At 40.2% G+C, this 72,089-nt stretch overlaps 1 protein-coding gene and 1 long non-coding RNA gene across 8 annotated transcripts; one reads left to right on the top strand and one right to left on the bottom strand.

Moving 5' to 3' along the window:
* Positions 1–26,562: 26,562 nt before the first annotated feature.
* irx5a (iroquois homeobox 5a) lies at positions 26,563–30,222 on the bottom strand. Its single transcript, XM_004539673.3, has 3 exons — positions 29,542–30,222; positions 28,228–28,633; positions 26,563–27,573 (listed from the first exon to the last, which is right to left on the bottom strand). Exons 1-3 carry the CDS (start codon positions 29,782–29,784, stop codon positions 26,867–26,869), a joined length of 1,356 nt encoding a protein of 451 aa, XP_004539730.1. The 5' UTR covers positions 29,785–30,222; the 3' UTR covers positions 26,563–26,866.
* Positions 30,223–31,948: 1,726 nt separating this feature from the next.
* LOC101474162 (uncharacterized) lies at positions 31,949–41,438 on the top strand. 7 transcript variants are annotated; one of them, XR_013094268.1, is made up of 4 exons: positions 31,949–32,137; positions 33,076–36,295; positions 36,811–38,178; positions 41,074–41,438. It is a non-coding gene; the product is annotated as an uncharacterized LOC101474162 (long non-coding RNA). The 7 variants fall into 7 exon arrangements; XR_013094285.1 differs by having other exon boundaries at positions 31,949–33,972; positions 34,082–36,295; XR_013094296.1 differs by having other exon boundaries at positions 31,949–34,123; positions 35,096–36,295.
* The last annotated feature ends 30,651 nt before the right edge of the window (positions 41,439–72,089 follow it).

Raw genomic sequence — 72,089 nt, 5'->3', positions numbered from 1 at the left:
CTCACGCAAGGTCAAAATGTTTGGACGCAGTCTCTCAGTCTCTCAGACTGTGATCTGCTTCCTCTCTATCTGCACCTCAGCAGTATCGGCATCGGTGGAAGGGCAACAGCCCAACCCTACTCATCATGCCCAGTTGTCCAGCAGCTCATTCCCAAATAAGATTCTTTAAGACCAATCCCCACGTCAAGACTGTGTGAGACAGATCTTCTGCAAAGACATAAATACACAAACATGGGTAAATTATGAGTAAATTGTGTAGATTTGATCACACACTGACACACACAGTCTTATTGACAGACAATTCACAGAGAACTGTGGTATGCTAGGAAGGAAGAGAACTGCCCCCTGAGCAGAGTTCAGTGGCTTTAATCTATAGTGTATTTAGTGTGAACCTAAGGGTCACATGAGAGAAACTGCTAGCAAATGCTGAATTGTGTGTATCTATTTCTAACTATAACAAAATCAAAAGGCAAGAGGGTGAGCCAGAGATGTAAAAAAAAAAAAAAAAAAAAAAAAAAAAAGGTAATTTCACACATACTTTCAATTTGCTCACCAAAACATTAGGGAAGTTCACTGCTGAACTTCATGCCCACATCCCAGTATTCCTAAGTGATTCCTAATGAGTGATTCAACTTTTTATTTAGCAAACTAACCATTTTAAACCTTTGTAATAAATACTCCATTAAACTCTTCGTCTTGTCTGTTTTCTATTTTCTATTTCAGTTTTGCATACGCACACACACTTTCTCTCCATCTGCTTCCTTCTTAGGCTTGAGTTCTGTGGAAATGGTGGTGTCATCCTCCTCTCTCAGCCATCGGTTCAGATTTGCCTCTGAGCGCAGCGAGACTTCCTGATTTGTGTGACAAACACAAATGCCTTTAAATTCCCAGAGCTCCGGCTCCTTACCAGCTTCATACCTTGTAATGCATAATTCACATCCGCTCTTGCATCAGGAGAGGGACAGCCACACACGACTTCCCTGGCAGAAAATCCATACCCCTTTGACGTCTTTACTTCAAGTGGGCAATTAGTAGAACCACAGTCTGGATCTATTTTCTCTCATAACTGTAGTTACAGATGAGCATGTACCTTAACAATTCCATGAAATGGCAATGTTGTGTTTTTTTTTTTCTTTTTTTCATTCATTCTTTCTTTATTTTTGTGGGCAAAGAAGTAGCAATTATGAATTCATATCTTTGGTGAATGTGCTGACACAGTTAAGAACATGCCCCATCACTGTGGGATAGTGATGGGTTGCATGGCATATGAAATAAAATTACATTTATTGTGTCCATGTCAGTATTTGACTTGTGGTTGAGGGTTGAACATTTTCACTTCTTGTCTGTAAGGAGAAGGATTTGCACCCTTTAACAAACTTGTGGCAGCTTGTGTTATGGGAGGTGCAAAAGTTTTAAAAGTTTAGATGAGAAGAACTAGACTGAGTGGCCAAACAGAGCATAAAATCTTGCAAATGGATATCATGAACATCCACAACAGAATTCTGGGGCCTAATTTCTAATCACACAAAACTGGTCGTGAGAAGTGGGTATGCTACTTTGAATGAAAAAATTGAGATCTATAAAAAAAAAAAGAGAATTTAGGCATCTGTTTGGAAACTGTTAATGGAAAGCATAAACATTTTGGAGATGCACGTGGTGGGGCAGTGAACTGATGCCTGTTCATCAATACAATCTTACAATTAGGGATTGTAAGATTGTGCCAGGGAGTAGGACTCAGGGAGGAACTTGCCTTTACTTGATATTAAACATGAATACGCAGAGTTATTTTAATCTCCATGCTACCAAGCCTAAATGATAACATTTTTTAAGTCATATTTTAGTTTATCATATGGTTTTTGTTTGTAACATAGCAGCAATAAACATGCCTGTGATGCTGGCATTCTGTGATGCTGTGAGCAGACTGCAGTGATTAAATTGCCTGACTGGCTTCTCCACTCACTTCTCCTGGCACATTATACCACCTATGAGGCAGGACCAAGGTGCAAAAGGAGAGGACTTTACAGGGGACTTAATCTAATTTTAAAAAAAGAAAAACATTTTTATTCAATCTCAAACAATGGAACATGTTTTTGGCATCAAAGTCAAATTGAACTTGTCCCCCCACAAAGACATAAAAAGTTTTCACTTTCAGCATTTATGTTTTGTATTTGAAGAATATCCATCCATCCATTGTTTTCCACTCATCCTTGTCAGGGTTTATGGCAATTTACATTCTTTGGACTGTGGAAGGAAGCCGGAGTACCCGCAGAGAACCCACACAAACACGGGGAGAGGAATCGAACTCAGGACCTTCTTGCTGCCCCACTTGAAAAATACATTCTTTAAATCTTTGGAACAGTAGACACTAGTTTTCTTTATCATGGCCGTTAGACTGTCTTAACAGACTTAGTTGTACCTCAGTGGACTGTTACGTTGTGTGATTGAATATGCACATGGACAGTAGAGCCAGGTGTACTGTATGTTATGGTTTAAGTCATTATTCATTGGTGTTAATTTAGAAGACAAAGCATAACAGTAGTTTATCTATCCATCCATCCATCGTGTGTGTGTGTGTGTGTATATATATATATATATATATATATATATATATATATATATTAGGGCTGGGCCATATTATACCGTTCACGGTAATACCGGTATAACGTTAGGCAACGATAGGAAAATGAAATATCGCGATAGAATATGAGTAAAACGCGCATGCGCAGTGCCTTTGTTTTCATACGCACATGGCCGATTGTTGAGTGAAACAGATGAACCAGAATTGGTTTGTAAAAATGGTGCAACTTCCGTGATGTGGAACTGGTTTGGTGTTTGTCCATCAGATACAAGACAAAGCACATTTTTTTGCAGAACATGCAAGCGGCCGTCGTTATTGTCGTATTTGTCGGACTAAGATGCTCTTAAAGCTGGGAGTAATCTGGGTCCGAAACTCCGTATGCTTCAGGTCAAACAACACTGCAGCATCACTTAGAGTTAAAAACTGTCTAAATTCTTTCATCTTTAATAAAACGATCAGCATTGCTGCTTTACCAGGTGTAACTATAAAGTTTAACTTCCAGGCATCCATGAAAACAAAAGTTATTACATTTAACGGAGTTAGAAGTTAGCAGGAAGCTAGCGGAAGTTAGCTCGCTAGTTTCGCTAGTTACCTAAGCATGATATAGCATGTTCTGACGGAGAGATTTCTGAAAAAATTCAAACGTACAGCTCTGCTATCACTTCCAACATAAATGAAGACAGGAAACTAAACAGCAGTGACGTTTGTAGGGTTACTGAAGTTGGGCTAGCTGATATATAATGATGTGCTACGTGATCGCTAGCGACACAGCTATGTTAGCATAACATAAACAGTGAAGCTGGAGGACGAACACTAACACTTTTCCACTTATAAAAGTTAACGTGAAGGTTCCTCATGGTTAGAGACAAATGCAATCGCATGGCAGGATGCTGTAAACGGACCAAACTTCAGTCAGGAGAACAACTGAGATAATCCATCCACAATACGAGGTTAGTCATTAATATACTGCAACAACATGGGAATAGAGCAGCTGCAGAGAATTCAACATTAATGAATCAATGGTACAGAAGTGGAGGAAGCAAGAAGAATGAGTTTAATAAAGTTTGATTTATCTGACTGCTTTGTTTCGCTTAATGTGCCTTAATCCCGTGCACCTTATGGTACGAAAAATACATACTGCACACTGCAGTTTGATGTTGCAAAGCACCTCTTTTTAACTTCAGTGGATATTATACATGGTTATGCTCAGGATATGTCAGCCCATTTCTACTGGAAATGCCTTTTGGTTAAACTTTCAGCAAGGAATTTGCATTTGCACTGTTACATTTTTATAAAGCTTTAATGTACATAAAAACCAGCTTCTTGTTTAAGTGAAAATAAATGGAAGGTTGTCTTTTTGCGCTAGTAATGTTGTGGAGTTGTATTTTGTCTCGCATCAATTATATCGTCAGTTATATCGTTATCGCAAATTTTCAAATATATATCGTGATAAATATTTTTGGCCATATCGCCCTGCTCTAATATATATATATATTAGGGGTGCAACGATACACAAAATTCACGGTTCGGTTCGGTTCGATACTTTGGTGTCACGGTTCGATATTTTTTCGATACAAAAAAATGTTCATGCCTTTTTAATTTGTCATTTATTAAAATTATAAATATATATTTTAACTCAAAAGTACAGTTTTTAAATTTAACCCTAACCCTTGTGCGTGTTTTTTATTTTGACAGCGAATGCACACCTGCGGACCACTTATGTGCAGCCCTGGTTATTTAGCTCGTCATATTGCAGCCACAGAAATTATTTTGTCCATGAAACCATAAAGCTGCACTTTCTTTTTGCCTTATAGTCTGATTTGTCATAACTTCTCCGTTTTGTGGTAAGCTTTTCTTTGGCTGTCACTTCTTCACCCTGACCTGTCTTATTTGGCTCAGCAGAACTGAAATGCTTTTACACATGCACTCACATAAGCTCCTTCGATTCTCTGCGCGATCAACCTCTCACATGTTTAAGCTTGCTGCGGGAGATTTCACTTGTCATGTTTGCATAGTAAGCTAACGATTAATAAGACGATGTCAGAGGAATTGGTGCACAAATTATCATCACTCACAGATCAGTGCTGTCGCTCTCTATACACAGTTCGCACGATTGCAAAGTGAAAGCAAAAAAACAAGCGCAAATTCAAACGCGACTTCAGTATGTCACATATTGACAGTGGCTCACCGATGCCAATGACATAATTACCCAGCTACATTTCTGAAAGAATGCAAAAGCATTGATATATATTTTTCCTACAATAGCCCGACGGGCAGGGAAGAGATAGATTTTGGTAGCCCGACTGAAAAAATCGCTAGCTCCGGGACGTCGGGCTAGCGATATTGCGAGCCCTGTATCTGATTGAGGAATCACTCATCTTTGGAAAAGAGAGTTTATTACAGAGAAATGGCTCTTTCCAAAATAAAAGCTATACTATCCGCTTCTTCTGGGCTATATTCTCAGCAGCATAAGGAGAATCATGTGCTAACAGCTGTCTAAATGACTCGGCTAAAGTTAGTAGCATGCTTGCTTTTTTTTTGTCTGCTTCCACTTGTCTTTGCACTAGGATGATGTCGGCGTAAATGTGCAGTCATATTCGTTGTGTTCCCACTAGTGCTTTCAGGTTAATCTCGTTGAAATGACCTTAACGCCACAACACGGCAAATCTCCGTTAACGAGCTACCGCCGATCGCTCTGTGCATGGGGCTAGACGGCCAACACGTTAACGAGCTAACTGCGCTAACACACTAGTTCACACCAATGTAATTGAGCATTGCATGGCACATCCAACATACTGTTTTACTTTAGTCCATGACTTCAGGGTCATACGTCACATGAAAACCAAAATAATTCCAAACGCCAGATCTGAATGAGAGTGGGGGAGGTCCATGTTAAAAGGAGAGCTTAACTTCTGTCTAGCTTGCCCTGCGCTCTTCCTTCTGACTATGCTGTCTGTGTTGAGCGCTCAGTGGATCTGCGCTGGACAGTGCAGCCTAGGCGGAGTAGTCGAACACAGATTCACTGAGCGCTCAACACAGACAGCATCGTCAGAAGGAAAATTGATAAAATAAATTACAAATGTTGTATTGTTCGATACATATGCGTACCGAACCGAAAGCACTGTATCGAACGGTTCAATATCGATACGAATATTGCACCCCTAATATATATATATATATATATATCTATATATATATATACAGATAGACAGATCTGTTTTACTGATGTTTGAGAAGTGGTAGATATCAGGTCAAGGCAATGACAACTATGAATGCCAAGCTTCCCTGCTGAATGCTTGACATACAGTCACTATTTCTCATAAATGTCCGCTGGGTTTACAATTACTTTTACTGCTGCTACTTCTCCTATTACCCTAATAACCATGAAGGACTGAAAAAATGACACTGACTCTTATTTTTGTAACTTTTATGTAAGTGTACCTGAATAGTCACTTTGCTGTTCTTATTAACTGAACATGTTTTCAGCCATTTATATCCAGTTTCTTCAAGCTGGAAACATTTTTAACAGCGCCCTGTATCGTGCCAATATATGAGCAAGCTAAGCACCCCATGCTGCGGCCTCGGCCTTCGCTGTAGAACCTGTCTTCCTGCCGGCTCACTTCCATGTTCTGACACCCTGCTGCAGCTGAGCAAGGGCCCGTCTGCTTCTTAATGGTGAAAAACGAGAGCTGTCATGTCGTAATCGTGTAATAACCGTGCACGGTGTCACTTTCAGCAATTAATGGAGACGCTGTGACTGGGCTGCGTAAATCCTGGCTAAGTCGTCTGTGGTTGGGTACAGCAGTGGAGGAGAATCAGAGAGGCATGCATTAGTGTGTGTAAGTGTGTTTGTCCCAGCATGTGTCTGTGTAGTTTCAAATGTTTTGGTTTGTGACTGTCAGAAATGGAAGGATTGAAAGGTGATTTTGTAGACCTATGGGTGGTTTCACATTCATGTGGCTGTATGCAAATGTCGCATGAAGAAAGAGAAACAATTTTCAGCTGCAGTGTTTATGCGTCAGACTGTTTTTTGCTGACCTCACTGTGCTGGATGCCTTCACTATGTACTGTGTTATCAGTCAACAAAACGATACAATGTTATCTTTACTGGGAATTATGTTAGATATGTTTGCAATTTTATTACTGTCACTGGCATGCAGGATTTTCTTTTTTTTTTATATAGAATTGGGATGTGAACTTGCTCTGCTACTTCTGTAGAAGTTCAGTCTATCTAAATAATGTCATTGCATTAGATTTACATTTTGTGTGTCCTAAAATGTGTTGACTGTTTTATAATGTAAGTTGTTTTTCAAAGTTGTGTCAAAGTCTATCACCAGCCATAGTGATTTAGGATATAAGGCATCCATAAAAAAGGGCTCTAGGTGTGTCTGAGGAAGGGTGTGAAAAGAGGTCAGGGGCGGTCTGAGTTTGTCCAGAAGGCTAGTCTTTATAGAGGCCAGACAGATGAGGTGAGCAGGGCAAGCTGTCACTGAGACCAGAGTTATGACTACAGCAGTCTGCTCCTGCCAAACCCTCTGATTGTTTTAAATTTGTTTGGGTGTGGGCAGTCTCTAACTTTATGAGGTGTTGCAATAGCATTGAGTTTGTGTGTGTGTGTATGTCTGGGTGAATCTATAGATACACCTCAGCCTTTGCAAAAAAAAAAAGGTTTAGATTTCATTTATTTATTTTTTGTATATGTTCTCTCCATAAAAACACACCATGCAAGCTTAATCTGAAACGAGAGCCAGCACCTATATCCCTTTCTTGAACCTTAAAATCATGTTAGCTGTTTGAGTTTGTGAGGACCAGTCAGTGCCTCATAATTTGTAGCCTCGTGGCTTTTAATTAAAATTTGTCCACATAAATCTACATGTATATGTGCACACATCTCGTGGTTGGCTTGCAACGTTGACAAAATTCCAATATTTTTTCTAGAACAACCTTTTCCCCTTACGTGTCTAGCACACTAGCACACACTGAGACATGTGCATCCTGTGTTATACCCTTCTTGAGACTTATCACAATTTCTCTTTCTTCTTCTGGCTCATCTATTTAGTTACAAAATAGATTTTGTCAGAGTTATTGATGTATAATGCATTGGCGCCAGTGAGCTTATTTTCACTTTAATAATACTGGAAACTTTTTTTTAATATTAAGTGATTTTGCAAAGATCTGTGACAGAATGAAAGCAGTATGGAGATGATCAAACAGCCGCTTGTTTCAGGTCACGTCTCTTCTGTCTATCTGTCATAGTCACACCAGAGAGGGTTAGAGAATGAGAGAGCACAATGACTAGAGGGAATTTCTCCAAAACAACGCCAAATCACTCAGTTTTCCTGCTCCTCCCCATGTACCATGGAGATGTGTCAGAATCCAGTGTCTGTCACAGTATCCCTAGGCAGCCTCTAGATCCAACAACGAACTGGCGCCTCTTGTCTTGTCACCTGTTATCTTTACCATGTCTTGGAGTTCTGCGATGGATCACTCACAGCTTTGTTAAAGAAATGTAGAGTGTGAGTTTTACAACACGTAACGTGCTATGGCATCTATTCAGCTCTATTAAAGCCCATAATAACTGGAAACATGTTTAAGTAGAAATAAATCACTCACAATCATTCTTTTTTTTTTTTTAATTTTATGAATAATCTTGCAAAAATGATGGTTTAGAGCATGCGTTTTTAGTTAAAAACTGGACATGCACCAGCTGCTTACAAAGAATGACAGATGACACCCACACAAGGCAACAGTGTTCATGAAATTATGTTCATGTGCGACTAATTTACAGCACTGCTTACACATTACATATTCAGTGCCAATGCAGTAAGTAGTGCGATATTCAGAAGGAAATGGAAAAGTGTGGAGAAGAGGTAAGTACATGATACATTTATACAGACAAACGGAAAACTGAACAGTGTGTTCAACATGCACCATGCCTCACTCTCATCACGTAATACACCGAACACATCCTCCCAATTTGGTGACCTATTTTTGGCTGCAAAATTGCCTATCCCTCCCTCAACACCAGCACATGTCCGTACTGGTGTTGCCCTGTGCTGCTGCCTGCTGTTTCAACATTCACATGTAGGCTCTGGGGGTATATTTACTCGTCACTCCCGACTTTCTAAAGTGATGAGCTCAGATTCTGCCAATTTATATCAATCTGCTACCATAATGAATCAGTTCAATTTTGAGATGTTGGAATTCAGTCAAGTTTAGGTAAAAATCCATATATAATATAAAAACATTCATGGTGAAGATTTTTCAGGCATATGTCGAACTGTTGTGTTGTTTGATATTTAATCTAAAAGTTTTAATCCATGTGGTTTGTATTTTTTTTTATAAATTATAACTGTAAAAAACAAACTTATAACTTGTGGTTGTTTTATTTTTAACCACTAGAACTTTAACTTTCCAGTGTTTATTGTTAAATCGCAGTTTAACAAAAACAGAAAAGTTGAATTTACAAGTTAGTTATCAAAAGCCTTTGCAGAAGTTGTTGCCTCGTCGTGTTGTAGAGGTAAAAAAAATTAAAAAAGCCTGGGTGCTGTCAAAGTTTCCTGCAGGGAAGGAGACATGTTCGCATAAGGGGTTTGTCCATGACTCCCTCGTGCTGCTTCCTCTTTTGGCATCCTGTCTGACAGGCAGATTACATTTGCTGCACAAAATCGTTGTAGGTACAAGCATACAGTATGTACTTTGGATTAATAGGGAGTGATATATATGTGTAAAGAGCAGTGTACTCCCTAAACCCCGAAAAGTCCTGTGGTGAGTGCATGGTGCTCAAGGTAAGGATTAGCAGAAAGCTTGTGGCAACATAACATCTCCTACAGGTGTGCTGTAGCTGGATTTTGCAGGTTTGTGACATTTAAGTATTATTAAATGCTCATTTAGAGAGTATTATTTCAATAATCATTAAATAATACAGTATCAAACAATTATATGTTAAAAACATGTTTCAAACGTGTTTTTTTTTTCTTTCTCTCAACATGTCCATGCCTTGCATGCATCTGAGGCTCTCTGGCAGACTGTCAGCATTTGTTTTCAGAGTTTTACACAATGTCACATTCCTAAAGTTGTCATATTGAGTCCACTGAGGTACACAGTAAAAACCCACAGGCATACCAGTGAGCATAGACAAACCACAAATATCCAGTGTGAGATATGACACAGCCCCAAAGTCAGGAAATAAAATGTCTACAGAGAGATATGATTGTTTCTTTCTTTGCTTCTTTGTCTGTCTTTTTCCATTCTTTCTTGCTTACTTGTTTTCTTTTTCCCACCTCCTGCTTTCGGTGTTCGTGCAGATTTCCCTGCTGTCGGCTCTCGTCACATTCCCCAATCTGTTAGCCTTCTGATACCGGGGCCAGACTTGAAAGGAAGTCTTAAGGACGAGAGCTTATACACTGTGCCAGATTTTGTTAAATAACTACGAGATGTTGGTGCCAATTCATCAGTAATTGTCCCTTCTGGCACAGTCTGTTGAAAGTCCTGAAGAAGCCTAAGCTCAAGATCACTGCAAGTGTTAATCTTCTTATACTTAAGGTATCAGGTTTTCTTTTGATGTCGCTAAACATGTTGACTCCTATCTCAGCGCAGAAGGCAATCCAGACATAGCTATGAGCAAGATGGGGGTTTGTCTGCTACTTTCTTCCAAGAATCTCATGGTTTGTGTGTTCCTCTCTGAGTATTCATTATGGTGCTAAAATAAAGCGGTAACAAAATGAGAAGAGAAAAAAATGAAATGTGAAGAAAGGGATTGATTCTATGCTAATTGTACTTTCCTTACCACAATTTGGCTCGCTCTTGTTCAGTATAAAATAGGCTTATTTATTTTTAATGAGGCAAAAACCTATTTCTCAGGCGTAGTCACCATAATAGCCTAGGGTTATTTCCGAGACCTGCTTTATCAGTGGGCTTCTTTCAAGATCAACAGAAAAGACACTTGTCTCAAATTATAAATGATTTAGTGTCTAATTAATTTCCCTTAACCCCAGGTGTGCTGTATACATTTTAGTTTGGTATGATGAAGTTGGCAGTCGTAAGTATGCATACACATAGCTGTGGTGATGACCACACAGATTCTAGGGGAATCTGCCCCAGGGAACCAGGTGGACAAGTCTAGGAAAGGTGCACCTTCTTGGGGCCTATAGTTTTTGGCACGCTGGGCCCCCCGTAGGGACTCAGGTGAGCCTCGGTGATCAATCACTGATGCTTTTTGTCAGATGAAATTCTCCCATCAGTCAGTCAGGCAGGGCCTCAGGTGGTAGGTGATAGTGCAGACACTGTGGGATCAGGGCGAGCTCCCACATGTACAACTACACTGATCCCACACACAGGTGGAGATTTGTCATGGGCTGGTAAGAGCTCATCTGTGATTGAATACGGCGCTTGAATGTGACCCACGCACACACATGCTTAAATTAAGTCCATGTGAACTTGGGTGTATGTTTGTATGCATTTCAAAATCTGTGACAGCATTCCCACATGGGCTGTTTCTACATTTACCTTTTTGTGTTACTTTGTAACTTCAGCGCACAAATGCGCATGCACTGTATATAACACTTATGACTTGTTCATAAAAATTCACACCCAGACACAAACTGCTGTCTTTTTTTCCCTCATACTGCAATCAAAAGCAAATGTATGTCTGCCTGAAGGGACTCTTTAAACATGCGTCCTGGAAGATTTATGGCAGAGTTTAGAACTTAATTGTGTTGGTTTGTTATTGGAAAAAGACAGGTGGGGACTGAGCTGAGACCTGTTTTATCAATTTGGCTGTGTGTCTTTCAGTGTATCTTAAGGTATTGGCGTAATACAACCCGTGTTTTACTGTAATTCCACTTTTGATTTAGAGGTGTCTGTTTCTGGCAGGGTCTGTGGCGAATGCTCCCTCTACAACCACGAGCTGTGGAGAAAGTGGCTGGAGGTGATTGGGTGTTACCGTGTGTGAATCCTGTGTCAGAGACGAGTCACCAAGAACGGTCAACAAGTTCATCAAGTAAAGAAAAAAGGTGAAGGGTGAGTCCTCTTTTATCACGTGGATCCAGTGCATAGAGCCATGTAATGAAAGATCAAATCTAATATATATTCTGTCCACTTTGCTAAAGTACTCTAAGACTATTTACTTTTGGTACCAGTGTCAGTTTATGGTTATTAAATCGTTACTTTCAAACTTTTGGTGTTTAGTTCAGACACACGTATGAAGGTCCTGCTACCAAAAGCCAGTCTAGGCCAACTGAGCTGGGCAAAACCCATTACAGAGCTCAAATGACGCTTGCTGGGTAGACTGGCATCAGTCAAACCCACAGGCTGCCCTGGGGTCACAGCAAAGCTGGCACTTAGAGTTTTAACACACAGACTGCACACACATTATCCAGCTAATGATGGAATTACAGCACTGACTCACCATGTAGCTACATGTAAGCGATGGGAGGACAGCAATAGATTATCGTCTGAGAAAAGAGGCACTTTCCCAGGAAAAGCAGCTGTCATGGAGAAAGAGAGAGGGAAAGAGTAAGAAAGGTGGAGATGGACATAAACTCCCGAGAATGGAGGTTTAGATGATTATAATTATGGCTCTCTATAAAACACTCAATACTGTCATTAACATTGAGTCATATGTCCATGCAACAGAAAGGGGTGTTTAAAGGGATGTGTCATCAGTGTCTGAGGTTGGGATCGGTAGGAAAGGTTTATACTGTAAGGGGATAAGATATACGGACTGTCCTTTAAAATTGGCAAAGTCAATAAACAAGTATAACACATCCAAGAGGATGTAATGGATTACAGTAACTGTGTATTTGTGTGTGGTATCTGTGTGTGTGTGTGTGGGAGTACAGATATGTGCATGGTTCCATCTGCTAGTGAATGCTTATGCACTCATGGATCTTTATTAACTTTATTAAATATTGTAGGGTTTTAATGTTTATTTGAATATGCACTCATGCAGTTGGTGTATGAGTGTGTAGAGATCCTGAGGTGTCTGCCTTAATACGAAGAAACTATAAGGACGACTATAGGCTGTTGCGGTGACTCTGTATAAACTCAATGGTCGGCCTGTTTTCTTACTCTGGTTTCTGAGCAAATGTTTGAAAAAGTTCATATTTTTAATGGCAAATCTGACAAAACCATAAATTCACAGTGCGCTGTATTTTTATCCTTTTCACATAATGAAAGTTCCAGAGGACAAAACAGTCCCAGCGAGGGTGGGGTGAATTGCGAGAAAGCAATGTAGGGGTTGGAGGGCGGGGGTAGATTGTGGTTTTGAGGACATAAGAGGAAGGCGCAACTGCACTGGACATGTAGCCATTTGGGAAAAGCCGCTCCAAGAAGTGCTTCTCAGCCTTTACGGCCTGCTCAAAAAAATTGAGCCTTTGAGCAAACAGTGTGCAGGATCTCTGTCGGCTTTTCCAAGTGAAATCTAATCGAGCTGAGTCTAACTATTCTCAAGCAAAATGGCTCCAAGTTCAATTACACATTACAAGCCGCATGACAGTTTCCATTGTGCAATACTCACTCTAACAAGACTATGCTAAATTGTCCAGGCATCCCTGTTCACACTGGAGTCAGTGTGCCGAGACAGGAGGGAAGGGCCCTTGACAAGAGGCCCTCTTAACTACTCTATTATGGTAACACATACCTGTAGAGAAGCAGACACCTGAGACCCAAAGCCAAGCAGCTAGAGGCAACTAACTAACGTTGCTTCCATCTGGTTGCACCCTCTTGTACTTGACTGTTGTCAAACTGTTGTGGGTCTAATGCTTTTGTGTTGATTGTGGGAGTCTGAGTCATGAGGAGATTATCCAGTGGCCCTACAGCCTTAGGCTTTGTTCTTGTAATGAATACAAAAACACCCTTTTCTTTATGCTCTTCTTAGAAGATTGTCTATTCTATAGGCAAATAATATGTTTGCCATCTTAATAAATGTATTTTGATCAACTGCAGCAGTTTACACTTTTTTGATAGCGGGCCTTAGTTTATTCGCGGGTGTAATTCACAGCTCACCTATTTTACTTTCCTTCCCTCTGGTTGGCACAGAGAAGAGAAGAGAAGCCCCTCTTCGCAGTTAGACTGCTGTGGTGGTGGGAATGCTGGAACCAACCCTGTTAAAACTCGAAAACATTCCCCTTCAAACCACCATGACTGAGGAGATTAGGTCCTCATCCGCTGGAAAACAGTCTTATTTCCTAAAGATATTTGGGGCGTTTAATTTAGAAACAATGCTGGCTGGTGCACTGAGCCCATTTATTGCATGCTTTTTTACAGCCATTCTAGAAGTTATTCAAAAAAGGTAAATTAGTGGCTCTGTAAAACGTGTTCAGATGCACACCAAATACATTGGTGTCAGGCTTAATTATTTCCCCAGATGAGCCTTTTCTTGTTTCTACACCCATTAAAGTCAAGGGAACAGAATCAGAGAAACATGCATTCCTGCGTACCCAGTATAGTCTTTGTAGAAGCCATGTCATTGATGACACCCAGCTATATACATATTTCATTGGGACATGCATATTTTACAGTGTAATCCTTGGCACACCACTGCTTTTTTCACAGTATGTGGAGAGGCCTGAAGAGTGGGAGGTTTTCTTTTTGTGGGTCGTGTTATATCAGCGAGGGAAAAATAAGGAAACTCTAAATGTGTTCTGACAGTCAGAATCATTTCACTGATACGTTGAAGCCTTTGATGATCATACAGGAGGCTGCCAGTGGGGAAAAAAGGGACACTGCCTGAACATCCTTAGATTGTTGTCCTTGTTACCAGAAGCCAACCGTCAATAAATTCTGACTAATTATCAAGGCAGAATGGATCTTTAATTTTCTATTGTTATCCATATTTTGCATTTAATTCCATCGCCTTCAAAAAGTTTGACAGCATTGGCATTACTACACAAAAACTCATGTTATTTCATTTAAAGGCACTACGTTCGGGAATGCACGGTGAAATTTAATGGCATCCCGAAGATCGCTTACTCACAATCCAACACAAAGTTATAGGCCTCTGCAGACTATACAGGAGCTGAGCGAAGCCAAATGTGCTTGTGCAGCAAACATGATTGCATGTGGTAATTTCCTGTGCTTTCTCTGCATGGCGTTGTGGTTGAAGGAGTGATTATACTGTTCCAGAGAAATGCTAATGTATGTGTTCACAAGAGACATAACATCCAGACACAATTAAAAGCACAAACAAGTGTCAGCCAGTGTTTGTGTTAATAACCGGGTTCGGTGGAGAGGGAGTTAGAGGGAGAAAGACAGAGAGGAGAGAAAGGGAGTGTGGTCACAAGCACGTGTAGCTTGCACTCAATGGAGGAAAGAATGGCAGCACTTATAAGCGGAATCCAACTGGAAACAAGGTGGGGAGTTGTGTGGTTGCTGGGATGAATATCGACGGTTAGGCCATGCACCCCTCCCCCACACCCCCAACTTAAGCGGTTCCTCCCAAGAACCCCCCCACCAACAGTACTAGGCGTCGAGTCACTGCAAAGTTCACAGGAGTAACTTCAACCGTATCACTCACAACTAATAGCTCTGTGTACTCTGGCTACTCATGCTACCAGCACTTGATCATTGTGCTGTGTTAGGTGCCTCTGGTCCTTCTCTCTTTAGATTCCGCCTCATTCATCCATACAGAGTGTGGAGACAGAATTCAGTAAAAGTTTTCCCTAACTGCTGGTCAAAAAATGCCTGCGGTCAGTGTCAGCTTGGGAGGAAACATGAGATTCTGAACAAGCTCATACGCAAATAACTCAGACTGGATAACATATATGCCTGACACAGAGATTAGGGAGACAGAAATACTTTTTTGTAGCTTAAACGCAACTTAGAAATAATGTGTTTGATGGCTAAATATCCATAGTAGCAAGTGTTAATTTTAAATAACAGGCATGCGTGTTGTTGCAAAGTACACATGCAGATATGTGGACAGACACAAGAGGAGTTGCACACAGGAGATTTGAGTATATATCTTCATTAGCAGCAGATTGACCAGTGTTAAGATTTGCTAATACTAATGAGACTGGGGATTTTTCCTCACTGATGTTTTCTTTATTGATCGCAGGGAAGTACATCCTAGTTGGTGTAACTCCCTCAGAACCTATGACTGATTAGTACTTATTGCTTAGTATTTACACTTGCCTAAACATGATCTGACATACATTCAGAAATGTGAAAAGACATATTTTAGTCTGAAAAAAGAGAAGATAGACAGACCTGAAATATATGCAAGAAATCCAGCTCTTTACCTGTGGTGTTTTTGATTTTTAGAGTCGTGTATTATCTTACAGTGACATTTTTTTCCTTTGGATTTGGGAGTGATCATGCCAGATGTTGGTTTCTGATCGCCTACGGTAAAAACATGACACAACACGAATCAAAAACAGATCCCTCTCTCTTAAAACACTATTGCTCATTCATTCAGGGGAAGATCACATATCGTGTTCGTCTGTTGCCAAAACACAAAGTGTCTCAAACTATTCCAAGATTACAGCCCGAGATAGCTCTGCTTATCCATCTGTCACCATACAAAGAGCTATCTTTTCTTGTTTAAGTCACTCAGGCTCAACGTCTAATCTGAAGCGTGTGTTTGTATATGTGTGTTTGTGTCAATCTCATACGCGGAAAAGCACTCCAAACAAGCACTTATTAAGAAAGAATGTATAAGCCAGAAAGCCGGTCAGAATCTCAACCCCCCCCCCCCCCCATCACCCATTCACAAACACACACACAGTTACATTCTGCTTCCTGTCTGCATTCTTTAATTTTTGTATTTGATCTCAGAATATTAATTATTCCAAAAGACACACTGTTTTATGTCTAGCATACTTGGCTGCACAGAACCATATTTTGTGACCATATACGCTCATGTGTGGTAGGTTAAATCTTTTAAATATATGAAAGTTTCTCCTTGATACCCACAGCATAGGTGCTCTGTTTGATAATCTCAAGAACAAGGAAGGATCTTTTCCTCACAAGGTCAGCCACTTAACTACACAGTAGCAGACATTGTTACTGATGGCTGGTGACTTACAAATCATAAGTATTGATCATGGCAGAGATACTGAATGTAGGGCAGACGGTAAAATCACATCCACTTAGTCTTAATAGCCCACATTAAAGCAATTATGCACACAAACTAGGGCTGTGTAAAAGTATGCATATTATGACGGTCAATATATCTTTTTTTTTTTTTTAATTTCCATTTTTATTCATGCACTTTGGTAATGAATCACAGTTTCGCTTGATATTGACTGTTTCAGGTGGGACACCTGTAATTGGCTGAACAACCTATTATCAGCCTCATATTTTGTAACAGCCTTGTAGGCAAAACGGCTCTAGTCAATGACATAATGTGCGCAAGGTTTTTATATGTGTGTCAATACTCATGTATTTACTAATGACTGTTCGGGCACTGACTGGTGACCTGCTAATGAAGTCGGTGCATTTGTGTGTCAGTCAACAGGTCAAGGACGGTAGAGTCATCGTCTGCTAGTGCGCAGACTCGTAGGATACCATATTTTTGTTCAATTCAGGTAATTTCTTTTTAACATCTATAGCGGAGAAGCTTGAATTTGAATGCTTTTCTCAACATATTATTAATTTTGCTTAATGAGATCATTTTGATACGTTTGAATAAATATTTGCTGTGTTAAAATTGGCTTCATGATGATTTTGGGACCCTTTGCTTCAAACTTGAATATTTATTGCATACGGTCAAATAAGAGTTTGTGCTTTGTCAAGCAAAAAAGAAAATAAAAAAATCCCCTAAAATCAACCATTAAATTTTTGCAAATATTATGTGAAAAAGCTCTGGTCCACACACAACCATCATTCCAGAGACCAGAGCTCATGCGTTTAAGGAAGCTGAAGCATCATTCATTAAAATTCCAGGATTCCCACAAGCAACAAACAGTATAATTATGACTTATCATTGATATATGTAAGTGAACCTGCTGACCGTTGGTTCAATGTGTTTCCAATAAAAGAAACTTTTATTTTTTTAACTTGCAAAGATGAGACTAAGATTACATTCTAAAAATACAACCAAGCTGCATAACAGGAGATCTGAAGTGTTCCCATCCAGCATAAAGTATACAGCACAATAAGTTGTATGATATGCATAGTTGTCAAAAAACTGAAATGGCTTGTGAAGCAAAACACCCACTTAGAAACTTCATTTTTAACGCCATTTTTCACTCTGTTGATTCCATCTTTTGTTTAATAACCTCTTTCCCCGTCGTTTTCATCTGCTTTAAGATGAAACATGCTCATGAAAAATTTATCGCTGTGATCTGCATATGCCGATTCCCCTGATTGGGTTGCCCTCTCTTGTTTTGAGGAAAAGGAATGAAAGCAATAATAGGCAGCACTGAGCGAATCTCAATTTCTCCTTTTGACAAATGCATTTCATCTCCGCCATGCCAGCTAAAGGGGTTATCACAGCCCGAGTAGCCTGTGCTTGAACCCCTCCATCCACTCCATCAAAAAGAGAGAGGAAGAAAAAGCCAGGGAGGTCCATGAATATTTAAAGAACTTTAACTGGTAACATTTAATGTGAAACACATGATAGGCAAGGCACCACTATATTTGCACTGGCTTCTCACTATACTTACAAGGACTTTATATTCTTCTAATTTTAACTACAAATTCTGGGGTTATGATCTATGGGCAAATTACATGCATGTTATTTCAGGGGGAAACTGTGGCATGTGCTATTTTGCACCGCGTGCTTAGAAGAGCCAGCATCTGTGGAAGAGCAAGCACACTAGAAAGAGACAGAAAGTGAGTTTTCTCAGAAAACTTATGTCATCACGCTCTTTCATTATCTAACGTTGACACCCAAGAGATCAGCATTGCCTAGAAGATATGGGTTATAATTGGTTTTATTGGTTTATTGTCTGTGCGAGGAAGCTCTTTGATGTATTTAAGGGACCAACCTAATGAATCAGTGAATGCAGAATCCAGTCTATCCAGGGAACTGATCTCATAGGGGGTGATGGTGGGGGTGGGGATGTATTTATGTGTAGTAGTGGTGGTGTTTAAGCAATGTATTATATAGTTGCAAGTAACGGTGAACAAGCCCAGACTCAATCAAGCCCAGGTGACCAAAGAACTGGGAATAGGAAGGCATGTGGTGTAATCAAGTGTAAACATCCCATACAATGTTGAGTCGAGAGATGTGTGACCCCAGATTTATGGGAGCAGGCTGGGTGAAGGGGCTGGTCTTATTTAGCAAATATGTAGACGTGCTTTTGACCCCAGAGTGACCGCTTCACAAGCACAGTACCTTTGCCATACACACTCACACACCCTCCCTGCCCTACTAGTCGTTAATCATCATTTGCGGTGAAAGCAGGCCTTGTTTCAACACAATAATGGTATATGCAAACACGTCTCTTTCATTTTTGTAACACAGTAGGTGCTTCCTTTTGTGTATTTGGTGACTGTTGTTGACTCATTGCTAATACTTCATAGCTTCTTGTATTCCTTTTTGCTTTTGTGCTTATTGAGGCTGGTGCATTGAGGTCTGTATGGGGTTACTGTGGTGGCGGTGGTAGTAGAGGGCAGAAGAAGTCGCAGGGATCTAGTTTCCCTCTGCTTTTCCCACAAAAGTGATCAGAGGCTGAAAGCTGAGAGCTCATGTCCCTTGCAGCAGGTTTACTTGTGTTTCCAGTTTAACCTTTTATTAAACTGTCCATTGTGCTCCCCACTCTGCCCACAGACCATCCGTTACATTCTCATGCCCATCGGGTCAGTTAGGTTAACGGCCAAAAAGAGGTAGCAGGTAGGAGGACAAAACTAGCTTCTCTCTGTCACTCTGGAGAAGGCACAATACACTGACAGAGAGAGAGAGAGAGAGAGAGAGAGAGAGAGAGAGAGAGAGAGTATATACAACTGTTTGATGAGCAGCAGGGCAATAAATTCATTAATCATCATTATATGCCTCATCAAACCCTTTGCCAGTCTCTCCATGGGAGTTACACAAATTAGCCAGTAAAATAGCAGTAATTTTAGAGGAGCTAGGTAAGTGCTTTTTGATTGCTTTCTTGAACAATGCTTCCCCTGACAAGCTAATAAATCAGATCTTTCTATACTTTAAGTGCAGCTACTATGAACCCAATCTGAGCTCCCTAAACAAGAAAAGGAGGCAGTGTGGGACAAGAGGTTTTACTACAGCCAAAGCTCTTTCACAGATTTGTTTTGGATTCCTCTTCTTTATTCTGCAACAAAGAGGCCCGGGTACAAAGCTTTTGATATCTGAATGAACTGCTGTCATGTCTCCAGATGCAACCGGGGATTTTCTCATATTGGCTCAATATAACCTAATGTTTGACTTGAGATGAAAAAGACCTGAGCCAACAGTGACCATATGATGAAAAATTCAATTAGCTCTTTCTCCTTTTCTTTTTTTTTTTTTACAGGTCTAGTTTTATACATAGTAGATTTAGTGAGATGCATAGGCAGATGCGTAGCTGCCAACTGCAAGCGTTTGTAGAGAGAATCCTAGCTGGCAGGTGATACATACCTACTACAGTGAGCATATCCTTTCATCCAGATGGTCATTCCATGCAAGACCAACAAATCATTCATCAGACTGGAAACGGCTCCTTTATTGAAAATGAGGTCAATAGATAATTTGAGCCTGGTTTGTGGCTGGCCATGTTAGCCTGCTCCAGGTATTAGCAACTCTCAGTTACTGTGTTAGATGGGACGTCTCAAGTGGGAAGGGATGCAGTTGGAGTAGTTAGCAGAGAGGGGGGTAGTTAGGGGTGGTCTTTATCTGTTAAAGCCCCTCTCTGATGAAATTACCTTGAAGTTGGCTGTAAACCATGCTGTTAATCAGGGTGCTGCAGCCAGCACACTCCCACTGGCATGCAGCCACTGCTTGATTTATTTATTTATTTTTTGGATGGGTGATAGGGAAGAAAAAGGCCATTTTTAGCCCTTTTATCAACTTAATGTCTGGAACATTCAAGTGTCATGAAGCATGGACAAGAACTAAACTCATTTATTTTTCTTCATGTTTAGGTTTAGATTTGGTTGCCATCTAATTTGTCTTTTAAATTAAAAAATCCAGCTGCTACTTGTGTGTACCAAATTCAGGTCAGCCATTGTAGTTGTTCCTGATTGGACAGTTTGTGAGTTGCAGCACTAGCAGGCGCTTTTGCTAAATTGGCACTGAGACACTGTCACACATGGGGTCCGTGCCGCTTGCTTCCTCTCATCGTGTGGGAGTGAGGGCCAGTCTGGAGCAGGGAGTTTTGGATGAGTCGAGCAGCAACAGCATCTCCTTGCCCCTTCTCATTAACGTTCTCTCCACACACTGCTGAATTGAGCACAGCTCAAAATAACTTGGGTGGGGGGTGGAGGGGGTTGGGGTGTTGGAGTCTGTGCCCCGTTTATCTCCATCTTGGGAACTGATCCAATTAAGTAAGTGCCCATTTACATCCATCAGACTACACCAAATTGGGAGGAAAAGTGGGAAGCTCACCACAAACAGAAAGAGCAGTGAGAAAAGGTCCATTTGTTGTGCAAGGTGGTTTGGAGAGGGTAAAGTGTCCCATATGAACAGTGGATAATGGTAATGTTACAGGCAGTCTATGTGTGTGTGTGCTTATGTTTGACTAAGTGTGTGTTCGCAGGCATTATAGCGGTCATTAGGACAGATATCTGTGTGGTAATGTGGAGCAGATGTTGCGAAGAAAGGGATCATTTAAAAGGGCAAATGTAAATAAACAGTCAGGCAGCTTGGTGCCCCTCCTCCCTTGTGGACCCTGTGAAGTCACTGAAAGAAAACAGTTCATCAATCTCCTTCAAAAACATGAATATTGTGGAAAAAGAAGGCCTTATCATAAGTAGATAGACTCCCCTTTGGCTTCCATTAATAGTCCCTTCCATTACTTTTATTTAAGAATATCTTTAATATTTGATTGATAAAAACTTCTCAGTGAGATGGTACACTTTGTAAAATAGCAAGGTTTGACACAGAACACAAGCACTGGTGTTAGCTCACCTTTTTGACCAGAATGAGGGAGGAGCCATGTGAAGGTACAGACAGGACCTGTACTGAGTCACAGGAGGAAGAACCTGCCGGTGTCTCCACCTCCAGATTGGATGCACACACTTACTGCTCTGTGGCTGTGCATACCTGAGGGAGTTTGGCGTGAAGTACGATCTAAGTCTCTGTGTCCGTGTGTGTGTGTGTGTGTGTGTGTGTGTGTGTGTGTGTGTGTGTGTGTGTGTGTGTGTGTCACCATCACCTCCTCTAGGGCAGGGCAGACCCCCCTAGTGTGAGCACCAGTGAGCCCTTACATGGGCACTGAACACAGGCCCTTTGCAGTCAGAAGGTCAAAAGCTCACACCACACTGCTGTCAGAGCAGAGTGGCCAGGACCTGTTAAGGAGTTAAGGTGCTTTCAGAGAAGGGTATTTCACTGTATGCATGTATTTGGGTGGTCATTAATATAAATTAAAATTAGACAACTCTACATAACTGAAACATTACCCAGCACTTAACTTGAATGGGAACCTTTAAAATTTTTTTTTTTTTTTTTTTTGGGGGGGGGGGGGGGGGGGGGGGTAATCGACACATAATAATGCACCCATCTCTAAACACATTTTTTATATTTTCTACTGGAACTGAATCCTTTAGTTCTCCTTACCTGGACTGCTGGCCTCCAAAAACTTCATAGGTCATCACTCTTCCTTAATGTTTTTATAGATATGTTTTGTTAATGTGTGTGTGTGTGTGTGTGTGTGTGTGTGTGTGTGTGTGTGTGTGTGTGTGTGTGTGTGTGTGTGTGTGTAGCGGTGGGGGTGGGTCACTTTAAACATCTCACAGCTGAAAATTACACGTGTAATCTCTCCCAGAGGAGTTCTATAGAGAAATAGAAAAACAGTCCGTGAAGTGCACAAAAATAGTGGTAAATCACTCTCTGCCACCTTATCGGGGCCGCCTTGCCATGTGTTCAAAAGCGTTTTATAACTTCACTTAACATGAACGTTGGAAGTGTAAGAGGCTCGAGAGTGACGCGAATTTGAGGCTTTCAAAGGTGAGCAAATATGCGCTCACGAAAAAATGAAGTCGTTTCACAAGCAGTTAGTCCCACACACGGCCCATGTGAACCTCGTCGACTTCGGACTCAAGTCCGCACAGATTCTGCAAGAGGCTAAAGCTGAAATATTATGTCCCTAATTAGCCTTCTCATAGAGGAAATCATGAGGATTAAATAGCCGTGAGCTTTTTTTGAACATCCCAAGAAAACGTTTTTTACACCTAAGGAAAAAAGAAAAACCGAATGCCCATTATGTTGTGACATGTTATGTAAGCATTACAACATAAAATAAATAAATAAAAACGTATTTTCTTTCTTTTAAGTATTATAGCAGCAAAATGAGGTTGCCACTGTGAGCTATTATAGGGTAAAGGGAGTTTGAAGAGGAAACGTGAGAATCCGGTGAAATAAGTGTTTTGCAGCCGTCTGCGAGTCACAGATAAGACCGCGTTTTCTTAAAAAAAACCCAAACCAAAACAAAAAAAGTAAATAAAAAATAAAATAAAATAAAAACATCCTTTTATTTCAGCATTCTTTTAGACATTTGTATCTGGCAAAATTTGTGTTGCTAATCATACCCACTGCCACTAATCTGTGCAGGTCAAGTAAAGCGGGTGTCTATTTACACATTTGAGCTAAATTTGACCCCAGCTTTTATGTGTTGTATCAGTATGCTGTTTATAAGATGTACCGTTTGCTCAGTTGAGTAATCCTTCAGCGATATTGGGAATGTGTGTATCAACAGGTTTTGATTTCACCTTGTAGTCTGACATACAGTAGCATGTGATAGGCCTTCGCAGAACGGTCCAGTGGCAAGTGTGTAATCTGTTTGGGCCTCAGTGTCTTTGCCTCTGCAGCAAATCTCTTGCCAAACCGAGCAGCAGTTTCCAGCAGGTCCGTTCCAAATAGTGTCAAATTAAAGAAGGGTAAACTGATCTACACCAGATTATCCCAGAAACAGCATTCGATATACACGAAATTAAATGAAATTAAAGTTTTAAAAATACTTTACGTTAGTCTGTGCTGTAAAATTTCCCTACAGATTTTTTTTTCTTTTAAAACTTTTCTTTTATTTCGTTTTTTAACCTCCCTAAATATTCGACAAAAACTGGATATTTGGTAAACTGCTAAATTACGTGGATGTCCCTATGATAAACGTGCGCTCTTGGCTTCCCAGATAAGTACAGCAATGAAAAGCATGATACAAGGCCATAGATGCCAGACTCTCACTTCATTGCACCCTGCCATTCCCAAAAGTGTCGAAAACAAACAAGAAACCACCGTTTACTCTTGTTATTCATTAGACTTATAATAGCACTATTTTCAGTCACCAGTGAAAGTCTCCCTTATGACACTCAAGCACACACATAATATGCATAAATAAAACATAATGAGCGGCACATTTCAGGGTTACGTTTTTTTTATGACAAAGGATATAAAATGTCAGTTTCCCCCAGTCTATATATACATATATATATATACAAAATTCTAATTACGGTACGCAATAATTCGATTTTAGACGCTTGGGTAAATAATGAATTCACTTCTTCTCGTCTAAACAGGAAAATTTAAGAGTTCGTTCAGTACATTTTAATTAGGGGTCAGTTGCTACCCTTAAAATAGATGTAAAGAAAGCCGCGGGCCTTTATTTTCGGTTTGGGCGGGAAAAAATACTTTAATTGATATGATGACGGTATGCGAAGACCGAAGTTTTTTTTTCTCCCCTCAAAGCTGCTTTTAAACGCTCAACAACAACAAAGTCGGTGTGACTGCAAAGACCTTATCCAGCTCTTTCTCCCGTGTTTCTTCTCCTGTCGGATTATTTTCCCCATTTTCACACGTGGGAATGGTTTCACCCCTGCTTAGTATTCTCACATTGTAGCAATTCCAACAATGAACCGACACGCCATTCAAGTAGAGGGGTAAGCCAGGAAAAGTTGCAGAGCCTATCCTTCTAGGCTGCCATGCCTCTGATGAATGGCTGTAAATTCTGTGCTCTTCCTTCACCAGTCATAATTGATTGCATATATATACGTGTATAGCGTCATCACAGACGTTGGTTACACCCAAAAACACGCATATATATATATATATATATATATATATATATATATATTTACAAACTTGCATCTTGCATAATCTTAAAGTATTTACCTATCTGCACAGATATTTTTTATGCCGCAGAAATACTGTTTATATTTTCCCCCTGAAACATTTCAGTCAGATTCAGTCAAATCTGAGAAAACGGCGCAATTTCTAATAAAACTCTACTACTCTCTTAGGGGACATTGCATGGGACAGTCCAGTCCTCCTGGGGTCAGCAAAGAGATAGAGAAAAAAAAAAACCTAATTATGCTATTTATCCGGCTGATGTGTCGCAATCACTGTTCACACACACTCTGTCAGATTAAAAATAGAAGGCCCGAATAGAGGACATTAAGGCTAAGGGAATTATATAAACCTCAGGGGAGATTTCAAACTGAAGAAGGGGAAAGTAAACTATAGCGATTAATGGCAGCCATAAACAAGAGCAGCCTGTCCCACCCTATTAGAGGTCAACAGTATCCCCAATAATAATGATAATAAAGGTAATTATACATATATTATACATATATGAAATAGGGCCTTCTTATGTTTGGTATAGAACCGTTCCAATACATGACAATAATAATAATATTAGTAATAATAATAATGATATAATCATCATCACAAAAAAATAACTTTTTCCTTCTTATTAAGTTATTTTTTTTCTTCTACACAGTTCCATCTTTGATTTCAAAAAATGAAAAAAATGTTTGAAAAAATTGTATTGCATTTTATAAAAGTAATTTTTTTTTTATTTGTGTTCTTAATGTCGTTTAGGTATGTATGCATGTATTATTATTGTTGTTGTTGTTGTTGTTGTTGTCATTGTTATTTTTTGTATAGCCGCTTGCCAAATTTCCTTCAAATTAGCTATAATCCTTATAATAACTGTGACAATTGTATGTGGCCATTGGCTTCACTTCTTTTTTTCCCCTTTCTTTTTTCTTTTCCTTTTTTTTCTTCCATCAGGCCATTTGATCGGGGATGGGTCTCTGTGACGGATTAGCCGAGTCCCCCCTGAAATTAGGAGCAAGTGTGACACCTACCTGCAGAAGTTGGAAGAGTTAGCGAGCAGTGCCTTGCTACAGGCTACACGCTATCATAATATCCTTCTGCATCTGCTGTGTGCATGACAGCATTCTCGCTTTACTTCAAACTAATGTTTCACATCTAACGCGCTATTAAAGAGGCTCTCCATTAATGATATATAATAGGGCAGTATGTTCTAAATGCATCGCCGCGTCCCTTTTAACAGCTTTGCCACGCCTTTGGAAAATAGCAATGAGGTCTAAATTTGGCATAAAATCGAGCTCATTACGGAGTTCACCACCTGATTGCTCTGCATAAAACACGGGAGGTAATTGGGTTAAATGAGTGGTCCTTGGTATTGTTATTATATATCAATGTCCACATTTAGAAGTCTGCTCAAAAAAAGGGGAAAAAATGAGGCCTTGTGAGCATTTCCAAGAAAAGAAAAAAAGACACAAGTCTCAGATTAAACTGTAAGTGTTTTGCTCGAATCGTTCTTTTTTTCATTCGTTGAAACTCTATGAAAATGTGCCAAAATAAAACGGCTCTTTATGTCAGATATTCCAACATCGTTTTTTTTTCCTTTTTCTTTTTTTTCTTCTTTTTTTGCAGGCCCCTTTTTTGTTTCAAGTTCGCCAGAGTTCTCATTGCCATGTTTTTAAAAAAAAATAATTACCGTTGAAACATCTGTCACGGTGATAAATTGAATTATATCTTCGCATAGATTAACTGACAGTTAAGCATTTTAGACACGTATCAGGGATTACCAACTGCACCCCCCCCCCCCCCCCCCCCAAAATAATCGCTGCACAAATATATATATATTTTTTATCCATAATTTACTTCAAAGATAGTGTGTTGTCCATTTTAAATACAAAAATGCTACATTAAATATACATGTTAGTCTTTAATACAAATAGACTCAGGCGGCTGCAGCGATTAAGACCATTCTTGTTACATTTTAAGATTAACCATTCAAAACTTAAAAAAAAAACGAGGATAAGCATTTACTCAGAAAATAACTGTTCTCAGAATTTGCTTCACCGTTGCTCTTTTTTCTTATCTTTTTTTTTAATGCAACCAAAATAAATAAATGTCCGTAGTGAGTGGAAAATATTCAGGTATTAAATGTTCGACATACCTTTCTTTAGTTCATAAGGGGATTCTTTACAAAGATCTACCTGCGTTTGGCCTCTGACTTTCTGGCTCTCCCTTACCAAAGCCTCAGCTCTATTTAACACAGTCTGGTTTAATCCATTGAAATGTGCCGTGGAGCCCGTGGTTACCGAGCCGTGGTTACTGTGAAGGTGTCCAAAACTGCCACCATAGTTCGTGTAGCCAGGGTAGAAAGCGGAGGTGTAGTACAGAGGCCTGGATAGGACTGTGCTGTTGGGGAGCGGGCACTGAGGGGATGATCGTGATGGAGAAGCGCTAGTGCCTATTACAGTGCTCTGACCCAAACCAGGGCAAGACTGTGACACCTCGCCGCTGCCCTTACACCTGTCTGAGGACGTGGCGATTTCCGCAAGGGACCAGAGTTTGGGTTTAGGAGCAGAGGGGGGCGAGTGGATAACAGAGGTCACGTTGCTGGTGACCGTACTCGATGCATGGCTCAAATCTGACGGCTTGTCTTGTTGCGCAAGCTGGTTCCCCCGGGGCATCGCTGAAGGAGACGACGTGGTTGGTTTCGCAGAATCCGGCAACAACTCTGTAGTCCGCTCCTCCTGGTCTTTTAACTCCGTGTCACTCAGAAGGTGATCCGTGTCTTTGCTATGGTTTTCTTCTTTAAATCTGTCACAGCCTATGTCCCCTGGGTTAAGAAGTTTGTGATCTAAAGCACACACACATACACACACACGCACACACACACACACACACACACACACACAAGGAGACCACAGTTACTTCCAAATAAGCATTAAAATGTTCGTAAAACTCTAGCATGTGTTTCAGATGATTATCAAGCAATTAAACACAGGTGCAAACTGAAAGTGGGTGTGCAAAAAAATATTTGGGTACCTTTGCACGTTTCTCTTGCAAATTATAATTGTGCTATAAAATGTTCTCATAAACATGTAAAAGCCTAAAAAGGAAAATGAACTCCCCCCCATAATTATGACTTATGAGTTTATTAAAGTCTGAGCATTCACTACACCGATTAAATGTATTTCAAGTATCAAAATAGCTTTTGCGATGATAAGAAGCGTTTGTACAACTGTAGCCGAATACCAGCTCAATTCACCGGCTGCAGCCTTATTATGCAGTTAAAGATAAATTGACTGCTAAATACTTTGCGTCACCAGCAATTTCAGCCACTGAGAAGTCAAACGAGGGGAGTTCAAGGTGATTATTATTTAAAGCAATTGTCCCATTATAAATAATATACAACCATTAACCAGCAATCAATTTTGCACCCTGAGTGGAAAGACTGCGATGAAAAATTGATGATTTTTTTTTTGCCCCCTTTTTTTTCTGCACCACCGACCTGCTTCCGTGTCTGTGGAGTCTCCCTTATCTGTGGGCTTGTTTGGCTCGTCGTCGTCGTTTTTCTCCAGGTCGATATTTTCGTCCTCCTCCTCGTCCTCGCTCCGGTTCCGAGGAGTCCAGGTCATTTTGTTCTCCTTCTTTAGCCTCCTCCTGGCGTTGGCGAACCAGGTTGACACCTGGGTGAGGGTCATTTTGGTGATGATAGCCAGCATTATCTTTTCGCCCTTGGTAGGATAGGGATTTTTGCGGTGCTCGTTGAGCCAGGCCTTCAGGGTGGCGGTGGCGTCCCGGGTTGCATTTTTACGGTATGCTGGATCACCGTAAGGGTAGGTGCCCAAGGGTGCTGCGTAAGGATGGTATCCTATTGAGCCCGCCATGCCCGTAGTGTGGTCATAGGGAGAACTCTGTAATAAAAAACGAGAAAGTGTGCAAAAGTTCTGTTATTCTTTAAACTGCTGCAAAATACTTAGAAGGACTTGCGGCACACAAACGTAAACACACGTGCACGACTCCACACATAAACACGCATACGAATGGTCACGCAAGCACATACTCGTAATCGTGCAAGGGTGCACTGGCTTTAATCCAGCGGTTCGAGTATGGAGTCAATGTTTATGGAATGGTTTTGAACTTAATTGGATATTTGAAATGGGATTCGTGCTTCGGTGTTATTTATTTACTTATTTTTATTCTATTTTAATTTTTGTTTTCTTCACGTTAACGCGATGTGATTATTGCTGTTGCTACTGAAATAGAACATTTTCCAAATAGAATAACATAAAAACATTATTCTTTTTCCTTGCCTGTTAAACAGCGATCAATCTTTAAGCAGTAGCAAATGGGCCTATAAAACAAATATGAATTACTTACGTGGTAAGAGATCGCTCACAGGGAATAGGAGACAATTAAATAAAATTGTTTTCAGCCTTTTTAGTTTTACTATTTAAGTTTTATATTTGGACCAACTAATGGACTTACAAGAAAGAAACGCAGCGATGTAAGCTGCCGTCCGTTTCGTTCGGTCAGGAGCTTAGAAGCTTCGGCAAGACATTGTCTAATCTATTAAAAACGACTATTAATTTCAAAGCCACAACAGTACACGATCTTTTTTAGATTAGTTACATTTACTCAGGAGTATCTTTTCTGGACATGAAAATCTCTACTTTTCTATCCACGTACTTTTCTGTGACGCACATTTCTTCTCAATGGCTTGATTCCGACTGCGCAACACACACCTAAGGGTTCTATAACGAGTTAATTCCCCTCGCTTTTGCTACCTATTAGACTGAATAATCACCTTTAGTGTACTCACCACATATGAGGTGAACGTGGCAGCTGCCGCCGCGTCTGCATTATATGGCAAGTGGGAGTTGTAGCCTGGCGAGGCGCTGGTGAACGCGGTAGATCCGGCATATGGCGCAAACGCAGATCCCGAAGAGGATCTCCCAAGTTCCTCGGTTCTGGGTCCCGATATAACACTGGTGCTGTACGCGGGGCACGAATACAGGGCTAATGAAGCGGACGGCTGGTACAAGTAGCCCTGAGGATATGCCATGCTGGAGTCTGGAGAGTATAAGCCACTTAACTTGTGCACTTTCCCCCCTTTATTTTCTCATGCGCTGATGTCGGAGCGCATAGAGCTGTATCTGCAGCCCGCTGTCTCCCCCCTTCTAAATGGCAATTGTCAAGGCAAAAAGTAATTTTTTAGATGAAAATAAGCTTGGATATTGGGTGGATTTTTTGGTCGCTGCCAGTCAGCCAGTCAGCCACTGTCCGCCGGAGGTTTGGTCTTGTTTTGTTTTCTGCTGCTCCCTTATCGGAGTTGAATCCTCGCTCTCATGCCCATGCAGAAGTTTTTATTATTATTTTTTTCTTTGCCAGTCGGACGGGGGCTTTGCTTGGGAAAATGTCCTGCCAAGATGCTAAGTTGAAAATTGAGGATCCTGACGCCTACTACGCTGCACTCTACGCTCCTCCTCTCGGGGTGTAGTCACAGAAGGAAAAGGCAAGCTTATGCTGGGTAACCACAACTCTGCCCAAACCCATGGTCTCTCTCTCTCTCTCTCTCTCTCTCCCTCTCTCTCTTCTCTCTAACACCCCCTCCTTTCCGTTGCGTTAACTAACAACCCTTCTCATTCTCTATTTCTCTATTTTTTCTTCTTTAACAAGGCTTGTTGCTGTAAGTGCGCCTTGCAGCCCCCCCTTTGGATGGCGACACCATGCGAGTCTGTCAACTCCCAACTTTCTTCTTTTTCTTCCAAATAGGAAGCCGTCACTTTCACACTTGATCAATAACAAGTCGGCTGTTGTATGCCAGGATATGGGCTCGCAAGATACCGGCAGGAATTAAAAAAGACGGTCCACCGCAGTGCTCTCTTTTTTGTTATTCTTTCTTTGTGCTTAAAAACGTCCTCATTTCACATATTTGCGTTAAATCAACAGACTGACGCCACGCGATCTCCGTGCGCCTTGCATTAAAATCGGCAGTTGGGGTTTCAAATGGATTACTACAGTTGTGCAAGTCGACTTTCTAACGCACGACGATTGTTGCATTGGTAAGACAGTATAGCCTGTGACAAAAGTAAAAGTAAGATGGCGCAAATTGTCCTCGAGCGACAACTGTGTGAGAATAGTTTTGTAGGTGAGAATTATTATTATTTTTTATCATGTCGACGGTTTTATGTTTTAATTGTGAACGCATGGTCGTCCACTCCGTGATCACGGCTATTTGCTTATTTTATTGTATTTTTTTGCAAATTATCCTGAAATGAACCAGTCGGATAAGCTACACTGCCAGAAACTCATGAACCTTCAAACCAGGGCAGAACAGTGCCAAGTGCACCGAATCTCACCGGACAAACTCATTTGATCCCTGTAGATGCATTTCTGTTCCTGAAAACAGATAAACGGTGTTAAATGTACCGCTTTTATCGTTAATTAGCTAAATATATTTAAATACATTTAATAAAGATAAGTCCAGGCATCATTATTAAACATAATAAATAACGGTCATTATTATTATTATAATTATTATTGGGACATAAATGTCGTTCTTTCACAAGTATGGAATACTAACTTGGATTCAAAATATGAGCTGAATTTTATTATTTTGTTTAGTATGTTTCAAACATCTAAAAGCCCATTCTCATTCTGGTGACTTTCCAGTTCAAGTCTCAGATAAGCCGAAAGGGATCGCTGTAGGCGCTGCTAAAGAGTGTGTGTGCACATATTGTCACGTGTTTCTTACGTTCCGAAAACCTCTAGAGAGCAAAGAATGATGACGGTGGTACAGTGGGAGAAGACTCAGACTTACGAGGGAGAGAAAGAGGGGAAAAAGAGAAAGATGGATGCACAAAGCGATCCTACAGTATAGCCTAATCAGATGACAGTGATACCATGAGCCCTAGTTTCACAGCGCCCTGTAGTGATTAGACACTCAAGTAATTATTGAAACTTTTCTCATAATAACAGATGGTACTAATATACATATATATATGTATTCGTTTTTTAATTTACGTTAAAGTTAAAATAAAGCAGCAGTGTTAAACAGCCTCCTTATTAGAGACGTAAATGTATTTAATAGTGGAGTGATTGTGTGCCACGAGCTATAAAATTCACATAACTGGAATATTGTGCCTTGTGGGTTGTTTCATCCCGAAATATTTACTTATCTATTTATTTCATAATATATAGGGGGGGGGGGGGGGGGGGGGGGGGGGGGGGAAGTTTTGAGGGCCTAGGATGAAGGGTCTGTGTCATGTGTCCTCCTTAATGCGTTCTGGTTCAGAGTTGCTCTCTGAAGTAGGAGGAGGACCCATAATTTGAGATCACGGAGCCTATAATAGGAGTAGGGTTATGGCAACTGCTACCCGCCTCTCAGCACTGCTCCGATAAAGGAGGAGGTATAGGTGAGTACAGTTTTGTTCATTTGTGTGTGTTTTTTAATGCGAAAAGGTATTTGAACTACGCAAATGTTCGCAATATTCTGGGTTTAATCTTCATTTATATTTTAATTATTCTGATATTATCTGACTGTGTCTCTTCCTATTCGCTATCACTTCTTCTTCCTCTTTCCCCCCTGAGTGAACTGCCTCCGTTTTGACGCATGGAAACGTTTTTAAGTGGCAAAGAAGAATTGAATGAAAGATGATGCATGCCACTTAAAATGCCTGAGGGAGCAAGCGTAATCTAAATTGGATATAGAAGCTATTATTACACAACATTATGCGTTGTGGCGGACTAATTGCGTGGCTGGGTGCGTTAAACAGTCAGTTAATGTCGAGTGGCAGACAGGTTTCTGGAGCGCACAAGGTCAGCTGTACTGCTCCCAAGCCTTTAGTGGTATACAGAAAAATGCTTGAAGTATTCATGGGATTTTTAACCATTCTAAATCTGTGTCCTAAACCGATTAGTTGACACCAATTTTTCTTTGATGTATTAGCTGAGGGCTTTTGCCACTTGGAAGCCAATTGAAATTCAAAACAGTTTTCGCTCCAAATGCTGTGGGGAGATCTGCTGCAAATAATGGATGTAATTTATTTTTGACCTTGCTTTTTTTTTTTTCTTTTTTTTTTTCAAAAGGGAGGGTTGTTAAATGATTAAACATATGTGCACTAGCTCTCGACTAAACAACTAGCATTTGATTGGCTATTATTAGTTTTGCATTATAGAGCTGTAAATTTCCATATTTCTTAAAGTGTTATATAAGTGATAAACATGACTAAAATTGTTATTGCTTTTTTTAATGCCCAATTCACTCTTAAAAAGTTGCTGTTTTTGGTGTTATTTTTCCTAAATGAATTAAAAAAATAATAATTGACTCTTTGTTTTTGTTTTTGAATCCCAGATCCATGTTGATGAAGTCACCAAGCAGTCAGTGAAATGCACCCTAACCTTCAAACACACAAGCACACTTGCAAATACACCTTAAGTTAAATAACCTTTTTCACATTTTGAAACGATAATTAAAAAACACAGGTGGATATATACTCAAAATACTGTAATAATTTATCAGTTTTTTAACTCTCTTATAGTTTTTAAATATGCTGCATTGCTGCTATTCCCGGGTTTTTTATTCGAGATAGAATCCCTTAATGTTTTACTTAGTATCACCACTTTTCCTCACACAAACTGATGCCCATGATTCGATGGGTTGATTTGACTTTAATAATCATACAATTTACATGAAGCACAATAATATGGCTTTCAGGGGAGAGAATCTATTTTTTGATCTCCTTTCTGTTCTTGTGATCTCTTTTTCTTTTATTGACCTGAATGAAGATGTATGGAGTGAGAGTGTGTGTGTGTCTTCGGTTTCCTCCTGATGGGGTATATCAGCTCCCCCCACTTCTCCCTACTCCCCACGATCCCCGCAAGGCTGAATGGCAGGCCTCTGGATTGGCTAAGTGATGAAATGATGACCCTATTATGGGAAGCGATTCCAAAATGAGAGATATCAGACGAAGATTACACCCCTCTCTCACTGCCACGCCATCCTCCTGCAATACACTGCCAGCTGCGCAGATGATGATTGATTCGCTTGAGATGGATCACAGGAAGCACCCATTGATTTTTCTGTGTTTTATCAAAAATATTTATTTACAGTTGTATCCATAGGGTGTATCCAGACTCAACCCATACTTCGTTCTCCAAATGGGGGTTGGTATAAAAGAGATAATTCCCCCTGTTCCATGACAAGACGAATGACCTGAAGTATTACTTCAGAAATGAGTCAATAGGCTCAGTGAGTAAATGAATATTGATTGGATATAATGAAGCCTGAGTGTGAATATGAGCCCTGTTGCAGACTTCACTGCAGTGATGCTGAACCTCTCCAACTGAATATTTTGCAGACCTGCATGCACAGCTGGGACTAAATACACCTCATTCAGATGGTGAATCAACACACTCAACATTCAACTTTTCCTGTGTATTTTGATTCATGATCTGAGAGTGTCCATACTTGACTCGCTTCTTATCAGATCTATGGCTAAATAGCATGTTTATGGTGAAGGTACTATAGGTGCCATATGGCAATAATCCAAGACTCATGTTACTTAAAAGCTCTGGAGACATGTAGGAGGCATTTCTGTGTCACCTTTACAAAGGTAAACTGATACAACATACAAATCAAATGACAACTAGAATGCTAAAACCACAGTGTGGGAGCTGTGCCCTAGATATTTGCACTGACTTAATCCAATTGAAATAGTATGAGTGAGTTGCAGGGGCTCCCAGGTCTGTTGCTTGCTTATGTATGTGATGCATAATAGAAGTTGACGAGGTTGGTGATAGATCACAGCCCAGGTAATGTAAACACATTAATCCCTCAGGGTTCATGTGCATGTTCTTTCTCTCCTTTTCTCTTATATCAGTTCCTCTCTCTCTATCTGTCTTTCTCTTTCTCTCTCTTCAAGCCCCCATCCTCCCCCCTCCACGTTCATCATCTTCCCTAAACGCGTTAGTGGAGCACAAACCAGAAGCAGCCTTAATCTGTCAACATGCCCTTTAATTGGAGGGAGAAAACAACACGTGCTTCTGGTTATGCCATTCCTAAGTGCACATGCCAAAGAAACACAGAGTTCATGGAAGAAGTGATCCCGGGAGAGCAGGGCATAATTAAAAGTATCTTTTAATAGGCTTGTAATGCTGAGCCAGACTCTTGTTGCTTTAAGTAGAGGGCGAACTCTGTGGCTGGAGACGGACATGCAAGGGGCTTCTGCTGAGGGAGCCTGTAAACGATACATTGCCTCGTCGTCATCAGACATGCAGTCTCTGCCTCAGTCACCACACTCGAGATGACAGCCACTTTCCACCCCTGCCGCGGACACCTTGGCTTACCCGTTGCCGTGTTCTTTTGTTCTCAGAATGAGAGATTCTCCTCCACGACATCACCTCTCCTCATCTCCTTCCCAGCCACTTTGGCAAGTTGTGTTCTACCTCCTACTCACAGCACCAGCAGGGAGTGAGAACTGGGACTAAGAGGTTGATTTGGGGCCTGCTACACTGTAATCAAATGAGACTGCTTAGGGGAGAGGAGAAGGAGGAGGTGGAGTATTATGTTCTGTCATGCATTCCACTGCAGCATTGTTGCTTTTTTGTTTTTGTCAGGGCAGGCTTTGATGCTGTATCCTCTTACCTTTGTAGTCCCGGTAGCCATGTTTCATAAACACGGAATGGGAAACATCCTCAGCATTAGAAATTTAGATTGCTGCTTTCCTCCTGCCACTCTGCATTCCGCACGTGCCCGGTCGCATTCTCCATCTCCCAATGCTGAGGTATTAAGTTTCCTCTCCCATGCCTCTGATACATTTAAACATCTTACAATCAGTCCCTTTTATTCGGTGTGTCATGTATAATCTGCGGAAACAACAATGCCAACATGGCTCTATGTTGCTCTCGCTCTCTTGGTACTTAAGAAGTCTGCTGTCACTGTTTTGTTTCAGGACAATTGCACTTGCAAAATGCTTACTTGCTTTAAATTGAGAAGTTGCTAGGTATTCAATTTAGAACTTGTCTTCATTATTAAGAATGTAATATTAATGTCAAGCTATCTTTCTTTGTATTTTCACAAAGGGAATAGGCAGTGCATGGTTGTCTTTGTAGTTAACCGAAAGTCTCAGTGGGATAACAGTGTATTATAATCCTTAATCTATCTTAACTCATTAAAATGCAGTGTTCAGTTCTGCTGGCCAAATTTTATTGTCTCGTTGCATTTTTAGTGATATGAGAGAAATTTCATGCGTAATTGAATATTTAAATGTCAGACACTGACGAGAATCATTGCAAAGTCCTGAAATTACTGCCACATATAGGTATATAATATACTTAAGAAAAAAAGTTAGATAAGATGCAAATCTATATTTGTCAGCAGAATCGTCCTCTGTAACACACTGTGCCTCAGTTCTCTCTTTTCTTCTACCTCTTCTTCTTCTTGGAAAGTAACCATTTTGTCCGACATCTGACACACTGCCCTGGGTTATTGAGCCAGACGTGGAAATCCAAAGCGGAGATGCTCTCCTTAATGCCTGACACCTGGTGCAGATTTGGAAGGGATTGCACTACAGGTACTGTCTTACCTCTTCACCAATCCCAGAAAGTCCCTTAGGTATTTCCTTTTCTTTCCACGGCTGTGTTTGTTTCTACTCTTCTTTGCCACCCAGGTATCAAGCCTCTGTTAGCTGGCCCCTGTGTTGGGATTAAGTTCAGAAGGTGTTGAAAAAGGATACCTATCATCCCTTTGATAAATATGATTCTGATTTGTTCAGGTATTTTTAAGGCCTCAAAAAATATAAGTAGGATTAAAAACCTTTCTAAGTATACGTTACATTTTCAGTGGGATAAAATGAAAGAAAGATTTCCTGTCCAGGAGCCAGAGCTTTTTTTTCTACTTTAAAAATAAAGTAAATGATAGCAATTGAAGAAAGGGTGCAAGTTAAATCTGACAGTTCTTTCATTTGACAAAAAATGAGTTCAGTTTTCTGGAATGATTACTGAAACATGTCTGATGTTAATATTATTAAACTGCTAATTCCACTTCTGATCCTGTTATTTGTTCTTCTCTTGCCACACCCTCTGTCAGGGTATGCTTTACAAGTGGACGCTACTCTGGAGTGTTGCAGCTCACCTTACCGCTTGCAGTCACATCTGCAGACTGTGCTGGAGCAGAATGGCTAGCGAACATAAACACAGCAAGGACATCAAAGGCCGGCAGGTTGGGCTATACCACCTGAGCATGCTGATTGCAGTGCAGTTCAGTATCATCTGACTGGTGAAAACAGAGGATTTTGTTGCACCAAGTTGAGACATTTAACAGAAGGTTCCAACCAGAATTTTTTGTTTATTTGTTTAAAAAAATAAAAATAAATGAATAAATAAAAGCTCAAAACACAAGCCTTTTGGCCTATGAATGGCAAATTATAATTCAGTCCTGGATAACTCAGGCAACACAGATAAACTGTGAGCTGTACGCCACAATAATGTAACAGTCTTTCCTGGATAATAATATAATAAGCAAGATAAGCAAGTGCACACTTGGTGAGCTTCATAGGCACACTGTTTATGTTGACACATGCAACTCTCTTCCTGATGCAAATGCAATCTAAACATTAAGCAAAGGGAAGGCAAGCGTAGCCCATAAAGGCTGTGAGCTCCAAACACTTTGAACAGACAACTATCACTAATCACTCCCAGAGCAGTGCGGCGTGTAATTACTCTGCCAAACGTTTGCCTTTCACAGCTTAGCACTAGGAGCCCTGACCCTGCGCTTCCCTGTCTTTCCTCACCACCGTGCATGTGGAAGGGGAGGACCCCCACCACCCCCCGCCTGCTCCTCTTTCCCCTTTCTCTTTAGCAAGGGGAAAGGCAAGCTGAGCTCCCTCTCAGTATTTAGAAAAAGAGGGGGGAGAGAGGGGGAAAAAGAGAGGGAGAAAGACAGGAAGGGAGAAGACTGAGGTTGGTGCTTCCGGCTTTGTGGGAGCCCATTTAAACAGGCTTTGAAACCCTAGCCATCCGGAGATCAGAAATAGCCTTATTGACTGCATGGGCCCAGAAGTGACTGAGCACACAGGGTTCTTAAGAGTTCACTCTTCCTCGCTGCTTGGAACAGGGGGGTGGGCACCACATGCTGAGGTCCTCTACAAAGATTTTGGACATAAATTTTACATCAGGGGAAAATATTATTTTTACAGCTATTTTTAGTGTTGCATGGTTGTATCTCAATTTTTGTGCTGTTGTAGGATTTGTGTGTGTGTGTGGTTTATTTTAGTTATTTTTTATTTTATTGTTTGGAGTGACAGACATCTAATTCTACTTTTTCCCCACAGTCTTATTTATTGATATTAGTAATGCAGCTGTCATTCTGCAATGAGATCTGTCCTGTGTCTGGGTGAATGCTGATAAGATGACACAATGCAAATATGAAGTGTGATGGAGCCGCCTTGGCAAGCAGGTACAGAGTGTGCAGGGACCAGCATCCCATAATGACTATTAGCTGGATTTCACAGCCTGCTTCTGATCTCTTTCAGTGACAGGGGCCTTTATAAGAGGCTGGGTGTGTCACTGCCCCTCCTAATGGCTCTCATATACATGTGCATATGCACCGAAATGGCATATACACAAAGAGGAATATCATACTTTGTACAATAAGTGTAATTCTATTTGGCATCATTGTGAACTTAAAAAAAGACACTTTTTGTATCACAAAAATGCTGATAGATTTTCTCCTTTTTTATTTATTTATTTATTTTTAGGTTTTATGAATAAATGAAATCAGATTGCTATATATTCTAAGCTGGCCCACTGGCACAATGAAACTGAACTTCATAGTAGAAATGATCCTTTCAGCATATTATCGATACATAATGTATTGTTATCTTAATTTCACCACTAGTCATCTTTACCATATTGTCATATTCTTCACCACTGCTGTAAAGGCTCATTTAGATTCGCAGAAGCTTAAAGAGCTCTCTCAGTTGCTGCTTGTATAAGCTTTTGAGAGAGTCCCGTTTTATCACTGATGTAGTAATTTCACTTCATCAGTCAGTTGTGACTAAAAATACATCAGGGATTAGCTTCATGGCCAGACTATCTTCCACTGCTTTGATAACATAATGGGGGCTAGTGCTTGTGGTTACAATCATCTGATATAGGTTCATAACATTCGAAACTACACTTACAATACTACGGGCTTTTTGAAAGAGAAGAATAGAGTGTGATCTTCTTAAACTCTCATGAAAATTGTGTGTTTTCCCTTTTAATTCCTTTGTAGGAGCATTTTGCAAAGATGAAAATTCCTCCCACCCCCACTCGTTCCCCTTTCCAGTTTCTATTCTACACAAATTAGCTATGGTCCTGGAGGGCAAAATGACAAGAGGTTACTGGAAGACTATGTGTTTAATTAATTGAAAAATGCTTAAATTGCTTTTACAGTTGTTATGTGGAGTGAAAAAAGGGAATCCATGTTGCCAGTACTCAACCATAATTAGCACCCGCGGGAATTAAATATTTAACATTAGCTGTGTTGCGGCACTTAGGACACAAATTTCTATTTTAACTATGAAAGCAAGCCTGTCTTAAGTGCATGAGTCTGTGTGGACAGCTGTGCAAAGGGGAACAGCACAGGATATTTCAGCGAGACACCCCAGTGGCATTTCGGGTCCTTCCACATCACATGTGTAAGAGATATGGCAGTTGTATTCCCAGGGGTTAGGCATTACTCAGAGTATTTAGTTTTCTAATTAGGCTGAGGGCCTTCGTCCATGCCTACCACCACCATGGGAGCCAATGAGAATTTCCTCTCTTATATGTCAACTCTGAGACACAGAAAGAGGGGAAAAAACGGGAATGAAAAGAAGGAGATAATCAGGACGCATGTGTGAAAATGAGAGAGATGTACACATGGTTGAAGGAGAAATAAAAGACCTGCAGAAAAGCCTTTGTTTATTCCAACTTTAATTACACATTGCATTTAATGACTCCACTGGTGTGTTTGAGGCTGGAGAGGGAGAAGCTGTGGAGCCTTAATGATCTGTAGTAGTGGATGTCAGCCGAGCCATTGGAGACTTAAAGCCCATTTTTAAAACTCCCTTTTTGTTTGGGCCTAGAGGCAACAGCGCAAATGGAGTTCATGCTAAGCCACACTAGGCTAGACTTAGGGACTACTTCACTGTCTGGTCAGCCAATTTCTCAAAGGGCCAGGCCATTTGGAGGCATCAGCAGCTGACCGCAGCAACTGTTAAGCTTGTCAGCGTGCATCAGGTTACCCACTAATGAGAAGTAATAAAGGTTATCCCAACTTTTTAAGTGTTTGATCTTTGTGCACAGTGGGATTTAAACATAACGCATGGAAGGTGAACCAAGATTGGAATTGGAATTTGACCCTTATGTTATGTGTGAATGAGGATTTAGAAATAGACACAAATAATTAAAAGCTCAAGCTCTGAAACTTGGATGAATAGTTTTGGAATGTAACATATTGTGCGCTTAACTGATATAGATATTGTGGATTATTATTTTTTGTGCAGGGATGCAGGATTACAGGATTACAACCAGGCTTGAAGATTGTCTAAAATCATAGTGGCCAACAATGGTTTCTGCCAGTATACAACAATCGGGCAGCACAAGCTGTATTTTTGAGAAATTGCATCTCGCTCTGGGGAAGCTGCATCTTTACTATAATGTACTAATGCTGGGTTGAATCACTGAATCATGTTCAATTAACACAACTGAATGTATGACCCTTTGAGATGCAGTGTTATTTGTTTTGACACACAGCTCTCAAAAAACGTACCCACCCCATCTTCAGTGCAGAACGTTAAAACCCCTTGTTCTGTAAAACAAATTCTCCGGATTATTCAAAGCTGTGAGAATTAAGATGGAAAAATCCATGCGTAAAATTACCGTCCATTCAACTTGAGGCAATATTTTCCTCTAGAGGCAAATATGTTAATTGAGCTTCCTAAAGTAGCTCAATCCTCAGGTTATTTAATTTCCCCAAAAGCCTTAGCGGTGCTGGGGTTGGTGGGGGGTGTAAAATTCTTTACACCAGCAATATTGTCATCAAGGGAAAAATAGCAGCAATGAGAAGAAATGGAAAAGAGCATACTGGTGGAGGTTGAACAACTGTTAGTTCATGAGGTGTATATATACACACATATACATAATAAAATGAATCATGAGATCATGCAAAAATTTCTTAGATGTTAATGTAAAAGCAAGCTGCTAAATCACTAGTTTTCTGCCAGAAAATACAGTTTTGAATAACTCTAAACTGAGCTTAACCTGCCAAAGAATCATCTTCATAACTGTCATGTCATCTAATTGCTTCTGTCTGTTTTCCCCAAAGGCTGCGTCCAGTTCTGTCACTGGTCCTTAGTGCTCCAGCAGCCTGGTCAAAAAGACATCCTGGCAGGGTCCCAGGGTGGATGCATCGCCCACGCACGCTGCTCTTGCCAGATCCCAGAAGTCTTTGTGGTGAACCACTGACCGTGCTGCTCCCTATTTTCTTCCAACCCAGCAAATAATGTGTCAGAAAAAGATTATTGATAGCCCATAAAAGAAGAGGCAGAATGTTGTTGCCACTCTGCTCCAACTTTAAGGAACAATACAAGTGCTAAACCATCAGTTTCAATGGTGCACTGCTCCTGAAAGAGCACAGCATTTATTTTTCACATTGTTGTTCAGTTTGAATAAAAGGTGCTACAACTGGAACATGAACAGACAACAATTACTTCTATTTTTTAAATGCTGCTTCATTTTCCTTTACATTTGAAACCTTGTAGTGAAGTTGGCAACTTTGTACTGTGTCTATTCAAAAGAAAAATGAGATCCCTCAAAAGAAACATTGAAATTTTCTCCATGCTCTGTTGAGTCATTCGCATTTTTTGCCAACTTTACCAGACACTGGCGAAGCTGTTGCTCATCTGGCCTAAATGTGGCCTGAGTGGGTGATTCTCAGACAGATGAGGGAAGGTATATTTACAGAATTAACGATGCACTCCATCGGCCACACAACAGCTGCCTGCTACACTTAGCTAATTGAGACTGCAGGCCCATTCCCATTTGCAGAGCACCGTGATTGAACAGTTGGGCAGCTTTATGTGTGTTTTTGCTCTCCTCGGGCTTGAAATCAACACTGACGCTCCCATGCAAAAACAAACACTTGTTCAAGCTGACTGTGTGTTGTGGCACCGCTTGTGAGAAATCTGCCTTTTTTGTTGTTCAGTGTTTCACTTTTAACGTTGTTCATCCGTCTTATCAACATGTTTGTTTTCAGGGAGGCAGCGAATGATGTGTTGGCGAGATAGAGCAAGGTTCATCTCAGCAGTAATGCTGTTAAATGAGAGAAGGAGCGGGTGTTTCAAGTCTGTGTGTGTATATACAACACTGTTTTGCTGTAAAATCTGTGTTTATGTTCACTGCAGGCATAATTCACAGTGTGTGTTAAAGGGCTCCGGGCCATGGAGGCACGCGACTGGCAGCTTTTTCTCCCCATTGTAAGAAAACAGAAAAAAAAGAATGAAAAAGAGTTTGGATAAATAACACTTTAATATGTTATGCATGCAAAAAACAGATCACATTTAGATTTGTGACATATCTGAAATTTCACGTCACGGCTAATTTTTCTTTTCAGGCTCTGCCTCGTGTAGGTTATATATTCTCAGTCAAATCCAGATGTCAGTAACTTATACAAACCCAGACATAAGCAGGGTATCACAACGTATAATAGGAATCATGGGCCTTTGATTTTTGGTTTTCCTATTGGAACACCTGTCACTTTTTGGCAAGGGCACACCACAGCACCAGGTCTTCTTTGGTAGCACTGGGAGGAGTGTGTGTGTGTGTGTGTGTGTGTGAGAATGAGTGAGTGTGAGAGAGCTGAAGATAAAACAGCCGCCGAGGAGGCAGTGATCACATAGACAGACGGGGTGAGTGACAGACAATACCTGCTGTAAAATTCCCTCACATCTCCCCTGATCTGTATTCATAGATCTCGGCTGCTATGCACTGCAAACTGTAGCCCACACCAGCGGGCCCTTTCCGCGCACCGCCCCGCTCAGTTTCACTGTTGCAACAGACCACTTTTTCTTTCCTTCCCCAAATATTTGCCATCTTTTGTTCTTTGTTTAAATGATGCTCTGATCACAAGGTGAAAGCTCAAAGGAACTCTATAACAAATATGGAATTTTTCCAGCTCTTTCAATCCATCGAATTCTGTAGGACTCTCCTTTAGAGTGTGTTTTTACACTTGAAAATATTTTATATGTGTGAGATTATTAGTATTATTTTTGGGGCAGGTGGGGGTGTATTATTTTAATTTTGAGTATAAAAGAAAACATTTAATGTATATTTTGCTCCTTCCACTCACATGCCCCCTGTTTTTGGTAATTCATTCACAAATTTTACATCTCGTTCACACTCAGTGAAAGTTCTTCAAAGGGACTTGCTCATGATCATTATCAGTGCCGTCAGAGGCCATGTTTTTGTGCCCCCCCCAACCACCACCACCACCGCAAACCTTGATGACTGACTCCAGGCCTAAAACTTCCTGAAACCTAAGTCATGTTTCAAGAGAAACACACACACTCCGAGGACACCACAACACAGAGGCTGCTCAAAGTGGATTAGGTTTGTTGTGGCAGATCTAGGTTTCAGGTTTGACTTGAGTAATGTGTCGTTTAATTTCTTCGGGAATTGTTTTGACAAAACAAGTTAGCGTAAAGTCGGAAATGTCGTCTAAAACAAAAAGGGTGTGTGTGTAACGTGTAGGATTTTTTTGTTTTCCTTTTTTTTTTCTCTTCACACTCATGTGAAGCATATGTCAGTCATCAGCGGAGTGTTACAGTGGAAGTGACATCAGAACCCTGGAGGGCCTGCACTGCGAGAGAAGCTTTTTGATATGATTTCTGAGAACAGAGAGTTTAGTGAAAAGAAAGGAGTTTCTTGTGTCTCTGTTGTCGGATGGGGGAGTCTTTCTATACAAATAGTGGAAGTGAACTGGAAGGTGCTCTGCCATGCTTTTACTGAATCTTTATCATTTTAGCTGTCAGCAGAGGTAAAAGCCGTGATTTGTGTTGCCAAATTACACATTTAGCATGACAAGGGTAATTATTATGTTAGCACACACAGATGGAGAAATGTTTGTCAGCTGTGATTATAATTACAATCATTTTGTGATACTGAAGCTGAATAGTGCTGCGTTTGATTGACCTGCATGTTGAAACCAATTTACTGTGTTGCTTCGGATTTTGCCACTTTGATAAATAGTACCAGCTAGTGTACAGTCACTGAAAAAATGAGATAACTGGAACTCTGACAGTGCTATCTTCTCTCTGACCACAACTGGATAGTCAGGACAAAGCTGCAGATTGACTGGTGCCTGCTGATCTTTATCCTAGCCTGTCTCAGGCTTGGAGGTGATGATGCCCACAGCAGCCAGAGATTGATGGGGGCCAGCACAAGTGGCGAGAATGAGCTCTGGCCTTTGAAGTCGTCCACATGGAAGGAAATTGATATATCAGTTTAAGCCCTGGACCCTATTAAAGGAGCCCCCGTCAGGTTAATGTGATAGCCTCCATGTTACCCCCAGACCCATTCAGGTCAGACCTAATTCCTGCCCCTGCTCTCTGCAATCTCATTTTCAGTTCTCATCAGTAATGTTCTTCCCATCAGAGAAGCTCCACTAAGTAGTATATCACACAGTCAAACAGTGGGCCATCTATGTCCTGGAGTGATTTAAACCTCCAGCCAACATGTTAATCACCAGCCAGAAACTCCCATGGTTACTTGTACAGGTTAGATAGTCTTTAAAGTAGAGATACCAACCTTTCTAGACAGTACTCATGCATCCCATCTCTCCCTGAAGCTCCCCTCTTCTTGGCTTCTCTTCTTTCAAGTTTGTCCTTACTGAAATCTCACCCTCTTGTCCCCATGGTCAAACAGCTGAGCAAGAGCCCCAGGTCCACAGACATGAGCTCTGTGATCATTCATTTTTAATTGCATGCAGAAATACATTTGCATTAAAAATGTAGAACAGTGTCTTTTTAATTCAGACACAGTGTATTTATTATTAAACCATTGTCTTGGAGGTCAGCTCACAAGAAATTATCTGTCCATCAGATTCAGGTCATTGTAAGCATTCCGGATGGCCAGATCATCCCCAGGTTTCAAATATGTCTTTTATTCCCTTTGATTTCCTCCGTCTGTCATAAGTCGTCAGGGCGTTCTGAATACACAGCATCAAGGCGAAATGTCACCAGATTTAAACATGAATAAGATAAATGGCAGAAATCTATGTTTTAAAGAGACAAGTGACAGTGGTCAAAAGCTGCAGTCCATTAAAAATTCAGCTGGTGATAATTAATATGATCTTAGTTGGCAGTAAGTAGAGAACTTTGGCTCTCACTCCCTACAGTCCTGTGATTTGGTCCTCTTTGGCTGCGCTGTAACCACAACTCCACCGCCTGGCGCTGAATTCATTAGATGCGGGCAGAGTTCATTTAAAACCTGCAATAACGTTGCATATCTCAAGAATGTATTTTTTTTATTCTCATGAAACTTGAATGGGAATTAGTGCAGAGATAAAGCAAGATCAAAGGAAGAACATATTACATACTGTGTTTGTCCAAACGCCCTAATCCTTTTCTTTAAAATGTGAAGTATACTGAGTAGGATGGTCTCTGTGCTTTCAGAGCGCTTTTGTATTATTTTGTTATCAAACTTTTTGGAATTTTGCATTAAATTTGGATATAAAACTAACACGAGGGACCTTTTATATTATTATATAAATCGCATTTTGGGAAATTAATTCCAGTTTAAATACAACTCATATATTCTTTTACTTGCCAAAAACTCAAATAAATCACCTGACAACTGGCATGCAGTCAGCAAGCACTGATCATAGACACATTAACAGGAACACACAGTGTATAAAGAAATTCAGAACTTCTTTGAAAGTTAAATTACTGAGTTTTATAATCTTAGTTGATGCTAGTTGCAGGAGCAGTGTGAGGGGTGGTATCGGATTATTTCCTTAGGAACATTTGAGTTTAAAATGAACAAAGCTTTTGCTCATCAGGGTCACGGTGTGTCCTCATCTTAAAAATATAATTCATTTCCATAACACAGGTACTTTGTCCCATTATATCATTTGTTTCTTTGGGCCTTATTGATACCTTTGCAAAGCATCATGCGCTCCAAGCCTCTGTGTAAAAAGAAAGAAAAAAGAGAAAACTCTCAAACAAATTTGTTTATAACAGCATCTTTTTAGATCTGCGGGCCCATGCATATTTTGTCTCGTCTGAGTCAAGAGTGTTGAGATTAATCCCATGTTGTTCCTATTATTGGCCTCTCCTGAGACATCATGATGTGAATGACTGTCTAAGCGCCATCAGATCCATCAATTGGATTCAAAGAAATGTTATCCATTACTCTCTCCAACCCGGCAGATGTTGAGGTTTTTGTAAGGCGAATTCCTTTATTATGTTAATATGACTGTTTTGTCACATGCACCATTTCCATTTGAGTGGGGTGGAAAAATCATCAGATGGATTTGGCTCCCTCAATAAGAGATGTTTGACATTCAATGAGATGAGAAACATGAAAAACACATTTCAATGGCAAGTGGCAGATGACAATCACAACAAGATGGCCCTTTGAATAAGCAGAAGATCACAATATAATTGTGGCACCATGTTGTGATTTTAAGACACTGCCTTGTATAAATTTTGCATTTGCAGTTTTGAAATGTATAGGATGCAAAGGACAGGGACATTTCGTGGTGAAAATTGCTGCTTTTTCTTAGTTTCAGACAGAATTATATTAATCTTAAAAGGATATAAGCATCATGCAGCCCTATGGAAACAAGACTTTGATGAATCGGGAAAACAAAGCATGTCTCTGTTTTATTGCTCAGCATTTATAAACTCATTGCAGGGTGTTAGCTTAAAGTTGATATTTGTTTGTTTTTTTCCATCTGAGAATTGACACAAAACTTTCAGTAATTTGTTTGATGTTATCAAAAAACCTGTTTCAGTTTTATACATTGATTTTATTTTTATGGGGGAAACATAAATGGTGTGTATAATTTATGTCAGTTTTTATGTCATTCTCAAGGTATGAGACTAAGTGCATGTGTGTTGTGTATATACATGAACTATGTATCTGGATGTCTGCATATCTGCAAGTGTGTGTGTGTGTTAGTCATAGGCTCAGAGGCATAGCATGGGTCTGCATGAGGGAGTGTGGTGGCAGAGCACTCCTCTGATAGGCCAGATCCAGGGTGCACTGAAGCCTTTCGCATATATATGGAATTTTTGAATATCTAAACCATTATTTAGCATCCAAATCAGTTCTGCTTGTCTGACTGATGGACAATTTCAGTGTGACCCCAGTCTTTTTGCATGTGACCTATACTGTCGGGATTCTTGCATATTGTTTGGATGTTCACGTTGACTCTTCTCCCGTTTTTCTCTTTGATCCTTTTAGCATGCTCTTTGTGTTGGAATTCATGAAATATTCATAGCTGGACTGTGGCTTTCCCATATCTTTATGTACAATTATTGGCAGCCGTCCTGTTATGTTGAGCCATCTTAATAGTAGGTATTGGGCTCGGTTATGTGTGACTTCAGATTTTTCTGACAGTTTAGCTGGTCTGTGTTATGAATTGATAAGGTGGGACATTATATTTGCAGATTGTGCACCGTTGCAGCCCTTTTAGCCTTCCATTAATATTGATAAATGCAAATACTGTTTCTCACATGAGAGACTAAATATCAGCACTATAATGTAAAATGTGACCAAAATTATTATTATTATTATTATTATTATTATTATTATTATTATTATTATTATTATTATTATTATATCCTTTGATTTCCCCTTTATCACCTTTGCCATCACCTTAATAGAGTCCTGATTTGAGGTATGCTGTTTGTGTCGATAATGCTAACAGGGTTAATAGTGTGTTCCTCTCCATCATGACCAGTACTATTGGCAGCAGGAGTAATTGGACACAGGATGTCATTATCATGCCCCCGTGTGCAGCCAAGGATTTGCAGGACCACAGAGGCCCATGGTGTGGCCTTTGCCAAACTCGCTGATGTCCTCGGGAGTTTCACATGTAAATACTGTCTATTCTCCCAGCTTTTAATATTTTTTTCCTGGAGGTTTATTAATGTGCAAATGGGTGAAAGTGCCTCCCACCCCCCACACCAGCACAACGTGTGCACAGAGGCACAGAGCAGTTTAAGGAGAAGAGATTCACAAACCAGCCGCCGTGGAGCTAAGCCTGTGGCTCTCTCCACTAGGGAGTCACTAGGAGTATTTAATTCTCTCTCTTACCATTTTTTTCTCATTCTGTATGCGTGCATGAGAGGCGTGTGTATGTGTGTGCATTTGTGTTCATGAGAGTCCATTACCCAACCAAAAGTTTCCATGTTATTTTTACCATTCTCCAATATGTTCTCCTGGTCCCCCTTCAACCAGTGAATGGCAGTGGCTGCATGAGTGAAATAGGGTGAAAGATGTGAGATACATCCTGATACTGGTATTGTGCATAGAGTTCCTGCACTCACAGGGGCATACAAATGGGCAAATCTAGGGATAAAGGCTCCCAGGATCCAGCAATAGTCATATGAATGCAAATAGGATTAAAGTGCCAGCTTTAGAGGCTAATATACAATTCACAGTTCTTATAGGAGTCTGGCTGAGGCCAGACCCTGTACACCATACTGTAAAATGAGGATATGTTTATGAAGATGGCTTTCTTGTCCCTGGTCCCCCCCGCCCGCCCCCCTGAAAATAGTCTCTCTATGATTAACAGCTAGGAAGGCCCTTCTCATTAGCATTCACTGTCTCATCCCTCAGGTGTTTTTCAGTCAATATTAGTTTGATCTTTGTCTGGGGGATAAATGATTGGCTTGATGTAGTGTGCATTTGTTTTTACAAACCCAACAGAGTGAACTACAAAGGGCTTTTCATTCAGGTTTAGACAGCAGTCGAAAGCTTTTTTTAAAACTTGGCTGATTTAACAAGTGTTTAAACCGACTGATCTAAAAAAAAAAGAAAAAAAGAAAAATGTGTTTCATGCTGCGGCTGGCTGCGGCACTCACTAACAAAATACTTAGTGAGTGCAGTCGGGGCCTCTGTGTCCATAACCTCTCAATGGCTGTTGGTCGCAATAAATATTACTTGACGTTTAGCTGCCGTTTTTCTTGTCGGGGGAGAGAATAACAAGAGGCATTCTGCTTCATATATTTTAATTCATTAGATTCTCTTTTAGAAGCTAAGCCTCGTCTTCCTTTCTTTCTGTATTGTGTTCGTTCTCTCTACTCCCCCTCCCTGTGTACTTGCTGAGGCTCTGTCAAAACCAAGACCTGCTTTGTCTCCATCCATGAAGTTAAGAAAGCTGGCAAAGCTGTAAATTTGGACGCCCTTCGTTAAAGGAGCTCCCCTGGCTGTAATTCATCTCAATCCCCAGTGGTCTTTAGCTCTTTTTCAGAGGCTGTAAAGTACTGCCTAACACTCACTGGCAGTCAGGGGAAACTGGTCCACAGAGGGCCCAGGGGTTACCAGAGAAGGGCTTGTGTTTGAGGGGATAGTCTAGGGTCTGTGACACATCAGGGTCAAGTGACAGACAGGGATGATATATGGATGTTCATGTGACACAGTGCTAACAAGCACAGGCATTTACAATAAGAGTCATTTTTACCTTTCTCATTTCCCCCTTCCTTTCTCTCTCATACTCTTGTTTCTTTACCTTGTTCTCAATTTTCTCTGTCTATCTCAATTTTTTTCTATATCTCTCTTTAAGTTTTGTCATGATCTTGTTTTAAAATGATTGTTTTAAGACCTCTTAAGAGAGTCCAAGGAAAAAAATGAACAGAAATGATCAAAATCAGTGCATAAAACAGGGGACTGCCTGTTTACAAACTGTACATATTGTAGAAAGAAATTTGCACCCTTTAATTTTTTTAAGTTAAGAAATTGCCTTAATCTTATGTCTGTTTTAAATGTGCTATTATCATTATTATTATCCATAAAAATGTTAATAATTATTATTATTTGTTTTATTATCATTATCCTGGATTTGCTTTACAAATTGGAGCGTTAGTATTTAAAAATGTATAAATCACAGGACTAGGTTGTGCATTAAGAGCAGCGTAGTTTAAGAGGAAATGGCCAGCTAGTATGTGGGTAAGATCAGACTGTGAACTTTGTATAACTATGCAACTATTTTTGTATGCAGAGGACAAACATCCAGTAAAAATAACTTGGCTTGACTGCAGACTTTGTCTAATGAAGTAATTAAATGAGTTGTGTCGTGAAGAGTTTAGCGCTCATCTGATTTGAAGTCAGGGAAACAGTTGGATCGTTGTGGTAGAAGGGTGTTCCTGGGTGTTGGCAGGGCTAGAAATAGAACTCCAAGCTAGGTCCTTACACCCAGAGTATCCATCCAACACCAGCCAGCAAGGCAGGAAGAGGGGCCTTCCTCCAACCCACATTCTAGCTCAGATCTGATTGCAAGGCAAACATGGCATCTCTCCCCAGATCCCTTGGTAAACATTTCCTGAAGCAGGGGAAATGGGAAGACTGTGAAAGGCTAATGATTTAATTATGACAATATTGGAAACAGTTTGTTGATCAGAGCGCAAGTAAGTTAATCATATTGTTACAATGCTTTTCATCTATTAATATAAAATAAAAATAAGTTTTCTTAGGTCTGTGTATTTAGATGACAGAGTAACGTATCTGTCCCATAAATGTAAGGCCTTGTCACTGTCATCTCTCCAAATGAGTCAGAGACCATATCATTAAATGGCCACTTTGGTAGATGGGTTTATGCTTTTATTGTATTGGCAACATCTTGAGGTTAAAAGAGAGGGTTGCTGCTTTAGGTCAGAGCCTTAAAATAGGACAGTCCTCAGAAGCTGTGCCAGGCAGCCAGGAAATGCTTTGATTTTGTCTTCCTCCTTTTTTTGATTTTATAAGAATATTCAATAGAGCCGCTGGATCTGGCGAACAGGTGGCAGAGCTTAGTTTCTCCACACAGTGCTAAAGCAAACTTCCCCAACATATATTTGCATCACAAAAGCTCTGTAACACATGCACATTATTGCTTCTCTTCTTTGTACTGTATAGTGAAAATAAACCCTTTTTTTCTGGTTAAAATTGAAAGTAATGTGAAAAAAGGACATTATAACTTCTTGTTTTAAAATAACCTATTTGCAGAATATGTCCAGAGTAAATGAATCAAGATTTCTGCAGTTCACAAATCTGCAGCGTGTAGTATTAACGTGTGTGTTTGTGAGAACGTGACGCACATTGTGGCTTGGTTCAGTAACCTGAAGCCAGGCTTAAGGGCCCACCTGTCTCTAGTTGTGGACAGATGAGTCCTGGCTGCCACGAGGTCCATTTATCTCTATTGCTAATGCTAATGCTAACATTAGTGCTAACATTAGCTACTGTTCTTGTTTCACTCTGTCAGCCCCATGCCATTCCCTTGGCTTGAGCCAAAAGTGAGACTGATAGCCTACTTATGCTGATGGCTTTGCTACAAATTCATTATATTTGGTCATGGGAATTATTTATGTATTTGCTTATTTGTTAAATTATGTATTGGAAATGACAGTTGTAACTTGCTCCAGCCTGAGGTAATAGTTATTGTATTTCAGGAATTTTGCTTTTTTTTTTCGTGAGACATGGTTAAATCAATCTTTTTAGCGATGCCAGAGTTGGCTTGATTATCACAGCAGAAGTAACATGGGTTTACTGTAGATAAGAATATTGTAATTGTTATAATGGTCTTAAGTGTAATTTTTAGCAAACTGGCCTATTTTTATATCAAAAGTAAAATTCTCCTGGGCCTACAGTATAAAATAATAACAACAACAACAAAAAAGATCTTTGGTTACAATTGAATTATATGAGGAAAATCTGCTGAAATGTAATTAACAGTGCAGCTACACTGTCAGCCTAGTATTTTAAAAGTAGATCTTTTAATTGGAATGATAAAAAATTAAATTAATAATTAAAAAAACAATGCAAAAACATATCTTTGAATGTAAGCTCAACATAGCCGGGGGTTAAAAACCTAAGGTCTCATCAGTTTATAGGCAAATTTGATACATTTAGTGTTCGGTGCACCAACATATGCTTTAATTTGCCGAGAAAATGGTTTGCATAGTGAGATCCATGGTTATGTCTAAGAGTGTTACTGTAGCTTGTTCTCTTTTTTTCCCTGTGTAATTACAGCATGTTTTCTTTTGGCAACATGCATCCTGGAATTAGCAAATGAATGTTTTAACCCTGGTGAACTTCTACAGTGTTTTATGCACTCTTCTCCCCATTACATAGCATAGCTTTGGAAATTAACACAGCCGCTAATGACCTTTAGCATCACTGGCAGGTTTTAAGTGTGATCAGTGGGTATATGTTTAAACGTGTTGTCCTGTGCCTCAGGAGATTACAGTAACGATACCAATTAGCCCAATCTCATTAGCCAGCGAAACTCCACTGAGTCACACAAATTAAGGACCTTCTCTAATCTGACAGTCCCAGATGTGAGCCCATGCCCTCTGTGTGTGTATGGGAAAATGTAAAAGAGACAAAGAGTGTGGTCTTTTATTTTAGTGTGAGTTTATGTATGACCTACTTCCAAATGTGTGTGTGTGTGTGTGCCTGTGCATGTGCATGTGGCTGACTAACTGTATCTATGTGCAAGAGTATGGGCATGCAACTGTGTAACACTATAAACTTAATTACATGTCAGGGATCAGACATGTTCTATATGTACAACTTTCCTGCTCGCACACACACACACACACACACACACACACACACACACACACACAGAACATCATCTAACTTTCATGTGTTTGTTTGGACATATTCACTGCCTTTTGATTAATTTATGAATTCTTGAAAGACGGAGGCTGTGCTCAATCTCAGGTTTTAAAGCTTCATGTTTTGCTCACTGTCTCGCACTCAGCCCTCTCTTTATGTTTGTCTGTTTTTTGTCAGCTTAAAACATACGGAAAAATATGACTGAAAAAAAAAATCTACTTGAAATCTATTGTTAACACACAATATATCCAGTAATAGACAAGGTCAAAAGTCAAGGTGTTATTATTATTATTTTTTTTTTTTGGGGGGGGGTATTTTTGTTGTTTAAAATCTCTCCCTCTGTCTCTTTGTTATATAGAAGCACTCGCTTATTCTCAAGTCCCACATCTGATTAGTGTCTATTAAAGATCAGAGGGATGAGGAGGAAGTGACCTGCTGATCTTGATAGTCAGAGCTGTGTTACCTTTGGATGAGGCAGGCCACACAGCTGGTGTGTCTCGTTCCTGTGTTATTACAGCACCCACAGTTTGGCTTTAAACTAAAGCAAAAATCTATTCTAAAAGGAGAAAGCATTCTATAATTGACTAGGAAAATAATGTCTAATTTAATCAGATGCTTTTTTTTCTTACTCTGGTTTACGAAGTACATTTATTGATTTTTTCTTAAGTATAAAGTAGAAATGCCTTGTGCTGTATAAACCGCTCTTAATTGAAAAACAAATTGCAATAAGACTTTTTCGAACAGTGTTTACAGTTATAAATATTAAATTTCAAGAAGTTCTGTGAAAGAATTTTGCTTATTTTTCTCTTAATTTCATATAATGTTGGCTACCTATTGTGGTTTTGCAACTTTTTGACCATCAAGTCTTGTTTTAAATAAGTTCAGTGCTACATCACATGGCAATACTGTCTGACATATTACATTCCGGTGCAAAGAACCTGCATTTTCAGTTACATTTCATGGGAAACATATTTTATCCTGGAAAGAAGAAATGTAGTAGCATTTAATTTCCTCCAGTGATTTTCAGATATGAAATACTATGAGACTGTAGAATTTCCAATTTGTTTGGTGTTTTTTGTTATTTGGGTAAAATGAATTGGTTAGCTTTAAGCAAAGCTCATGATTGGATTTAATATAGTCACTTTCATTATCTTTACCATATTAGAAGCAACCAAGCTGCCCATGTTTCATTGCTCTGATTGAGTGTAGTTCTATCCTGTTGCATCCAGAGGCATTTTGGTCTGTGCTCAATGATAAATGAAACTGAACCGGGAGTTTCCACACTAACTTGCAGCTCTACGTTGTTTGGCAATTCCAAAGTGTCCATAACTGTTTTAGACGGTTACACGGAAATTTGAACTGATGACATGAGCTTGTCACCATCTTATTTTGATGCTGTTGTAATAGCGTAATAGATCTTGTTTTCTGGCAGACTATAACATAATTTTCAGCATGGCTGGCTAACAAAAATACAATACTTATACTTTAATATGCTATTTTAATTATGTTTGTGTTTATTAGTTTCTTACTTATACTCCATATGTCCATATCAATACAACTAGGATGATACAAATTAAAGAATAATTAAATTATGAATGTTATTAAGATCAAACACATAACAGCGCTTGATATTTTCATCTTCTGATGATGTGTTTTTTGCTTTTCTTTTTTTCATGTTACAAGACTATGTCACGTTTACCAATTTAGTATATTCTTAGCATAGTGTTGTTGGGTAATTCACGGTTGAAGAAAGCTTATGCCACACCAGTAAGTCCCACTAATGCCGTTTAACCCTGTGTTTCCCCTTCTCTTATGCTTGGTCTCATTAGGTCAGGATTAACAGGGGATTACTGTAGCCATGGGCTACTTGCTCTTTAACACTAATATCTCGAAGTGATGCTCTATAATTTCATTTTGAACGCCTCAAATGACTTGAAACAGGAGGGGTATCTGGGCCTTGGCAGCTAATCAAAGAAAATAACTCAGGGATGGCTGGGATAGCAGAGCACTTTCCAGTTGCGCCTTCATAGATGCCATGTTTATTTACTATCCTCAGAGGCAGGAAATTAAAGCTGGCATGTTTAGTGTAATTGGTCATTTTGTGTTATTCACATATCATCAGGCCTCTGCAGATTAGCATTACCTGTTATTGCAGACAAATAATTTGTTCGAGCCAAACAACTTGGGATTAAGGGTTTGATTGTGTCTTCTCATTATTTTTTACTCTTTACTTCGCTGTATTTACAGCTTTTCCTGGATGAATATAGAGGATGAGTGAACTCCAGTGTTTACAAGGTGTGTATAAAAGTGTATGCGTCTGTATAAGAGAGACACATCAAACTGAATTGACAAACACACAGGCCACTCACTTTAAGGGTGTATGACAATCATGATATCAGATCTGAGAATCCTATGACACACACACACACACACACACAGAGAAAGTCTGTCACACAAGCTCAATATCCTGTACTCAGGAATCATTTTAGTGCTGTTGTAGATCCAGCTGCTGCTGCAGCTGTTGCTGGTTGTGCTCTTGTTTTTGGTGAGATCTGTATCTGTAGAGAACAGAGCAACCTCTGCGATCTGTTTATGATTGATCACTGTATTCTGCCATCATAATCTGTCACCTTGTGTGCTTGGCAAAAATCAAAACACTTTGCTTTCAAAATTCTCAAAAATGGAGAACAGTGTACGGAAGTAAATTGGCATCCTTTTGGTTTGTTTGTGTGCCTTGTAACTCTGCCTAACAGCCACTAGGCCACAAGACAACAGAGGAGTGATTTCAGTTACGTATCTGAAGTCAAGCAGCGATATAACACTGCCTGCCAAAATGACACTCAAGTGAGCTGTAATGACTACATTGTTTTTACTGCCTCTCTCCACCCTTCTTCTAAGCAGCAGGCAAACACACCATCGTAAGCTAGCGGCACACTGAAGTCTGTGTGCTCTGAGAACTTAAGGAGTTTTGAAAGTTAAAAGAGGGCTTTTCTTCTCCCTGATCCTGTTGTGATGTTTCCTTGCCTGTCTTTTGTGTTGGAGTGCACTAGACGATGCTATTATGTTAGAGGTAAAGTAATATGACTGTGACAGGCTTCAGTATCCATTTGAAAAGCGTGTTTGGTAGACAGCCTCGTGTAGTGCAACTCCTTCCTTTAAGAAATGCACTTTTCCCTCATGCACACTTTCAAGAATTGTGTTAAACACAAAAGGAGCAGCACCTGCTTCTGTGGGACGAAGTGGGGGGAAAAAAGGGAAAGGAGAAAATAACTTTCAAAAAAATATTATAAATGTGCTTGCCAGGTATATGAATGTCGACTTGAATTTGGTGCAAAGCCTGAAAGAGTGCAGTTAAAGAGCTTAAAGGCTGACCTTGAAAAGTCTGCCGTCAGAATCGTGTTAGTAGACCTGCTTCTCGCCTGTCAAGGTACGGTAGAATCACAACATTGTTTATTCACTTTGATTTGTCAGAGATGCATGCAAGAGTATTGACAAAAGATCTCTCCTAACTGCACCTCCTGCCTGTATGTACCTTCTATAGTTCCATCTCACCATAAGTGTGCCTGGTGCCATGTGTGCCACAGTTGTGCCCGCGCCTAGGCTTTTATAGATGTCCCACCCTAATTATGTACCTCTGCTAGTGGCAGTTAGGATAACACTGATGTGCTTTTTTTAAAGGGTCAGCAACACCCATTAGAATTAGCACCGACACAGGCTGAAGCGTTTGTCATGCGTGTCACACAGTGCTTTCTCTTCAAGCCTTGCCTCCCCCCATGTGCACTCCATCTGGGGGGTTGGCAGTGGTGGTGAAGGGGTTGATGGGGGGTGCTGTCCATACGGGGGCTGTGGTACTCTCAGTGTGGCACATCAAACTCTATAAAGGGAATCATTTATGTGCCACTCCCTATTACTGAACAGCATGGAGACAGCTAATGAGGGCCAAGGCAAAAGGAATATATCCACCACTTTGCTGTTAGACAGACACTGGCAGGGAAAGAAAACCAAGAGTCTTCGGGGAATCATTGTTTTCAGGAAAAAAAAGGAAAGAACAAAAGGAATGTGTGTGTGTGTGTGTGTGTGTGTGTGCGCGTGTGTGTATGTATGTGTTTTTCTCAGACCCACTTTATCCATCAGTTTATTTATTTATTTCTTTACCCACTAGCATTGTACTTAAGCTACAGTAACAGCTTGAGGCGAGGAGTCGGCAAAACACACATCGTTTTGCGTGTGCTGCGTGTGCATTTTTTTTTCTCCCGCCATTGAATTTATGATTGGCAATGATAAAAGTAAGTATCTGAGTGTTAATGTGTAAATAAATGTATCCCTGGATGTGCGTGCGTGCGCTAATGGACACCGAGGTATAATCATGTATGTTTGCAGTGCGTGTGTATATGCGCACATGTACGTGTACGTGAATTCACACGTGCACAAAGGGGTCTAGTGGTGCTGATAAAAAGGTAGCTGTGACATTTCCAATTTGCCATGCACCAGCCCACTCCATTTTCTTCCCTGCTGCCTCTTACATGGTAGAGTAAGCCTCTAGGATTGACAATAATTACAGCCTGCATAAAATGAAGAGGGTAATATGAACACAGCTTTGCCATAATTGCCTTTTCATTATTTGCTAACAGTGAGCTATTCAGTCATAAGAAAGAGATTGCATAGTAATTGGCTGACAATGGGAGGCTGAGGCTCTGTTCAGAGGCTGTGGTAATTTTTGTGTTGCTGTGAAGGTTTTTTGAGGGGCTTTTTTTTATTAAAAATCTGAAGCATTAAACTGTAATTTAAAACTACAATTTCCAGCATGAATGAAAATCTGGGTATTAACATGAGCTCCTATTTAGAGTGGAACATCCTATTAGCAGTATTAGCACTATTTGGTAACTTTCCATATGGGCCGCCTCTCAGCCCAAATGGGATTTGAGACAGCTTTGTTTCCCTCTCAGTCAGTCTCACACGTCAACAACACAACATTGTTTACACTGGTGGGAAATTCTTGTGTAAGGTGTGTATATGCCTGTTTTTGTGGCAATTGAGGGTCAGGAAAAAGTTTGACAATCTCTGACATGCACATAAACACACTCAAACAGAATAACGATACGTTTTATGTCTCCGCATTACATAAGCTCGCACACACACACACACACACACACACACACACACACACACACACACACACACACACACACACACACACACACACACACACACACACACACACCTCATCACATGATATACACACCATACTTTTGAGGAACAAGTGGACCACAATAGCTCTTCTGTTAATACGAGCAGCATTCTTTTGCACCCGGGGAGAAAAAGGAGTATTACATAGGCTGTACGTCTGTTATTTTTCCCACATCAGTCCATGTCATATATTACATCATAATGGATTTGCTGTATTGTGAAGAGAGTCATAATGTTAATTTGGCTGAACAGGATTTTGAGGTTATGCCTGGGTCTCTTGAGATGCTGTTACTAATTTCAAGGACGGTGAAAATAGGCAATCGGGTCTTTGTCCCTTTTTTATGTGTCTGTGTGCATGCTGCACCAGTGATCCTTTGTCATGGAGAATCCAGGTCATCTCAGAGAGTTTCATTGCTTTTTTTGATAACACATTTTGAAAAATGCCATTTAATGATGGAGTGTGTTACGTATAAGTTAAAAAAATGTTGGATTTTTTTGTTTTTTATGAGGGGGTGGGGGTTAATATAATAATTAAAAATTATATTAAGCAATCTCCTTAATCCCATCCAGTTGCATTGCTTACTGATGATGCTGTATCAGTTAACCTCCCTGCTCAGAGAACAGAAAAGTTGCAAAATTAGCAATGAAATAATGAGTGGGAAGAGGGAGAGAGAAAATAAGGATCTGTTTGGTATTGGATCTGAAAGTCTTTCATGTGAAATTATTTTTTGTTTCCAAGCCAGGTCAAACAACCTGGTCTTTATTACCATTCCTGGTTGGAACAGGACAGCTCAACACCAACCCCACCCCATTTTTATCGTTATCTGCGTTTTCTCTCCAGACCTTATACCTCACTGTAGCTAACAAACCATCCAGCCAATCAATATTTATCTTATAGAGTGTGCTGCTCCTCAGTAGCCATAATCGTTTAGCTCAAGTGCTTGCATGAGTGAGAAATAAATTACATTTACAGTGCTATCGTTGAGGGCCTGATGTTTCACAGGCATTAGCGGATATTTAGAGATGGCCAAACGTGGTAGGACATTAAAGAACAAGCCTGAAGGAGATTAAATAGATGAGCAAACAACAGACCAAGCAGATGTAGAGAGTAAGTGGAGGTTAATATGATTGCCGATGTGAAGAATTATCCATCTCAGTCATCTATGTTAATACTGACTCTGAAGTTGCTATTTCACTTAAAAATGATCAAGTTAATGAACTCAGGATGTTGTCCCGCCTATTCAACTTCCAGAATACTACCTAAATGTAATGTAACTGTAACTCAATTCTAATGTTTCAAGTACCTAAGTACTTGTAGAAACATTTTTCTTTATTTTTCTTGGTTTTAATAGCTTATAAAATGATTGCTACAGGAGATTTTTTTCAAACAAGGAACATTGGAGTTAAAAAAAAAATGAGAGTAGGTAAATTTTGGTGGACTTCGATGACCTGAGTATTAGAGGCAAACATATTCTCTTGGAACTGTTTGGTTAGTAACGCCAATAAGTCTCAGCTCGATTCTGTGTTATTTTAGAGCCATGGCACTCCAGCCAGCCAGGGGCTCAATGTGTTTGAGGTGCAAGTTGGTGTCATAAATATCTAACACAACGGGGTTGCTGCTCTTATTAGTAATTAGCTCCTACCAAAACTGATTGGTATGGGTTCCTCCGCTCATCCCTTTTAATGTTTAAACATTTACTTTGTGCTTGAAGGATTTGTTTGTATATATCTTGTGTGTGATGAGCGCTTTTCAAGTAATTGGCTCCTAGGGGACAACACTTTCTAACAGTTATAGAATAATTACAGCCCTATGAAATGTTAAACTGCCCTGACTGTCTTTTCGCAGGGGCTTAATTGCGTGCAACAAGTAAGGCAGGCTTTTCATTTTGTTCCATCACAGGAATGGACTGAACTCTCATGGAAACACACAGAAATTTTGTCGAGTTGTAAATAGCTTCTCATATGGTAATTTTGTAGGACACCAAAGCAGTTTGAAAGGCGTAGCTCTCATTGAAAGCGATGTTGGTAGCTTGCTTTTTTATGTTATGGAAAGGCGAAAGCAAGGGCTCGTCTGTGTTTTTATGCTCTAATGGACTATTGCATATATTCATTAGAACAGAGTCTTTAAAGGAGGAAAGGCAGCATCAAAAATACCTAAAATGAATGGGCTTTGCGATCCGTGGATGTATAGCTGAGTAAGGTGTGATTATATCTGTCCATCAATAATATTTTATCTAGCACACATATGTAGAACACTTGCTCTTCCACATCATAACCTTAAACAGAGTTCAAGTTTATTTAAAAAAATGTTTAATAAACAAATAATAGTGTATTATCAGTTCTGTTTTATTTATTTGCATGTGAACTTTAAAAATGTGACATGAATGCAAATTAAAATTTTGTATTTTCAATTTTACTCTCATACTTTGGCTAAATACTATATATGTGGTGTCATACTGTTTGTTCAGAATGAAGGAAGAAGGTTAAATACGTTTTCCTGGAATTACCATGATGGTTATTCAGCCCAGCAGACAAATGCTGTGCTTCTGTCAAACCCCGAGGGTACAATAGGTCAGCCTGTAGGTGCCCATAGGTGATATTTTCACACTTGCATAAAGTGGAGATTATTCAGATAAGCTGTTGGGTCGTAGAAACAATGAATATGAATCGACCCATATATTTTTATGCAATATATTGTATGATCACCCATTCTTTGCATTCCATATGAATATACTAGCATACTTTAAAGCTTGTATTGTGGCTGTACAGTTTATGTATATTTTAGCATTGCTTGGACAGCAATCCATAAAACTTGTATTTACCAAAAATATTTTTTCTTACTGCACATATGCACAGTCATGCAGTTGCTGAGCATGTTGTCACCATCAATGATAGTTTACTTTTTTATATACTGGCTGTCACTCAAAATGCCAATTATTTGTTGTTTTGTGTGTGCTTGGTTTTTCCTACTGTATGCTGAAATAGTGTTTTTTATTGGTTTTGATCCAGTGGGTTTTCTGGCTAAATGCACCATTGATTTAAGAGGAGTTGATGGGGGTTGTGGTTTGCATGCCTCACATTCCTCCCTAAAACACATTACTGCTTCAGGCCCTGCTGCCGAGGTGATACAGGTTTTGCTAGATACAAATAAAAGTATTTGGATAAAGTGGGACCTTCCTGTGTGCTCTTCATCTCATCGTATCTTCCTGCTTTTTAGGGTGCCCTGATATGCTGAGGTAAGTGTTGGATTAGGTTTCGCTTACAGGTATCTGTCGGCTCTCACCCTCTAATATCACAATGTGACTAACACCGTTCCCCTTTCCTTTCCCCAGCTGGATTGCCAAGGTAATATGTTATATTCAAGTGAACTGCACTAGGCTCGGTTTGGCAGTGCTGGCATGCATTGTGCCCAGTGGGCCCTTTGTAAATAAAATGTTATTACACGCCTGGATATTTCATGCCCTGCGTGAACATAGGGCTCAGTGGTGCCATACTTCCAAGAGATCACACGCAGATGTTAATCAGAGATTAACACACACTCAGCACAGGACTCAATCAGACTCTCAATTGCCATGCTTCCTAAAACACTGATTAAGAGAGGAGCCTACCATGCAGAGCTCTTCTGTAGGTTTTTATGCAAAGATCTTAGCTGCTTATAATTATTTTTCTAATTAGTGGGTAGGAGTATGATGCAGTGAGTAATGCGCTGTATTGATGCAGCTGGAATGTTCTGGGGCAAATTTTGTGTGTTTAATTTTATCCACTTGTTTAATTATAGAGGCATGTGAAAGGAAGCTTTCACTATTCTGTTAGCCATTTTCAAAGAAATACATCATCAGATTAAAACCCTTATCTGTACAAGTCTGGTGGTTATAGTTCCTCATTACTTGACTTGATAGTCAATGTCTCCAGAAAAGGAGGAATGCAGACAGTATTACAAGTTTTTGTTCTTTCACCAAGTAGTCATGGCAAGACAGGACATCCAGATGTGGGCTGCAAAGCCCTCCAGATCACTCTTGGTTTGGGGAAGTTTGCCGTGACTGATTTAATCTAGCTGAACCTAGCCAATAGATAAACAACAAAATATTTTACTTTTGATAACATTTAAGTTCAGGTGTCCTTTGGGGAATTAGGTATAGTGCATGTAGTGTTTAGAGTTCAATCTCAATGTGTGCTTGTAAGCCAGTGTATATTTGGAGATCCCATGGTAGCAGTGATGAATTTGGGAGATAGTGCTTACAGCCTGTGCCTGCTAGACTGAGCCCTATGATCCAGAGGGGAAGAAACACAGCCCATGGCTAAACAAATCCTCCTTTGTTTTGGGGTGTGCTGAGTGATCTCCATTGAGAGGAGGGGATGGGTAAACAGTGCTAGCTCTATAGAGCTACACATTGTAAACACACAGCGCTCATTAACTATAATGAGATGTTATGAGGAACCCTTGAGCTCATTGTGTGGCTTCTACAGAAGAACCTGCCTGCTATTGTTGTTGTTTTTGTTTATGCAAAGCAAATCATGGCTTTAGGTAGAAGAATAAAAAAACACTGCACATTCCTCACACAGTTTTCACCCACTAATCATCAACGGCAAGGGAGATGGTTTAGAAACATCTTTTTCTTACCTTCCATGCCCCATGTTTGCCCTACCTTTCAAGTGATGTTTTCTGCTTTTGTGCCGGTCTGGATGTTTAAATCAAGTGTTAGCAAATGTTTCCTTGGCCTTCCAAGAGGTGGTACTCACACTTACTTGGTGTGGTCTTATATAGCTCTGTAACTAACAGCATCTTCTCCTTTCTATAAAGCTTGTGTTTTAATTAAATTGGCACTAGACTCACACTAGGTTAGTATGACCTTTCTCTTGGTTTCACCCACATTGCCATTCCAGACCTGCCCACTTATCTACTCCCTTAAAAACTGAAGACCTAGTTTGCTATGTGGATGTGTGCTTACAGTGCTACCAAATTGTCTTCATGTGTCATTAAAGCAACCAACCTCCGTGCAGCACTGCTCGAGCCTACTTACTTTCGAGCCTAATTACAAATGTGCCAGTGGTTGCTGGCAAAAGTAGCGGGGAGGGTTGGAGTCTAACATGCATGGCTAGCATAGTCTCTTTGACGACAATGAGTGGCTTCACCTTGGCTGTTAATTGCCCCCCACCCGGGTCCCTGGTTCCCAGTTGCTGGTTCTTCTCTTTCCTTTTCTTCCCCTTTCGTTTCCCCGCTGATTGGGAGCGATCTGAATCGGCTGACAGTTGGCTGAGATTTCTCAGCCACATGCAGCCTGACACCCCTAATTAGATGCTCCTATATGGCGGTTTACATTAGACAAACATTTGTGCAGGCCACGGGAGATGCCAGCTTTTGTTTGGAGAGCTCCTTGCACACACGCGCACATCCATACACACACATGCACACACATATATATGTACACACACAGACACACACACACAGAAATCTTGCTAGAGAAACGAGCAAGCTTGCTCATTTGTGCTTGTTTCCAGAATTCGTGTGTGTTGTGTGTCTGTCTGAACCGTAGCATGGATTTTGATAACTATGCAGATAATGAATTTTAAATCCTATCTCAGAGATGGCACATTGGTGAGAAACCCTTAAAGTTAATTTGCTTCCTGAAAATCATTAACATATTCTTAGTTATTGGCATAAAGGCTGCTCAGAATCTTCTCTGGTTGTTTTTATTTTGTGACTACAGCTTGCCAGCAACGGCGTATGGATTCACAGCTACTGTCTGCCCTTTTCTTTTGCCGTAGAGATGTTCACTTGATAAGCATCCTGCAACTATATGCTTAATGCAAGTGCCGACATATTTCCATCAGGCCTGCCTTTTAATTTGCCGAATAAAAGGCACCCCTTCACACCCCTTCCAGTTATCAGCTCCACAATCGCTGGCCCATTCAAAGCCAACAAACCAGGTTTCAAATGGCCTGTTCTGTCTGTGACAAGATGTAGCTCATTTCCCTCACAGACCCACAGCAAGGTCACCAGTCTTTCAGATTCATTCTGTGGGAGGAAGAAAGAGAGGAGGGAAAGGGGAGGGAGCAGCAGAACAAGGCCTTGTCCTCTGCCTGGAGGTCATTCCAAAAGCCACTCATCATATTCAGCTGGATAAGGGAATTGGATAGATAAGTGTGTGTGTGTCTATGAGTGAGTGAGTGTGCGTGTGTGTCTGTCACACTAACACATATATTGGATAATATATATGTATATATCTGTGGATGTGTGTTTGTTTTTGTTCTGTGAGGCTACTTTAAGCCACAGATACTATGTGAATGTCTATAGGTACTGAAATGTGCAGGTGTGTGTGTCTGTGTGTATTGTAAATCTGATGGAGAGGTACTACATCATTACCATATCCTCACCGTTGGCTATTCTAGGGGATTTTCTGTAATAAGAGGGCCTTTGTACTTTTGCCTGTCCTCTTGTGTGACTGCTGGGCTTGTCAGCCTGATAGTTTAATCAGCCAACCTGTCATAACCAGTGCTGGAGTGGGACTTTGCCCTGTAAATGCAGATTTATATCTAAGTTACATCATTGAATTACATTTTCTGTCTAAATAGCACAGAAGCTGGTTGAGGGATGTAATAATGCTAATCTACATACAGCCCTGGGTGGATAATCACATCTAATAAGTGGGACTCACGCCCCTATTAGCAGGGAAACGATGGGGGGAGGACGGAGAACAATTCAAGGAGTCAGCTGTGCTTGCTAATTATCGCTTTGCAGTCCTGATGTGTGTTTTCTGAGTACTGTTGTGACATGTGAATGCGTGGATTTAAATTCCACTGCATTTGCAAGCAGGTCTTCTTGCCATGCAGATGTTTGTACATCCACCAGGCTGTTTTTGATCACTGACTGTGTTTACAGAAAGTTACCAGAGGTTACAGGCATTTCATGTGAAAGATGCACTTTTATCCTACTTATATTGGGTTTCCTTAAATAGGCCTACACATAATACATGTTTCTGTCCAACACTGTCCTTCGTAGTTTTGTACAAGTCACTCTGCAAAGTGCATGCTGCTCCATAAATGCATGGTGAAACCACATTAGCTTCTTGTGTGTAAAGCCTTGTTCACAATCTCATTTTTCTTTCGCTTTTGCTCAGTATGACAGGAAGGCACGAAAGAAAAGAGAGGGAAAGTCTTTTAGTTTGAGGCTTCTGGGTTTGGGTCCAAATCCACTGTGGTTTGGCTAAATTATAAGCGTACATGCTTAATAACTAGTCTAACCAGGGCCTGCCAGAGGCTGCATCCCCAAAATAAGCCCTGACACATAAAAAATGCCATCTGCTTTGAATGATGGCGGGGCCTGGTCACAGCATCTTCTCCTTGTGTGGGTGGAGGCCCTGAGGTGACAAACTCAACACTTCTCTTCCTTAATCTGCCTGTTCCTCTGACCCCCGGCACTACCCTGTGCCGTGGCCCTCTGGGCACTATTATCCAAAACTAAGGTCTTGTGTCAGGCTGGACCCTGTAGCCATGTGTTCTCTCACCTCACATCAAAGAGTGATTAGTGACAAATAATAAGATAAGATTTGTTGAAGATAGAGCAAGTCATCACACATTTTTGTTTAGATTTTAGGAGTGAAAAAGCAGAAGTCTTTTTTCAGAGGTAACCACGCTCCTCTCTGCTCCCCTAGGTGGAGCTGCTGTGAGTAGACAAAGATGTTCATCTCTCTGATGCACCCCCTCCTGCGCCTCTTTAGATAGCAGGTTGATCGTTACAGCTCAGACGGTAATCAAAACATTGTTCCAGGTAATACCTTTTTCTTTTTACACAAGTCACAAACGTTCTGCAGGAATGACTTGCATAGCAATGCACTTTTTTGCACTTAGAAGAATATAAGGAGATCATATGTAACCTTTGCTGTGAAGTTACTCTGCTTTATCTCGTTGACATTTAATTTGCACACCAGAGCCCGTTCACATCATTGTACATTAATAAAAGTATGATATGAAATGAATGAGGCATTAGGCATTTATAATTTTCCACCTTACTTATTAAAAGTAGATCACATGCAAACGTTGACTATTAATTGCTGAACAAGTATTTCAAACAGACCTCTTTATAACTGCTGCATTTGATTCCTCATAAATAACTGATTGCTGTGTTAAATGAAGATATTTCCGCCTATACCAAAAACCATTCCCTCACATATTACCCCTCTTGTGTGGGGAAAGAGAAAAAGAGCAGGAACTGAAAACAACAGGTTATGACACTTAACACAGCCCTGTGCAGAGCCTTATTTTAAAATGACATGTTTGGGTGAAATTCACAAAGACATTATCATCATCTCCCTTAACTGTGCAATCTTGGGACTCTTGTGTGTACTGCTGGCTGTTGTTAGCCAAGCGGTTAAATGAACGTTGTTTTACCCTGATTGAACTGTCTGCACAGCACGGAGCAGTAAGGCCGTTCAGCCAGCCTATTTAGAGGAGAGGCTGAACCTGTCTCGCTGTCGCTGCACGCCAAAGTATTACCTTCCTAACTGGAGACTCCTGTTTCACCAGAGAGCTATCACATTTCATAACATGAAAAAATAACACTTTAGCAGGGGGGTCAGGTGGGGAAATGGCACCTCTAAATGAGGGTTAAGGCCATATCATTGTCTTCTCTGGCAGAGCCACCCCCGCCTCCAATAATTCTGCTGACCTTCGGTGCCATGCGGCTGGTTCGACATGGAAGGGTGAGCTGCCGGGGAGACGATCCTTTTCACGCAGCCCGTTCCCCTCAAAATGGCTTTTTCTTCTCCCAGACAATCATCTGATACGGAGGCTGAATGAAATCACAGATTACATAAGAAAGGTCCTCTCTCTGCCGCCGATAAGGGCTGCACCTGAAGTGACTGCTCTCAACGCTTTCCTCTCATCTTCTTCGTCCTCATCTTCCTTCCTCTATACTTATCTGCTCTTTTTTGCTCTGCACCTTTCTGTGCTCTGCACTTTTGCTTTTAAACTCAAGTTCCTGATTTCTAATATGTCAATTGTCGTATGCAGAGAAGATTAATATGTAAATGTCTGTTCGCTTTTTAATTATACGAGATTAACTGCATTGTGGTATAATGCTTGAGTGAGCTGGTGAAATCAACGTAGTCTATTGCCATTTCTCAGTAATGTAAAGTAGCGTAATGTTTATTTTTTCTCATACCTTCTAACCTAATGTTTCCACTTTTATACCTTCTTCCTGTAATAAAAGGACATCACCAGAAAAAATATTTCCCCTTTGCGGCACATGTGGAATTGAACTAAGTATTAAATAAAGAATGATATCCATTATACATTTGAGGATGAAAAATAATACTTTATTTCCCTTGTGTACATACACTATATATGAGAAGAGAGAACAGTTCTATTGATCTTGGGTTTCATTAGGTGAAAATGCCTCCCTCGGTGTACAAGTGCAACTTTTCAAGCGCACTGGAATCTGGATAAACCTATAAGAGGGACACTCTGAAAATATATCCCCACCACCTGAGATTTTCTTCAAATTAGGCCCAAGGAATGTAAATGAAGTGGCATCTGTGATGAAGGGATTGCAATAGATTCACAGGCATCAGCAGCAATGGGGGCTGCTAGACAGAGCTTAATCAAACACATGCACACACAGGCTTTCTCTCTCTCTCTCACACACACACGCACACACACACACAAACACACTCGTGCTCATGTGCACAGACGTTTAATAGTGTGAAAAGTGTGGGGACAGATGGTTAGTGCCAAATTGAGGCTCATTTCAATCTGTTTTGACTCAGTGCAACAGACAGAGAGCAGAGCGCCACACTGTGGACTGGAGGGATATTGGAGTGTGTTGAATTTGGCGATCTTTTTTTAAAAGCGTTCATCAAATTGCCTTATCAATATGTAACAGCTCTTTGTCTTACAGAGGCAATCATGAAGCTGCAGTTTAACCCTTAACACACGCGCACGCGCATTGTTATCCAGATTTGTCTCTCATTCCCAGCACTTCTCTCCATCTCGCTCTTTTTTTATTCTTACGGTTGACGCAGATATGGGGCTGGAGGGTTGAGACTAGGTTTAAATCAGCAATCAGTAATTAAACTTGAACATGGACCTGATGGTTTTCCTTCATGTCCTGGGGATCTACTCAGTAAAATTAAATATTTTAGCGCTGGGGGGTAGTGGGGGTGGATGTGTCACTAAATCCATCAGGAATGGAAATGGGCTTAGAGCTGTTGCATAGATTATCCAAATGCAGTTTTGTCACTAGTTTTTTAATATTGTCTTGCTTTAAATTAATGTTAATAATAATCTTTAAAACGAAAATGAAAATATTACAATAGATTAGCATAGATTAAAACACACCAGTGCAATGGGTATATGACTGAGAGCTATGCGATCACAGAACCATAAGTGGGAAGTATGGATAAGAAAAATATTTGTGATACTACTGCAAGCAAAGGAACATTTTTACAATGTTGTTTGGGGGGTGGTAGCACTAGTTGTTGCAGTTTTCCTTGTTGTGATTAATCGGATATATTTACATCACAATCTTGAAAGACTTATTCATGCACAGAGTTTCTGGTATCAAGTGTTTGTGAGATAAGAGGAGGAAGCCAGGTCTTGTCAATGGCTGTACTTATCTTGAGAAGAAGTGAGAGGCAGATTGCATTTCAATCCACATGTATTATCTTAGACGCTTTGAGGTATTTTGTATAAGAGCAACTTAGCTACTTAAGAATGCTTTCAGTGTTCATCTGGGGATGCACTTCAGAAAGTTTTCTGAAAACAAACATCTGCATGGATTAAAAAATTAAAAGATTTCTTGGGAGAAGTGACCTGAATATATAATCTACAGACAATACTCCCCAACAATTTCATTTATTTACTGGCAACACAAGAGTCTGATTGGCTCCTATAAATACAAATTGTAAACTATTTTACAAAGCAATGGCAGTTCTTCCATATAGCTTAAGGTTTCACTTTTCTTTACTCTTTGTGTAAAAATGTTTAAATCAGGCGTTGTTATCTTAAGCAGCTCTTCCTGATTACAGAATGAGTTTGTGAAACTCTTTCCAACTTATTTAGTCTGATTTGTTTATCTCTGAGTAAAGGGGTAATTTTTCAGATAAGTATTCCCCTGTTGAAATCCTCTTTAATTCATTGGTTAAAAAGCACAAAGGAATGCAGAGGGCTCTAATGCCGGGACAAACCCGGGCGACGGCAGAGTGCACATCCAAGACAATCCCAGTGCTACCTGTGCCATGAAGATTAGACCATTGTGTGGGGGGAATGTTATCGTCTGCGTGCCAAGCTCCAACTGCACTGTAAAAGTCGCCAGTAAGGTGCTTAAGATATGCAGTTTTGTCCCTGGATTTATTGATACTGTTGCAAGAAAAAAGGTGACCTGGTATCTTGGATATAGTCTTCAGTAGAGTCCCGTTGTGGCTTTTATGCTCACATATATATTTTTACTCCTCCTCAGCAATGTTTAGGGACACTATCATATTCAGCAAAGGCCTGACACTGTTCACTGGTAAAATTTTATCTGTATTCTACAGAGATCAAGAGCCTCAGCTCGGTGCTTTGCAAGTTGACTACTGGTGCCAGGGGAAGTGCAGGGCTCAGGGAACCATGAACATCCCTTAGCCCCCCCACCCATTTAGTCCCTGAAACTACTAAACCTCATCTGACTGCCACCAGCACTACTTCCTCGACTGAGTCATACCACAGTAAAGCTGTGTGAACTAACAAAAAAAACAAAACAAAATCGAGTTAAAAGACTTTGAGCTTACTATGTAAAAACACAGCAACCTAAAAGTAATGACTTGCGGGACTATGAAAAAGTATTACGATCATATAACAATAGTCATATATTACAAACAAACCTTATTAAAAAGACAAATAACCATGCAATGAACATAAAGGCTTGGAGCCATCTGTAGACCACTGAGTGGACTCTAAACGCCACAGTCCCTGAGGCTGCTGGGACTGGTGAGAGCAATAAACAAATGAAGAGAATAGGAGTGGAGTGGCAGAACGCTGTGTATCAGAGCTCTGCTGTGTCGGCACTCTGATTTCGTTTGTGCTATTACATAATTAAATTTGGACTTGGATCATGCTTTTTAAGAGATTATGTGAGCATATGTTGCTTGAACATGTGCCAGCCTGTGAAATGGGCTTCCTTTCATGAGTACGGTATTAGGTTTAGAGAGTTTATTGAAAATCAGAATTAGTTTGCTGCCAGCAGTTAATGAATTGATGTTATGATCTCGGTCCAAGTGATGCTATTGCGCTATAACTTAGACTTGACATCAAAATAAAGGAGAGAGAAGCCTTCTAAACAAATATTGTAAATTAAGCTTATTTTACTTTGTTCTTGTAAAGACATTTATATACTTCAAATACAGTGTGCTACGGAAAGTGCGCTACTGGGTCTGTGCATTTATTTATCATTTGATGTTAAGTGTGTGTGTGTGTGTGTTATGGTTTTTCTTTATTTTTACTACTTTCTGCATAGTAGGTACGTACTGAACACATCAAATATATGAAGCAAGTTATATGGAAAGAAAAGAAAGAGCAAAGAAAAAATTGATAAATAACTCTAAATATATTTTATATTTCAGATTCCCAGCCTTTGCTTTGTTGACAGTGCTGCAAACCCTTGGCCTTCTCTCAGTGAGTTTCATGATGTTGTCATCTGAATTGGTTTCACTTCACAGGTGTGCCTTCTTAGGGTTCATTTATGGAATTTCTTGCCTTCTTAATGGGGTTGGGACCATCAGTTGTGTTGTGCAGAAGTCAGGTTGGTGCACAGCTGACAGCCCTATTTGACCACTGTTAGAATTCATGGTATGGCAAGAACCATCATTACTTTAAGAATCAAAGGTCAGTTACTTGTGAAAATTGCTAAAATTTTGAATGTGTCCCCAAGTGCAGTCACAAAAACCATCAAGCGCTATGACGAAACAGGCTTATATGAGGATCGCTCCGGGAAAGAAAGCCCAAGAGTCACCTCTGCTGCTGAGGATAAATTTATCCGAGTCACCAGCCTCAGAAATCGCAAGTTAACAGCACCTCAGATTAGAGCCCAGATAAATGCCACACAGAGTTTCAGTAGCAGACACATCTCTACATCATGTTCAGAGGAGGCAGCACGAATCAGGCCTTTATGGTCAAATAGCTGCTAAGAAACCAGTATTAAGGAAAAGCAACAAGCAGAAAAGATTTGTTTTAGGTCAAGAAACACAAGGAATGGACATTAGACCAGTGGAAATCAGTGCTTTGGTCTGATGAGTCCAAATTTGAGATCTTTGGTTCCACCTCCCGTGTCTTTGTGCGGCGCAGAAAAGGTGAACGGATGGTCTCTACATGCATGGTTCCCACCGTGAAGCATGGAGGAGCAGGTGTGATGGTGTGGGGGTGCTTTGCTGGTGACACTGTTGGGGATTTATTCAAAATTGAAGGCACACTGAACCGGCATGGCTACCACAGCATCCTGCATCGTCATGGCGTCCCATCCAGTTTGCATTTAGTTGGACCATCATTTGTTTTTCAACAGGAAAATGATCCCAAACACACCTCCAGGCTGTGTAAGGGCTATCTGACCAAGAAGAAGAGTGAGTGGAGTGCAGATGGCGCAGTCACCTGACCTAAGCCCAATCGAGATGGTTTGGGATGAGAAGGACCGCAGAGTGAAGGCAAAAGGGCCAAAAAGTGCTCAGCATCTCTGGGAACTCCTACAAAACTGTTGGAAAACCATTTCAGGTGACAACCTCATAAAGCCAAGAGTATGCAAAGCAGTGATCAAAGCAAAGGGTGACTTTTTGAAGAATCCATTTCACACTTTTTTGTTTACTGCATAATTCCATACATGCTCATAGTTTTGATGCCTTTAGTGAGAATCTACAATGTAAATACCATCAAATGAGAAAGGTGTGTCCAAGACTTTGACTGGTAGTGTGTATATATATATATGTGTGCGTTTATATGTATGTATGCAGATATATACCATGATATACCATGTAATACCAGAAATGTTATTTTATTGCTTTTGTTTAGAGTACTTTATATTATTTTTATTTTTTTAATGTTCAAATTCAAAGCTATTAATATCTGAATTATCAAATAACCAATTGTATATTATATATATACAAGGTTTTAAAGTGATTTATTTATGCTAATCTTACACACAAAATAGCTCAAACTGCACTCTCTTTTTGCATTTTTTTGTTTGTTCTCACCCACATCTCTAGTCCCATGCATCACTTCTGTCCGCACCGTTTTTTTTTCTTCTGTCTTCTCCTGCTTCCACTTCTTTCTCCAGCTCTCCCTGTTGTGCATTCATCAGGATGAGAATGG

Source organism: Maylandia zebra, linkage group LG1 (assembly GCF_041146795.1).
Source record: "Maylandia zebra isolate NMK-2024a linkage group LG1, Mzebra_GT3a, whole genome shotgun sequence".
Classification (NCBI taxonomy): Eukaryota; Metazoa; Chordata; class Actinopteri; order Cichliformes; family Cichlidae; genus Maylandia; species Maylandia zebra.
This window is presented reverse-complemented; position numbering and strand designations above follow the sequence as displayed.

Excerpts from the sequence above, each read along its gene's own strand:
- irx5a (XM_004539673.3), bottom strand. The coding sequence starts at position 29,784 with ATGGCATATCCTCAGGGCTACTTGTACCAGCCGTCCGCTTCATTAGCC. Across the intron at positions 28,634-29,541 it reads CCACGTTCACCTCATATGTG|AGTTCTCCCTATGACCACAC; the intron begins GTGAGTACACTA and ends TTTTTATTACAG. Across the intron at positions 27,574-28,227 it reads CTCCACAGACACGGAAGCAG|ATCACAAACTTCTTAACCCA; the intron begins GTCGGTGGTGCA and ends TGTGTGCTTTAG.